Source organism: Lytechinus pictus, chromosome 3 (genome assembly GCF_037042905.1).
Source record: "Lytechinus pictus isolate F3 Inbred chromosome 3, Lp3.0, whole genome shotgun sequence".
Taxonomy (NCBI): domain Eukaryota; kingdom Metazoa; phylum Echinodermata; class Echinoidea; order Temnopleuroida; family Toxopneustidae; genus Lytechinus; species Lytechinus pictus.
Genome location: NC_087247.1, coordinates 35011548 through 35064432, shown reverse-complemented (window position 1 = coordinate 35064432; position 52885 = coordinate 35011548). Strand labels below are relative to the sequence as shown.

At 33.9% G+C, this 52885-nt stretch overlaps 1 protein-coding gene across 1 annotated transcript; it reads left to right on the top strand.

Annotated features, from left to right (window-relative positions):
* The first annotated feature begins 3191 nt into the window (after positions 1-3191).
* On the top strand, positions 3192-43825 carry LOC129255673 (uncharacterized). The gene is made up of 26 exons (XM_064095964.1): positions 3192-3351; positions 4721-4979; positions 5614-5768; positions 6173-6463; positions 7094-7291; positions 8686-8796; positions 9538-9828; positions 11248-11283; positions 14055-14211; positions 14501-14649; positions 15204-15230; positions 16687-16794; positions 17294-17485; positions 17853-18207; positions 19435-19607; positions 20729-20773; positions 23369-23437; positions 26909-26977; positions 27983-28471; positions 28911-29684; positions 30018-30383; positions 31725-32042; positions 34370-34462; positions 37449-37589; positions 38159-38301; positions 39217-43825. Exons 1-26 carry the CDS (start codon positions 3192-3194, stop codon positions 39322-39324), a joined length of 5277 nt encoding a protein of 1758 aa, XP_063952034.1. The 3' UTR covers positions 39325-43825.
* The last annotated feature ends 9060 nt before the right edge of the window (positions 43826-52885 follow it).

Below are 52885 nucleotides of genomic sequence, written 5' to 3'. Positions count from 1 at the left end.
CTCTTATTGCTGTATGTCAATTGAATGGTGAATGGTACTTACCATGTCAGGCAAGATCGATCCCAGCTACCTGTCACCTAGCTTACAGATCTATCGTCTTGCAGTTTGACAACGGCTACCTCACCTGCCAAGATATGTCAATAATCAACTCAAAACTAACCACATTACCTGTTCTCACAAAACAACATTCCCCCCACTCATTCTCCTGAGAGTTAATAGCTTTTCATACTGTAGGGGAGTGTTCTATCAATTTTCTTTAGCCAGATGATTTCAATTTTCTTTTCTCTCCCCCTTTAACATACCCCATTGTGCATCATTACTTAGAGTATCTGCAGTGTATGTCTAAACTGGAAGAAAATCATGATTGAGATCTCCATTATGTTCAATGAAATTTTACAGAATCACCTTCAAAATGCACCATTTTCAGCATTTTCTGTATGCGTTCTGCTGGACTGACCAACGATAAAGTAAACATGTTTCAAAAATTGTGTTTCTTGGGTAGAAGTGTGAACTGAATACAGCCAAGGTGTCCCTGAAGTTTAAGGTCCCATCTGTCACCTAGCACATAGTCATGCACATAGACAATCACACCAGGGTTTGGTAACAGGTAACAATAACATCACCCCAAGCATTTACAGGGTCAGGTTTCACTAATGTTTGCTGTCATACATGCCCTTGGGTTTCAGCCTCTGAAGAGACCATTGATGTTGATTACATTCGTGCAACACTTTGTTGAATGTTATGGTATTGTGAAACATGCCATGTCAGGGATTGTGTATGCACAATGGGTACCTAAGCTTGGCTAAGTAGGAGTTGGTTTCCTCTGGAAGAGAAACATGATATACCTCTGGTTGTGTCACAATCCTCTCTGAAAAGTGGGGATAGTTTTTATATCCACCATAAAACTCATCAAGAGGTTGATGCCTCCTCTAGACCTGTCTCCATCAGCCACAGTTTCAAATTATCCTGTTTATTTTTAAACCGGTACATTATCCCTGGGAGTTATCACGATCATAACTCAAGATTGTTTGTCACGGAGACACAAATAGCAGACTATATTGTTAGCTTGTCTTGGGATTACAATCCTGAGTCAACTTAGGACTTAGGACTTATAAGTTGCAAGTGAAAACATATCCAGTTTTTGGCTCGGGATGATGGTTCGTGGTATCATACCATCACACATTTAAACAAGGAGACTAAAGTGCGGATTCCCTTTCACACAACTTCTTTTTTCAATCTGAAACAAAAGTCTTGACTCCCCAGAGTCTCCCACAAGGGCTGAAATTGGTTTCTTGAATCTCAGGATTAAATCTTGATGATTGGGTTGGAATCTAGAGATTTGAGCAAACGGGGGCTGATGGTGATGGGCCCATAGTGAGATGAGGGGGGGGGGGAGAATAGAGGTAGGAGGATATTGAGGTTGGGAGTGAGGAGTTGAATGACCGTGAAGACATTGGTTCCAGCTCACATATTTCTAAAGAGATAATAGACAGCCACCTGCTCAGATGATGTATCTTACCTTCTAATTGGATAATCAAATTGAAAGACCTTTATCAGACACCCACATGAGCTATTTCTGTTTTTTATGATGCTTTGGTAGTGATAAAGAATTCATATAAATTACCATGGAAACATGTACGTGAAACTCCCATCCCCCAACAAAAAATATATATAAAAAACTAAGAGCACAATACTATCCAGCTACTACTGCATTCTTAATGCGTTTAAAATATGTTGATATCTAATTCAGATACTGCACTTTTCTGCAGCTACATTCATTATGGTCATACATGATTTTAACTATAGATTCATCCTATTTATTCATTCGTTGAAATAAATTGGTTTTTTTCATTTCATGGTTTTAAAATAAGTAGAAAATAATTTTCTGAGGAATTCAATCCAATATCAGAGAAAATCAATGATCTCAACATATAAAATGAACACTGAAATTGTCAAATGATTGCATACTGACACAAAAATTTGCTCAATTTGTAGATGTTTATGATAGTATGCATGATATAGATGCTCAGACATGACGTCCTAGTTCCAAGCTGTCTATTTTGTTGTATTTTATTTCATACATTCTTTTTGAGACAGGAAATTTGTTTAATTAAGAAAACAGATGAACTTTCAAAGCATGTGTTCATTCTCAATTGATTTTTGTTGTTGTTGATGAAGGATGAAGAAAAAATTGATATGGAGGTCCCATTTTCAAATGTTTGAAACCTAAATGTTTTCTAGTGAGTGTCTGAAAATAAGTTTTGTTTTTGTGTAGAGGATACTTATTACACGTAGTAATGGGAGAGATGCAAAATAGGAAGTGTTACATGATTTTGAGGAGGGGGACTCAGGAGAAATGGCACTTAGCTTTGTGAAAGTGAGAAAAGGATATCAAATATGCATTGATTCTCACTGAAGCCAAGATCAATATTTATATCTCATCACCAAAAGTGTAGGCAGTGGACAGTGTGATTGATAGTGCTAATCATGGGATTACAGCTTGAAAAGATAACATGGTTAGTAGACTGCCATATTTGTCTCTTTTGCCATCAGTTTGTCTACATTCTCAATTATCCTTTTTAGTCCTTTATCTATTTTCATATCTATATTTGCTGGAGTCTGAGATATATGTTGATAGTGCTAAAAACCAATCATGTTTCCTTTCATCATGGGATGTTATTAATTCATCATTTTCTGCATGGCTTGACATTCAGGATGGCAGTTATTTGATTAAAAGAAGGGATACCAGTACTTTCACAGGTTTTGATTTTATGATTTTTACTTCATTCATTTATTTCTTAAACTTTTTTTAATGAAATGAAAAATATATATCCACTCCTTATGGATAAATTCAAGTAGGAGTGAGACAAATTCATTTTCAATAAAAAAACAGATAATGTCTTTGGAAACCGTTGGCTCAAGCTAAATGGTAGGCTACCTTGTTGTTGCATTTACCTGGCTTGATGAATTCACTGAACAGCCTTCTCTTTATGGAAAATTACATAATTGAAAAGAAAGAAATACATTGAAACAACAACTAGGGTGACATTTTGATTGGGTTTATTTCACAGAGGCTGCTTAAATTTGATAGATTAGAATCAAGAAGGGGAAGATTGGAGACAAGAAAAGTGATATTAGCCGCTCAGAGTCAAAGGCGAAAATAAGCCTTGCTTCCACATATATACATAGCCATGAGCTCTGAAGCTTACTCGCACAAGATTAATTGCATTGTCAGGAAAGGGAAAGCAAGGGGAAAAAAAGCAGGGCAACAGCCTAGGCTGTGTACCAACAAGCTAAGACCTGCTCCAGGCAGCCAAACTTCATTTCAGCCATATCTTGAAATCTATAGACGTACATTTTTCTAGGGCTCTGCCGGCCTCCACATGACTCTCATACATAAGAGGAGCTGGATCAAATGTTATCGCTTTCGGGCAGTCTCCCTTTTATTCATTACCTGTTCCAAGTTGTTTCTTTTGTATATATTAATATTAGGCTGGCTGATCGTGTTAAGTAGATTCATGTTCTCCATGACAGTGATAGTGGTGATAACGATGACACACAATATAAGTTTGTAGAAATAAAAAATAAATGTGAGGAATCTCTCACCTTAGATAAAACATGCATGTATCTTGATAGTGATAGAATGGCAATGACCTAGAACAGTGTTTTCTCTGAAGAATTTTTTTCGGAAGTTCAGAAAAAAAGTGATTAAGGAAAGGAAAACATTGTAAGCAACAGCACATCTTATTCATTGTTTACATTTGTCCATCCACCTAAATAACGACGCTAAAAACAAAAATAAAATGTGAAATACAGCAAACTCAAAATTTTAGTATCATTGGTAGAATATTAAGTCAAGATCGAACAGACTTTTTTCATAATTGCTATGTATATGTAACTGTTGAATGTTGAATGTTGGATTTTCGGGAATATATGTTTTTAGGATATTTAGATCTGTTTCTTTTAAATCATATATTTATAGTTTTATATACTATAACAAGAACAATACAAAGATTATGATAAATTTATGACATGATATGATAATGATTAACCTGACCTCCTCCAATATCCCTTGCCATATATTATTGCATGGATGTTTATTTTTTATCCTGTTATTTGCATATGTGTATGCTTTTTTGTCATTGATAGCTTTATTATTTCATTATATTAATTTTCTTTGATTTTGAGTTTTTCTGTTTGTCATTTTGTGCTCTTAAAGTCTTAATTATTCATAAATGTTTGCATGTAATAAGTTGATGAATGACAGTTCTATGATAAACAAACACGTAGACTTGATGAGATGATCATCAATGCATTTGTTTGTTTACTGATCAGACTCATTTTTATTTTCAAACGTGTTATTTCCATATGAAATACTTACGTTGATGAAACCAAATTATTGGACACAATATCTATATATTGTGAATACTGTACATGTATATTATTGTAATATTTGTATTAGCACATTTATTTTGAGTTCTCTAGTTGTGCATGTACCAATTCCAGTCAACAATCTGCATGATTCTTGTGATCGTGATGTGTAAGTATGGAATGCTTGATGTTTGATATTTATAATTTGTTCGCAGTTTTGAATTGCATGGTTGCATGTTATTATATATTGCATTTGTCTTTGTGTTTGCATGCCATTCCCTGCCCCTTCCCCGTACGACCCATCCCCCTTTCTCCCCACCCATGCCTACCAACCCTTCCCACTGATCAGGAGTTCTCCCCCCTGAGCAGCCCCCGACCTCCCGTCCCACGCCTCCACCCGTTGATGTACCAGACCCCTTACCAACTGAGTTACCTGTTATTCCCGATGAAGAAACTCCGACTGGACCAGTGGCTACTGCACCTCTTGACCTGAGGGCCATCAATGTCCAGCCTCAGAGCATCACGTTGTCATGGAGACCACCGACGTTTATCCCAGGCTCTCTTCTACGATATCAGCTCTATGTTCAGAAGGATGAAGATGGCGCTAGGTAGGTGATCCACAATGTGTCTCATAATTGACTTAAAGTACCTTATAAAGTTTATATTAAAATATGCATGATTTTATCTTCCAATGATACATATGTATAGATGTTTACTTCTGTAGTAATGATGTGGTATACATGTAGTGCATAAAATGTTGGATTCCAGATCATAAGCTTTAAAGTGCAAGTCCCCTGATATTATTTTCAGAAGACATCAAATGGATACCATTAGGAAGGGGTTCCTTGAATGCTTTTGAATTATGAATTTTAGAGAGAATTTTTGTTCTCTCTATCTTTCCAAGAAAACGATACATCTACTCATATTACATGGCCATTATAGAAATATCAATCTAACATCTCTCTGTTATTTATTGCCATATCGTTTTACTTAAGGTGATTGTACTGTTCCTAGAGCTCTAAGCTCCTAGCATTCTGAGTGCTACTCAGTATTTTCACACCTCTCTCTAACCATTTCTACACTGTCCAACCAAAATATCCTTCTTCCCATACCCCACATTCCTGCCCTCAATTAAGTTCCCTGTAGAAGCAAGATTCTATAGACCTATTATTCTAATCGTAATGCACTTCAACTGCCTAATCAACAATTTACATCTATTTGTATCTATTTGTTTTCCTGTAGGAAGAGGCTAGTTGATGTTACCAAGGATACCTTGTCTAAAATGGTGACCGATCTCTTACCAAACCAAGCTTATCGTATCTGGGTAGCAGCAGAGAATAATAATGGACTTGGAGCATCTTCTGATGTCATTATAGTCACTACACCTGATGATACTAGTGAGTTCCTCATGTTTTAAAGATGAATACCAGCAGTGACAATGATTACAGAATTGTTTCTAACATAAATTGATCCAATTTCTTTAATTTAATGACCAACCAATTCTTTGAATGATTGTAAATTGTGTGCTGCTGAATTATTATGGCATAAATCAGAAATTGCTCAAATAAGCATAATTTTCAGTAAGTAGTGGATTAAAATGCCAGTTTGTGCTTATATGATGGGGATTGTTAAATGTTATCAGGTTTTGCCTATTCATTGGCATTTCACATATTGCAATAGATCATAATAATACTTTGCTAATTGTGACTACTCGAGTTTTGCTTTAGCGTTCAGGTTTGTTGGTGGTGATTGCAGGGGAAACTTTAAGATTTCTCGTTCAATTCCATGATTTATTCAATAGGAGTGACACCTGATGAGGTAACCGACTTGCGAGCCATCCCAATCTCCCCCACCTCTATGGAGTTGTCATGGCGACCACCCTTTGATACACACGGTGACCTGATGAATTACATCATTAGGGTAACTGATGAGATGATGGGGAGCACGATGGAGAGAGAGGTTGCGCCCTCAGACAATAGTTTAATCCTTGATAACCTTGATGTCTACACACTCTATGAGATGACCGTTATCCCATACAATGCCAATGGAGCTGGTGGAACCAGTACTATTAATGTTAGAACACCTGGTGCAAGTAAGTTAACATATTATTCATTTATGTAGCATTTTTTTTCAATCTTTATTGATCAGAGTATGAATTACAATATAAATCAAACAAATCAACAAGCTATTTACACGATTAAACAGAGCAGCACTTAAGTATGTATAAGTTTGTAGAGACAGATACATAAGACAAATTAAATATCAAATCTCCATTTTTTTAAATGTACATGTACTTTACCATTTTTCTTCGCAAAAAAAATTCAATATCCTTAATGCTTTTGATACAAGCTTTGAATTCCACAATATTGGGGGTTTGTTATTAAATTTACAAAAGTGAACATAGTATTTGAAAGCAAGGAAAATGAATGTTAAAAAATTATCACCTTGAATACCAAATATCTTTACAGAGGAGGAAATGATAATATTCGAATGTTGTTTTGGTTTATTATAGATAAAAGGTCGTCCCACACAATGTAAACAACTGGACAATCACAAAATATATGTACAATTGTTTCCTTTATGTAGCGTATTATGAATCGGCAATCATATTCTTCATCCAGTACCTGTCTCATACGCATCTGATGTCATTCATTAAAAAAAAAATCTTATTGAAGAATTGTCCTCAACTATTGCGTATCATTCTTGATTGCTTTTGTTTTAGATCCTACGGGGATGCCCAGTAACGTGAGTGTTAACCCTGCACCAACGGTGCCCAACGCCTTGGATATATCCTGGGTACCACCCCTGATCCATGAGCGCAATGGAGAGATCATTCAGTACAAGTTACGTTACCGTGAGAGAGGAGGAGAGGCAATACCAGTCACTGTCTTAGGATCAGCTACTTCCTACAGAATAGAAGGTCAGTTTGTATTTCATTTGAGATTCCTGCACATTGAATCGGCCTATGGAACAAATGTTGTGAAACCTGTATGTAAAGGCAACTTACGGGAGACAAAAAATGTGATCTTAATGAACAGGTGGTCTATAAGATGAGATTCCGATAAGACCTGTTCAAAGGGAAAAACTTTTTATCAGAAATCAATCATTTGGTCTACTTCGAAAGGTAGATCTTTAGTCCATGTGGTTGTTATAGCAAAAGAGCATTTCATCAACATTTATTGTCTGACAATTTGTCAGATCTGACAACTTTCCTTGATTTTAATTGACTGAGAAGCACAGTTGCTATGGTAACTGTCACCTAAACAAATCAAACCTGAACCTCAATCCTAATCATCCTACAATACTTAACTGAAAACCCTATCATTGCTCTATTTTCTTTCTTTCAAGAAATCAAGACAGGGGTGAATGTTGATATGATATGAAGAGCTTACACAGCTTAATCTTTTGAAAGCATAGTAAGGTATTACAGTAGACAATTTCATGAATTGTGTTAGAAAAGGGCAGAAACTTGGCACCACATGTGTGCCATTCAAATCAGATCCACCCTCTTCCCCCCCAATACTAGTATCTGCTTTATAATTTACCAAAGATGGTCCTAATGCCTTTCAAATAAGATAGGTAGATAAATATGAGTCATGTTTATATTTCAGCTGAGTAGCATATTTGTTAGGTTTACATAAACATGGTTACGAAGTTTTTCTCTCATTCAACATTGACTTCATAAAAAAATATTTATTATTTGTTATGTTTATATAATAATCTTTTGAAAATTTTCACCCTTTATGAGCCTTTCATGCAAGAGATTTCTCTGTGAAACAAGTTTACACCTGGCATTATTCTGAATATGGGCTGGTATTCTTATAGCATGTTTAACCTTGGTTAACTAAATAAATCTCACTCATCAAGTACAGATTTTATTTTTTTTTAGTGAAAATAGTCTACAAAATATTTTGGAGTGAACTGGGGAGAAAATGATGATATTGGTGTTAATATCATTTTGGTTAAGTAATTTGGTTTGTCATTTTCATAGAATTTTTGACTAAAATTTCTATTTCACTCTGGACAAAGTTAAACCCAGGGTTGCTTATGAATATGGTACCTATAGAGTGTGTAGAGTAGAAATGTCCTTTATTTATTTCCATGTGAGCTAGTATTAACTCACTTTATCCAGCGTTGTTCCTTTTCATGATTTGCTTTAGTTGGGTTGTATCATGGAAAACATTTACCATATTGCATATAATGTAACATTTGGAATACTTATTCACCATGTTGATGATATTCGTAATCTCCAATTCTTGATGTGTCAAATAGAAAATATAACCGTAGGTGGTTTACCTTTTCATTCAATTTTAGATCTTGAAAGAGAAACAGAATATGAAGTAAGAATCGCCATGGTAAATGCTAATGGTACTGGACCATTTACCGATTGGATTGTTGGTAGAACAGAAGTTCTTGCACCAAATGGTAAGAAAACATTTTATTGTTTTGAGAAGATTATGATTGGAAAGAATATAGGGATGAAACATTATTTTCTTTACTAACCAGCTTTGTGGTACTTGGTTTACCTCAGATTCAGAATATTTCCTTCCGTTCTCATAAATTAAAAAATCATTCTTCTTTGTGTCTTGATAATCTGAAATACATAGAGTGGCAGCTCATTTTTCTATGAAATATTCATCTATTGGGGTCTACTATTTTACTCCTTCTTTAGAACATTTTTACTTGAGAAGCACTCTTTCGTCGCAGTTCGTATTGCATTTTTATTCTGGTTATATGTATAGTATTAAAACTTCATTCTCTAAGCCCATATTTTTTTCTATAGAAAGGGAAAATCTGAGCTGTATCTGTAGCTACAAATGTTCCAGAAACAGAATACTTATAAATATAGCTTTTTGTAGGTGTAATAAATCACATTTCTATCTATGAAAATCTCTATATCTCATATTCTCATGAAGTCCTCTTTTAAGCTAATGCATAATTCTGTCTGGCTTTTCTTTTTATCTTCAACTTAAGGGTCTTTGAAACTAACTCAAATCTCTTTTTCTTTTGCATTTCTTCCTCTTTTTTCCCATCTTTTTATCCCTTTCCCAAATTCATCATTGAACCATGCTCCTACTTTTAATACTGACTTGACCTCTTCCCAATCCATGGCCGTCTTCCACAATAACCCTGGACTTACTCTCTGGATAATGCTTCCCCGGATAGAAAATATACCCCCGCCCCCTCCCTCTGAAATTGAGGTGCGAGCGTTTGCCCATCAAATTACCATGCACTGGAAGCATCCTGATTCCGCTGTCGTCCTGGTCGAGGGTTACATTCTAGGGTACGGGGAGAACATACCCGACATAACGGTTCTTGAGTTGGACAGTTCAACGCGCTATGTTGAGTTGGACAACCTTGAAGCAAACACAAATTATGTGATCAAGCTTAGAGCTTTTAACAAGGCCGGGGAAGGCGTGCCAGTCTTCAAAGACATCAGGACGAGCACCGATGGCAGTAAGTTGGCAGCGTTTGCTTTATGCATGGTCGTTGGTCTCTGTGATGAAGTCGTAACAGCATGGTCTCGTCATAGATTCTGCATCTACTTGTTGCATGCTTTCTCTGTGGATGGTGCATGGTGTTTTGTTCTGCATGATTTGGATTTATCAGTCTGAAGAATCTGGTAGAAAATACAGAATTTATTATACAAATAATTATAAATTTATTAGATTGAACTGAATTCAAGATAATATGTTTTGTGAATAGAATTTCATGTATATTGGTTAGGAACATGCACATTGACATTTTCTCAGGAGGAGTATGTTTAATTTTCTGCAAGTTTTATTTATGAGTAAAATGTTTTATGAAGTATGATTGTTTTTACTCTGATAGATTGTACAAGAGTTCCTTGATAATGAGATGAGTGAGGACAATGTGTTTTAAGGGACTCTTAGATCATTATAAGACTCTGTTTAACCTAATATGTATATTCAAGTTCATCACAAATTTTTAGACATTTTTAAAACAATGGTTACAATGCATAATGTGTTTAAGCATTTTTATTTTTCAATATGAGTAGGTTTTAAAAGAATCTCACTGAAGTTAAATATATTAACTGACATATATTCTGCATGTTAATATATTTGCATGACTCTTCAGAAGACCTAATTTATTTGATGAACTTGTGCATGGTTTTATTTTGTTATGCATTTTATTGATGTTGTAGCATCAGTTCTTGAGAAAACATCAGTATACATGATGTTACTCTTTGGAAATATATTACATCATTACCTAATGATTCCTGATTCTAAGAAGCTGTTTTTCATGATAATTCTCTACACTAATGAATTATGAACTGTTTTTTTATTGTTAGGGCAATGTATATTGTGACTTTAGATTTCTTATCTGACTTGTTGCATGCCTCTAGTGACACTGTCCATGTAGTTTTATTTTCTTGGTTAGATGTTAATTTTGTCATTGTCATGATTAGAAATAATTATTCATTAACATCGAACTAACCAATTATCAATATACTTTGTTATTACAAATCTCTGTCACTTTAAGTTATGAGGCCTTGTAAAAAGAGTATAATACCAGCAAGCTGTGATAATATTCTTTATCTGATCAAACTTCAGACATTATTTTAATTTAGTGACATGGCAAATATTGAAGATATTGTTTCTATCATTTTAATGAATTATTTTGAGAGCCCAAGCTTAAAGTGACAGAAATTATTCATCATATTTCATGTCTTATCTATCTGACTATCTTTCTTCTTTCTTTTAGAGGTTCGTCTGGGTCAATGCTCTCTCAAACATTTCATATCTACTCTCAGAATCTATCCCATTTATTTCAGCTCCTTCACTCTTTCAAGTTTCGTCTTTCATTTATCAACATCTATGCCTGACATTTGTATTATACATCATCATATTACAGGCAGTATTCCCCATATCGGAATTGGCCTACCCCCAAGTAAGAACAATTAAGTTCTTTTTTTAAAGAACATGGTGTTAATTATCAGTTCAATAGCCCTTTTATTTCATATCCTTCTCATCGTCATCATCACCGCCTTCATAGTCATCGGCTTCACCATTTCTCCCTGCTACATGTCATGTGAAAAAGGGGCTGTTATCATCAAATCATTTCTCCTCTTCCTTCTCCACTTTTGTTTATTTCTTTTTAAACCTCAATTTTCATCTGCTTTTTCTTGTTTTAAAGATTTATTTCAAATGGTTAAATTGCTTTCTTTATATTTATGCACGAATGATGCTAATTTCTGTTTTAATCTCGCCTTCTATGCATGGGACTGCTTGTGTTAGTAAAATGTGTACCATATGTATTGCATGCATTGTTCGCACAACTAACAATGAGCACATTAGGTAAGTTTGTTTTTCAATATGTGTTCTGGTTTCTAGTTCTATTTCTCTAATTTGCTGGTTAAAGTTTGCGGATTTTTGTAAAGAAGATAATTGCATTTAGTATCAGTAAGAAATACAGAGACAGAATATATTCTAGAAAATAATTTCTGTCCCATTGGGTCCACTCAGCTGTGTTGTTGCACACCATGCAGTGCTACCACCGACAGTTTTTGCAAGCACCATTAACTCATATTTTCATTTTGTCTATGACTTGTACATGTAGATTTTCCACTACAAGTGTAAACTGGGTACAACATGGCCATAAATTTGACCAATATGAGGGAGGGGAAGAAGCTTACCCTAGACATAAATGAAAAAAAATGCAGAAACATTCCCTTTTTTCAATATTTTTGGGTTGGTGTTTTTGACACCTTGTACATCCTGTCTTAAGCGATAAAATTGGCGCATGTATTTTAACATATTTTTCTGTATGCAAATATGTACATCAGTATAGTTGAGTGCCCTCCCCCCCCCCCCATGGATAATTCTTCCTCTTTCTATTGGTTTACATTTCCTTTGTTTGAAATAAATACAGTGGAAGAGATATAAGACAAAAAGAGAAAGAGGAAACAAAAGTGTAACGGAATGGAGTGCACATTGGATAAGAACAAAGGAGATTGGAAGTTAATATTTGAAAAATATTTCAAAAGAGGAATTTAATGTAAATGCTTGCAAAATCAGGGAATGATATGCTTCAGTGCAGTGAAATAACAATGTCGTGTATTTGTATTGTTCGTCAGCTCAAACAAGCAATACACTTTGCCAATAAAATGGTGCCTTTTTGTTCTTGCAGAACTCGCAATTGGCTTACACACTGATGTGATTTTGTTGTTTGTGCCACGCACTAAAATTTGCAATATGTGGCTTTTTTATGTGTACTGTAGTGATGGGAATATTTGTCATTAGAGGTTTTATTGACAATCATTACTCACTTTAGATAAAGATATCAGAAATCCCACATATAGTCTCTGTCCTTTTAAGAGTTAATTTATTGTCATATTAAGTGGGTGAAGGGTTGTCCCCCCCCCATTATTTGTTGTTGTAAAAGTGGTATTTTTTGTTGATTTTTTTTTATTCTATAACATATTAACTTTCATCAAATTTCTCATTATAAACTAAATATAATGTATTACATACATGTAATTGATCAGCTGATCATTCAGAAATTATTTTGATTTTTAGTTACTCCATTTGGTTTCTCTCAAATTTTAAAAACAGTACATCATATTCAAATTTTATGCACTTCAATAATTATGTTATCACATTAAATGACTTCTTGTTACCCTAAGCTGGATAAATTGTCCCATGAAAGGTATGGATAAGCTACATGTATAAATTGAATTCTTAACAACATTTTAAATGAGCAGCTGATATGAAAACTGTAACAAAGGAACAACACTTTTGACTTTATTCTATCCATTTGAGAAGATGTCGGAGGTGTGAGAACCAATTTGAAAGCTGTTATGCAATTCTTACTTGATTTTGATCATTATTTAATTCAGATAAAAAATAATATGTGTGATTGTTTTGCTTTATATTGCACTATGTGAAACCCTTGCAAGCACACAGTATGAGATGTGTAAGTCAAGTGAGTATTGTTGTTTACTGATGACAATGCACCTTACATGTGTTTTTTTTCTCAGTGTAATGGCTTTATCCTGGAACCAGTGATGCTACGTAACAAGATGGCTGATGTACATTTTGTACTTTTCTGTTGTACAGTGCACATAGTGTTATTCTTGAAATGATTCTTATTTCAAAGTTAATTCTTAAGAAGTGTTCAAAGCAAAGAGATTATGGTTTAATGGAAACAAATGAAATAGGAACATATTTTCTTGTAAATGATTTCCAATTAATATTAATGTCCAGTTTTAAAGATACCTTCAAGTTTTTCTATTCCATATTTATTAGAAATTCAATGCTTGTAATGTTTATGATTATTTTATTTTGATATGAATAACACTTAACTACTGTTTACTACTAACACAAATACACAAACATGTTGAATAATACTGACTCCGTGCATTTTTTGTTGGAGATGAAAAGGTATCATGTTTGTCACATTTCCACGAAAATCTCTCTTTTAACGCGTAACGTCTTCTCCAAATCCCAGGACCCACCCCCCCATGTGATTTTGAAGCAGAGATAATCCCATTGCATAATCTGATATTAATCACTTACCTGTGCTTTTTACAGTTTTTGAGATGCAAGGCTTTATTAAATACACCCCTTTTTCTTTAATGGAACAAGTTATATGTAATTTAGGATATAAAGTTGCATTAATACTGTCCATAAATCTAAAGCCTATTCATATTGTTGTTCCAGGCACAGGATTTCAGAAGACTATGACACCGCCCTCTGGGTTGATCGCTGAAACAGAGTCATCTCGAGCAATCTTGCTAAGCTGGCATGACCCTAACCCTGGTAACACGGACGAGGGAGTCGTCAGATATTATTCCTTGGTTTATAGCACCGACAATGGGTAAGAGTTATATAACCATGAACCTATCATGTCTTTTAATTGTTGATTTGATCAGCCCAAAATACCAAGCATGTGTGACTTTAAGCATATTTAACAAAAATATTTTTTTTTTGTTGGTGTAAGCAACAGTATGATATAAAGTAATGACTGAACATGATAAATTTTACAGCCTCAAGATTATAATTTTTGATACATTCAGGTAAAAGTGTCTGTTACTGTTCCAGTTCATCAAGTTGTATTAAAAAGAATTACATTATCTTTGAAATATATTTTACTCTTACGTTCACAGTCAAACTTACTATTTAAATTCCACGGAGCCCCAATTACGAGTATCCGGTTTAGAACCAGCTACAATGTACGATTTTCAAGTCATGGTTACTGAGGGTGAAAGAGCAAGTCAATTTTCTATCATTGCATCTGCTGAAACATTGAATGCAGGTAACATCCTACTTTATCCTATTATATATTTTGTATTTATTTTATTGATAATCTTTTTTAATCTTTCATGGCAAATATTACCACATTTTGAGGTTTTGCTTAGCAACTTTGATGCATAGCCCTGATAATCATGCAAAATTTGATTCCAAATAAAAAATGAAAAGAAGTGCGGAAAACTATTAATTTTCCTGGATTCGTGCATCTAAATTGTTCAGATAAGTAGTAAATATTTGTACTGCAGTACTCTATAAAAAAGGGGCTCTACATATAAACTTTGTTCTAGCATAGGGTTATTAGCATAAACTGCTAATAGCTAGGCCTAAACTAAGCATCGATTTGCACAGATACCCCATGAAAGCACAAAATGAGTCTACAAAATTTGTCATTTAATTATGTTTTTGTTGATTATTTTCTTGCAATTCACACCAATGTATATGTTAAGTAAAAGCACAACTGCAAAGGGCCATTGTTTTATGTTTGTACCGTGAGTTGTTTCTCCCAAGCTTGTAAAATGCTTTTTAAAAGGTCTGCTTTTTATATCTTTATATTTCTAGATATTATCAACCGCCACCCCCACCAAGGTACTTTGTCTGTTCAATCAAACTTTGTTAGGAATGTTGCATGATGATAACCGACCCCGTCCCATCCATGAAATAACCAGATATCTCCTGTACCATTTTACAGTGCAGTTTGTAGCAGTTGTTTCCAGTCTATAAAATGAAAAAAAATATTCACTCTGCTAACTGAGTGAAATGTTATTGTATGATTGTCTCCATTCAACCGAATACCCCTCCTAATATAGTTTGCTCATCTGTCTTCATCCAAAGAACGTGAAAGTGATCCTTTGTTTTTTGTTCTGGATGCAGTTTTATGAAAGACTTTGCCAAGGACCATATCACTGATTAATCATGAGATACTCTATGAGACAGCTTTATTCAATTTTTTGGTATAAACTGACCTTAAATCAAATTCATTTAATTAACCATTATTTGTAAACAATTGTATATATCATGTCATTATCCTGGTCTGTGAATAATTTCAGTGTATATTTCAGGAATGAAATGATTCAATAATGATGAAATACAAAGGGCGTGACATATGGCATCTCATAGTTATTTGGCAGGAAAGTCCTTGCAAAGATCTTTTTATGAAACTAGGCCTGTGTTTCTTCAGCTAAATAAAACATATTTGTGCTTTTATTTTATGTCATCTGTTAAAATACCATTCAGTTTCGCTTCATATGAATTGTACGTCATAAAGTGATAATAACGTGAATTTGATTTACGGTATTCCATATTTCTCTTTTTAATTTACATCCTTCTTTTATTCAGCTTTGATGCAACACTGAAAGATTTCTGGCATTAATTCCATGTCTTATATCATCTTGGTGTATAAATCTTCATGCCTGTGTTGTAGTACTCACTGTGAAACAACAATTGCTGTGTTTGATTACATAATAATAGTACATTACTGCATACATTACTTTCAGTGAACTCAGTAATGTGCATGATATACAAGAATAAGATTGTATTAATGATCTTATATCGCTTTATATAAGGAAGCTTTTTACATACTTAATTAGCTCTGCTCCTCACTCAGGGTTTTGAGGAAATGTATGTCTATTCTAAAATCCCTGGGAAAGGAGTATAATTTTTGCATGAAATAATCCAGCCTGAGAATTGTGAAAGAAGGGAGTATACATTATTCTTCTTCCTAATTTAGACTTTGAGAAAAAAAAAAAAACTTCAAAGCCCGATAAGTGGACCTAGTTTTAAGCAAAATATGCGTAAACCTTACATTACTGTTTTGAAATTTATCAGCTTTTGATTGATATATGTAATTTGTCAATTTCAATTTTGGATCTGTTCGGGGTCTTTAAGTGTTTTGTGTTATGTCATTGTTTTGTCTGTGTAAATTAATTTAGGGGTTCATCTACCAGGGTTCTTCATGCAGCTCATCAGAATCAGTTTTAAAATCCTTGTGGTGTTATCCAAATTCAATGAGTTGATTAGACTTTTCTTTATAATTGCATCTCAGTTCCAGATTCAGCACCTCGGTTGCTAACAGTGAGTGACTTTAACAACTCCTCTACCTCCTTGGTTGTTACCTGGCTGCCTCCTCTTCATCCTAATGGAGACATTACTCGTAAGTATAAACAAAGAACAATTATAAATATAACCAGAATAGGCTTCAAATGACTTATTCTTTATATATTTCTATGTTCAGGAAAGTTTCATTTTATCAAAATCAGCTTATGTTTGAAGTATGAAAACAAAATTTGACTGTTCTTGTAAATCTCTCTAAATGTTTCTAGACTTATTACTTATATTCAACTTGTATAGATGTAGGATATATACTTTATATGTACATGTATATGTAGAGTATCCATATAATAAATTGCTATGTGTATTTTTGCACATAACAATCTCTATGCTAGTAAGATTTATTTTATATAGATATGTTCTTCCACCCTGATGTAGATGATATGACTAAAACTTGAATTTTGAAGAAAAAGAAATCTGTAAAAAGCATTTCTACCAACTTTTTCTTAACCTAAATTGTTTCTATATTTGTACAATGTATATTTGTTTAAGATTACTTGCTGAACTGCAAACTTATTCATTTTATCACCATATCTCTGCAGGCTATATTCTGGTCTATAGACCTTCAGGCACAACAAATCCTTCAGAGATTGTAAGGAAAGAGGTTGGAGGCGAGACACTCATCACATTCGTCCATGATCTGAATTCAAATTCTGAGTATGATTTCTCCATTCAGGCAGTAAACTCTGCTGGTATAGGACCTATATCTGATGTTGTCACACATAGAACTAAAGGTGAGTATCACTTTCTCTTTGTAATGTTTCAATTCATTTCAAGGATTCAATTAGCTTTGAGAATTTTCTATTTTTTATGCAGATTGATGATGATTCATTTTTCCTTTAATTCTTGCTGATTACCTGTGAGATCAGCCAATCATACCAGAAGACATTGACATGACAAATTATGAAGAAAATTTTGTTGTTACCTATGAGGCGTAGCAGGAAACTTAAAATTCGATTACAAGAAAGTTAATCTGCGATTGACTGCAAATCAACTACAAATTTGCATTTAAACCTGATTTTGAATTGAAAGTTTCTTGCAACCTGTGGTGTTTTGAAAATTTTGTGTAAAACTGTTCTTGTTTTTTTTTCTGCCCCTCAGCCGCAGGTGCAGCTGCCTACCAAGTTGACGATGTTGAGTTCCCCTGGTGGTTATGGTTGGCTATTGCTCTGGCTTGCCTCTTCCTCATAGCCCTGGCCATAGCCCTGCTCTTTTGTATCGCCTGTGGTTGTTGTCGATGCTGTCTGAAATGCTGTCCAGGCTGCGGCTCCGTCTGTGATGACATCTATGCTTGCTTGGAGCCTTGTGGAGCCTGTCTGGCTGGGTGCGCATCCGCATGTTGTCCATGCTGTTGTGAAGATGAAGATGACTGCGCCAAGTGTTGGACAAAGTGCTGCTGTGGTGTGCCTTGCTTTGTATGCTGTGGAAAAACTTATAAGGAGAGGAGAGCGAAAGCGTAAGTTTTGTAGTAATCTCCATATAACGTAAGCTGTCAGGAAATATCATCAAGAATTAAAGACATTTTAGTTGTAATTAAAGGTACCATTGAGTAATACACACAGACGATTCCATAAAATAATCAACCTTATTGTATGTCAGCCCCCCCCCCCTTCTCCCTAATTCATGAACTGTTCAAGTTATGATCATTTGATAGTGATACAAATTTTCTCATGTACTTGAAAACAGAGACTTATAATTGAAGGAAGGTCCCGCATATAGGTAGTTCGGGCATTCATATTTCATGAAATTCCTCATATTCAAAATATTTTTTAGGCTCCTGACAAAAAGCCATGCAGAGCCTATTATGAATGCAGCCTACAATGCAAACCCTGCTCAGCAGCTTTTACTTTCAAATTCTCACATTTCTTCATAGACAAAATAATGGGAGTAGACAAAACGAATTTAAAAGTTTTTATTCACCGGCCAATGCTGCTAAGATGGCTGACCCAACTTTGTTTAGCACATGATGAAATTCGTATGAATTGGCACTTCATACTGTTCTCAAATACTTGGATGTAAAAGTAACAACATGAAATCATTAATGTGAAATTAATGTCACTACCTTTACAATGATTCCATTGTGTCAAAATCCTTTGCCATGCCAAATGATGTTATTACCTTCAAAAGGTCATACAGTTCAAATTGTAATGTGTTTTCATCATGTTCTTGCATTAAGCTGACAGGTCATAAAACTGTAGCCAAGTATTTTCATGAATGTTTTTTCAGTACTTTGATTTTTATTTTCAGTTTATTTTTTCCATCAACAAATTGAAAGTCATACACAATACCACAGCCGTACAATTAAAAACATTAAATAGTTTAAATGCTAATGTATTTTCATCATGCTGTTCTTTCGGGGAGCTGACAGGCTACAATGGTGTAACCAAATGATTCATAAATTGCTATCCTTGTAATATTTCAGGTTTACCTGGGGGGCGTTTCATGAAAAGACTTGTTGGACGTTTTATCCGACAAGTCCCATTTTATCCGACAGCTACCATAGGAACAGTGCCTCTCTGCCAATCAAAATCATGAAAAGATGTCAGATCTGACAACTTGTTGGATGAAAATATTGATGATTCATTTCCAGGTACAATTTTAAATCAATACACATACAAGTTGGACTTATAAAATTTGTATACTTCAAGTGCTAATGTATTTCCCATCATGTTGTTTCTTGCAGGGAACTGACTGGTTACAAAGTTGTAGCCAACGGTAAAGGTATTAACGCAACCAATACCACACAGGTGGAGGGGAACCCCCCTGATCTATGGGCAGATGAACTCATGATGAAGCAGATAGGAAAGAATATGGTAGCCACACCTTCAGAAATGGAATCACTTAATAAATCAGAAAGTAGGTCATTATCTACTGTTTTCTTATAAATCAACCATTGCTTGCTTTTGTCTTAATATGCAAGTGACTTTAGAATATTAACATGAACAATGAGGATCAATAACAATGATATTGAAACAGGACTATTATCCCGGAGGACATTATGACTCCCATCTGTAAGAACACCATGCGGCAACACTTCTCCCAACATGAAAGGGAGATTCCACAACAACTTTTTCTCAGACAACTTGCAAGTTATTGGGGGAGTTGTCCTGGGGAGGGGGGGGGGGCATGCCATGTATACTTGATATAAGATTGTGCTTTTGCAAATGGATCAACTTTTCATAAGAAATCCCTACACATGGGTCTATGTTTTATGAGGAATCCCAAAACATGGGTACCCATTTTGCCTTTAAAGATGGGTAAGATGTTGAGGATGTGCCTCACATGCCCTTGAATAAAAATCAAACATACCCCCCCCCCCCCCGTTGTCCTCCCAGGGAAGTTGTCCCAGAACCCAATGTTATAGATTTTATATACTAAAAAATAATAATGCTAGTGCTACTTTACTACATGAAAAATAAGCTATCTTTGGTAGATCTGCTTCTTTCTTGGCAAAAGATTTGCAGGATTATTTTGTTAACATCATAACAGATATATATTTATAAACTCATTAATTGACTTTATATAGCTTGATGGCTAAATAATACCTGCTAGATTAGACATAAGGTCATCCCAAGTAATTTGCATTCAAAAGTATTGCAATTTTTTATGAATTAGCAGTTCATTGTTTGTTTCTTACAACTGCCAGAATTAATCAAGTTGCTTAATTGAATGTGATACAAGTTTGCAACTTCTGTTTGCAATCGACTTGACGTTTGAGAGTTTATGTAGTATTCGGTTGTGTCTCTTATACTGATCTTGATGGAGCATAGATTCTCACCTCATTAAATCTTTATATTGGATAGCATATAAAGGAATTTAGAACCTCTTTGACTGGTGCTTCAATCACAAGTTTTTTCAATTAAAGTTCACTTACTTTGCTACGTGCTGTTAACACCCTAACATGCTTTGCTCTCATTTCTTATCCTATCTCTCCCTCTGTCTCTTTCTCTCTCTCTATTTTCAAACCCTATCTACAGTTGAAAGTGAAACACACTTTGCAAATCATGCACAGCATCAACAAGGTAAGAACAAGATCAACATCCAGGCCCCACCCCTCTTTTCTGTCAAACAAACTTATGAAAGACTGACAGTTAGAACATCCTTGTGGTGTTTTCATAATTGATTATTGTAGATAATGGATGAAAGATATTGATGTAATAAGCAGGTACATGCAGGTGAGAGGTCTTCAGCCTTGTATTTTGGGGTTAGCCTGTCAAGGGCATATTCTAGGTGAGACCATTCAGAACCTGACCAACAGCAACGTTTCTTAACTTAAGGCATTTTAATCATTCCATCAGGTATTTTCCCTCCAAGGTGAGGGTTATGACAACTTGTCCTGGTGCCTGACATCATTTATAGCTCATACAAGGGAGCAGAATATAGTTTTTGTGAGAGTATGCTTTACATTCTCATCATTTCTGCTTAGATTTCTCACATGTTCATATCATTCTACACAAGAATTCATGATAAAGCTGTTCTCTCTACTTTCCAGCATTTGTCTTTCTAAAATGGGAATAGTATTGTTACTGTAACTACCAATTAGTGTTTAAATTCTTTAGCATTATTTTCATTCATTAATTATATTTTCATGAAATGAATTGCATTATGCCATCCAGGTTCATAGACCTTTTAAAATTATTGTAAGAATATATGTTGTAAGTGATTCAAATTATATGACAATCATAGTACAGTTTCCGTGACCTAGAATCAACATTGTCCCCAAATTTCAACCACCACTACTGTCATAGCTACTCAGATTATTGTAATCATGATCACCCTCATGATCACCCTCATCATCATCATCATCAATGCATCACCATCATCAATGCATAACCATCTTCATCATCATGTCTTTAATCATCTCAATTGTCATATAATCATCAATAGCATAATCATCTTTCCCATCACTTTCATCATGCGATACCTTGGAATTGAGGTCCTTAGTACTGTTGATGCAAGTAATACAGCTTATTGTGGCTTACCATTTTATCATAAAAAACCCATTTGAATTAGAAGCATCTTTGCCAATTCTGCATCATCATCGTCATTACTTGTGTCATCTACTATTTAACCAACCATTGGCCTATAACCCCTCATTACATACCCTCTGGTGCTTGGTATTCCATTTTCAGAAGGCAAGGCTAATTTCCGTCTCACTACCTTGGCTGACAAAGTCAAGAGTGCGGCAGATACGATTGTTGCTGATCATGAAGAAACGGTGAAGGGCCGAGTTAGCATGCCAAACTCGCCTCACCCCAGCCGTAAACTACCAGTCTATGAAGCAGGTATACATCACCATGGATTATTTATAGAACAAATCAAATGCCTTCCTGACAGTGAAACTGGCTGCAATAGAATAGCAGATATAATGGTGGAGGTTGTGTTCTTTGCAGTATAGACCCATCTCTGAAAATGCGTAGATGATTTTTTCTTTCTTTTTCTCTTGCCAGCTAAGTAGACATTATCTGTTACAAAGGCAACCAATCGGCAGCTTGGAACCAACAAGCCAGATCATGAATGTAGAATGCAGCATCATCATTTTTTTTTTCTTATCTTAATATTGCTCCCTTTCTCTCTCTAGGAAGTCATTAGGCTCAGGTAGCACTGCTGAAGTAGCAAGTCTTCTTTATAATTTCTGCGCTAGAAGTCATCCATTCCAGCAACAGCTCGCAGTAATCTTCTTTTTTTCAAATTTAATTTTTCTTCAATACTTTCAAATCTAAAGCAGACAGACATGGTTAATGGAATATCGATTATTGATTCATATTGTGTTGTAGCAAATCTAAAGTAATTTGAGATTTGCACTAAACATTATATTTCATTGTGTTTTAGCAAATCTAAATCAAGGGTCACCTTGATTTTCTTTGTTAGCTTTTAAGATCAATAATACAATGAATCACTTACTGCTTCCTCGATGTTGTGATGTCAGTTGCAGGAATGCTTGTAGCATATTTTCAAAGCATACATATAGTCTACAAAGTCCTTTAATTCTAAACTGTCCCACTGTTAAGCATTTAGTCCCTGTCACCATTTACAATCAGAAATACTGGGCCAGAAGACATTAAAATTGTTTAGAATGACCTGATTAGGACTTCTTATGTTTCTAGCAAGTTGTCATTTGTGTTTGTTGAAATCCACATTCAAAACATTTAATTTTCAATTAGCTTATTTGATTGTATGTAGTTATTTAACATGTGCTTAATTTGTCCAACCAAAAATTCTTCAGTGTTTAGGTGGTATTTTTTTCATGATAGAATCTTTAATACTAGATACAAATAGTCTTTTTATGATATATGATGCAGAAAAAATAGTAATTCTAAAAAGCTTACTATATTAACATTAACTTCTGAAGCTTTTACTGATTTTTAGGGGAGTCCTTTTTATGCTTCATTGAGCTGTTACATTGATGTGTGCTATTATTTATTTATTATCACCTAGAGGGTTCTACTATAATTATAGTCTCACTTTCCACCATTTGTATATTTGCTGATCTAGAAAACATCATTTTTTGCATTTTAGTTGCTTGTATAATATGAAATGAATCATGATGATTGTCTGAAGCATTTTATTGGATTTAACTTGATGGTGGCTTTTATGTTATTATTTGGATTGCTTAGAACATACTTCTGTCTACACCACTCGTCATGTGTCTTTTGCTGATCTAGCTCCCATTAATGAAATCAGAGGTATACAATGCAGTCTATTTTATTGGAATAATTAATAATCAAACACCACACCATGTAATCATTTCCAATTCATATTTCATAATTTAAAGAAAGAACATTTATCTATCATACTATCACCCCATGTGTATCCATACTATGGTTATATATTGATATAATTAATGAAAGTAATAAAACAATAGTAATAATAATCTATTCATGTTGACCATCAAAATTATCCAACAATAAGGATGCATTCTACCACGCGATATGAGTTCTTAATATGTAGTAGTATTATATGCTTGCAATTTAGTTGAATAGACATTGTTTGAGTTTTGATAGAGCAGTAAGATTTAGTTTAAACCAGGACATGTTATAAAAACTTGCTGCAAGTATATGCATACCATTCCTAAAAAGTTTACTGATTAAGTTTGATCGGTTCCTGTTAATACATTTCATCATGATCAGACTACTTCATACCCATTTCAATGGGAAATGCAGCTTTTTTTACAAATACATACAAATTAAGAATAACACAATGTTTGTTCCCTTTGTCACTCAACACATGAACATGGAAGATTTGTTGAAGCCGATTGAAAAACCAGCTTCCCCTATCTACTCATCTCCAATGTGTCCTTATGCTGCTGTACCACGCAAGAAAAAGAAGAAACCAGGTACAATGTGGTACCCCTTTAGTACCCATTTGTTACCCCTAACCCTATTCTCATGTCATCGCAAGGGAAAAAACCTGTCATCTATGTGTTACTTTGACCACACAATGATGATAAAATTAGGTATTAAGTGGTATGATGGTGGTCCCCAAGTCTGCGCACCTAACGATTTGAGTTAAGATTTAACATGAATTTCTTTTTATTTCACAAAATCTTTCAGTTGATAATGTTCTTACATCATTATGAGTTGGTGTGCCAAATATCTTATAAAACTTTGGAAGAAATATATGATTTTCTTGGAAAAAACCTCGGGCAGTCATTTTCAGATTGAACAAAAAAATGGTGCCCCATGTCTGCGCACCCATTCACTTTGCACGCATTTCGGGATTTTGATGAGAAAGGCTGCATTTTGAGGCCGTCACAAGAAATGCCCAAATTTCATTATTTTTCCACCATTGTGAGTCGGATTTTGTAATTTTTATCTGTCTATGCATTAGATGTGTAAAGTTTGTGTTTGTTGCGTATCTTCTTTTACTAGAATCGCGCAGATACGCGTATGCGCAGACTTAGGGGAACTTGCCATACCTATTTTTGTACCCAATCCCCCCCCCCCTGAATCCAGCCTTCCCTTACAAATACACACACACAAAATAAGAAAAGTTTTATGTGGTACCGACCCACTCAAGAAAAAAATCAGGTAGGGTACTTTGTGTTACCCATTTAGAACCAATAGTTCCCTTACAATCAAGCACTTGTCTTTTCTCACTGACACCGTCATATCTGGAGCATGTGTCATAAAGAACTTTGTTATTATAGTAACTTTCATTTTGATAAGAGTCAGCAATTTATAAAAATCAAAGTTTTCACAGTGGGTAGCATATGGGAAAGTTACTATGAAAAATCTATAGGTTAAGTCATAATTCTGAATCCAAAAATCTAATACTTCAATACAACATGCATATTTTCATTTGTTTTACTAAAGAAACAATATGTTTCCCATTTTAAATGGGTAAATGAAGATCCTTCATATAGTAATAGCTACCTGTACTTGACTGCCTTCCTTATATTCCCCATCATAATGACCAGCTATTGTTCATTTTAATATTAATACATATTGATCCCTTAATATCACCTGATAATATGTTTATAATTCTCTATTGTATTGTAATTCTAGAGGAGCTATTCATAACACATCAGTTATTAAAATTTAATTTCTAGTAGCTTCATGTATAGGCTTTGACCAAGCACCTCATTAATTCCTTGTTTTCATCATTAATTAGGGTATTTCTGCTTGAAGCAATGTGATAAATAATGTGTTGATAAGGATGTTCTTGCACCAACACAAAGAATTGTTAATTCTATATTCTAGAAATTCCAAATAATCTGTATTGATAACAAAACCTGATATTTTTCTGCAAAAAAGGTGTATGCCATTGAGCCATATTCATGTATGCAAGAATATATTGTTTTTCTTAAGAGCAACATACATTCTCCCCTATTTTGTAATTCTGAGATAATTGTACCCTTGATCTTCCCCTCTACTTTGAATTCCAAACTCATGAAGACTCTCTCCCGCTGAGTGGTGAGATATCTCCTGTAGCCCTTGGGGCTTCGGCTACTAGCCCCAGTGCAGATATACATTATAAACAAGGTACTCTTTAATAGAACTTCCCCTGTCTCTCTAGTCATTCAAAGTAAAATTGACAATCTTTGTAAAGATGTAATCCAGCAAACAGTGGAGTGATGAAAAACAGTAATTAGTTGTCAATCCTATTGTATTGCTCATGTTTAACAAATATTTAACCATAGTTATTCCATATTGTAATTTTATCCATTAATAATCCATGTTTTAATGAGCATATATCTGTAGATGATATCTGGAATTAATCATAGTATTTACGTAATCATATATTTTTGGTTACTTATTTCAAAAGATAAAAATGTGTAGAGGTTGTAATATATAGTGCAAAAAATATATGTGCTAAAAGCTTTTGAAAAATTGCATTTTTAAGCGATGAATGATGGCTATGTATTGAGCACTTTGCTGAGATCATAGTTTATGGAAATATCATCATATGTGATAGATAATATTTTTTTATCCTAACCAAAGTACTTGAATATAAGTATTATTGTGATAGATATCACATGTGAACTATGTGGTATTATCATAGAAACATATTTTGTGACTGAACTAGCTTGGTGAAATTATCATCTATTGTTTTGGGGTATTCGCAGTTTTGTAGTATCATTAAGAGTTAAGTAGAATGCATTTAGTCTGACTAGCAAAAATAGCATTTGGTGTACTGAGTCATACAATGATATACCCTAATATATACATTATTAATCATTAACCCTTCAGTAGTACACTGTGTTATGTATTTCTGTATTCTACTTTGCCAAGATATTGTATCAAGATTCATATCTTAAAGATTCTAAAAAGGTATACTTAACTTACTTAAACTTTTACAATTGATTTTTCAACTGTACATGTATATGCGTTACTCTCACTGTATGTATACCTTCTTTTACCCTGTATACCTCTTCCCCTCTGATTTAATCAAAAATGAACAATATAATGTCCATGCTGTACTGACTGAGTTTTCATATTACCAATGTGGACATGACTATTGATTTTACAAATTTGCTTATATTTTACTTATATGTGCAGCTAAATGTCCCCTTTTATTCACTTGCATGTTTATTTGCATTTTCGTTAATCATTTTCATTTTATGATTTTAGTCTGTGAAACTTGTGAATATTGTGCCATTAGCATGTTGCATGCCTGTTTATTAGTATATATGCTTTGTGTTTGTGTATCTGTAGTATCAGAGAGTTATGTACCTGCCCAACGGAGTCAAGTTGAAGAATCGGTTCAGAGAAGTGTACGAGCAGGTAATAATTTAAATAAGGAGAATGTGATTACTTAAGTACCTTGATAAAAGTCTTAGCCACAGCCTTTCTTCTTCTTGTCCCTTCAAATCCTACAGACCATCATACACTAAACAATCAGAAAGGTAGTTTTCCCGCTTTAGGCAAATATGTGGATGCGACTTTGATTAAGTTATCTTTGTAAATAGGGAAATTAATTTGATTCAGCATGCTACATAAGACCATTATATTTGGATTGAGAGGGCACAAACCACATATGTTCTTTATTATAAAAAATGCAAGTTACATTCATGAAATTTAAATAGATGTTAGTGAAAATACATGATTAACCTGTTTCAAATCTCTAGTTGAATGCTGACCACTCATTGCCTCATAGTAATATTGATTGAAAATGCATTTTATCTATAAGTCAAAGATATATATGTCCTTACTGAAATTTATACTTGCTGCGAGCTGGTTACTAGCAAGCAACTAGTTGTTGGCTCACTTGATAAGTGATTGCAGTTAGCAAACAGTACATACTCATTGAAAGATTGCCTAACAATTTTTACAAACTTATTAATCTTTCACCTAGATAGTCACTTTCTTTGAGGGTCAGTACATTCAGTAATTTAATCGTTTATCTAAAAATATATAGTACAAGATAGTTCAATGAATTTTCAAATTATGTTACACTATTGCTATTTCAGTGCACAGTCCTCAAATCTTAAACAGGACATTGTAACAAACATACTTCAGTCTTTATTTTGTGGGATTGATGAATAATCAATACACTTTTAACGTGAACACTCCTCATTCATAATGCGAATGATGGACAATCTACTAAGTGCAACATGATTAGGTCATGTGTGTACAACAATGTTGATTTCTTTCGTCTGATCATTATTTTTGTCTTCAGCTTGCATGTTTAATTCTTATTGCATGATTTATATGTTTATCAGTTGCATGGTTGTCATTTGCATGTTTTATGTTTTGTACCCCACCCTTTCCCTCCCTCTACAATCCTAGCTAACTATGCAAATGTCAAGAAGGGCGAGAAACCAAATGTCAACATCAACACGACCAATGTTCGCATTGAGGAGGTCAAGAATGAATACCCTGGAAATGATGGTTACTCTACCCTGGGCAGTATGCATTCTGAGATTCCAGAGACGAGACCTCGTGAGAACTCGGACTCTCAACAATCTGCTGTTGGTTATCAAGATGGTCAGATTGTGACCTTCCCTGATGGTCAAATAGTGGCCAACAGCGGACTGAGACCTAATCCATTGACCATCACCTTTGAGGAGACGACTACTACGCACTCGGTGGAGAAGATGGTGCCACAGTCAGATGGTAGCAATGTCAAGACTGTGTCAAGTCACCAGACCTTTGCCAAGTCCTACTCCACCTCAGATGCATCAAGAGATCGTAACCTACAGACCATACTACAGGATGGCTTAGACAAAGGACCACTAGCCATTGACATACCTCAGAACTCTGAACAGCCTCTCAAAGGTATGGTTTCAAACTTTCCTAGGAGTCTGATTGAGTTAAACCACCATCTAAACCCTTTCTTATTTTGAAGATTACTTTTTTTAATCTCTCTCAGTTTTTTCATAGTGTGACATGCATGGTTAGCTATTTGACTTCATTTTACAGAGCCATAACAATAGACAAACTAATGTGACCTTGAAGGAAATCTTGTCTATTTTTGTTTGTTAATGTTATCCATATTTAAAAAAGAAATTGTCAGAAACTACGGACAAACCAAGTCCAAGAATTTTATTTTTGAAATTGACGGAGATTATGAAAAGTGGACTTCTTGTTTTCTCATCCTTTCTATTTTGTTTTAAAATTTAATATCCTAAAATCTGAGAAACTTTAAACTTTTAGAGGTTCAAATGTTAACAGCTTGTCTTGTTCTTACTTCCTGTCATGTGTTTCCTTCCTGCAGCCATCACTGCTCCAACTGTCAGCAGCCTGAATGAACAGTCAAGCTACCGTAACAAGTACAGTAGTTCTCATGACAGCAGCAACGCCTCTACAGGGTTCAGTCCTGAACTTGGCAGGGATTACAACTACAGGACTAGTGATAGTTCCCAGAAAGAATACAACTACAACACTCTGGACAGTGGCATTGACACCGGAAGGGGTCATGACTACCGGACTGGAGGTTTCAGGATGGACCCAAGAGGAGGAATGGTTGAAAACAGCAGCTATGAAGAGACCCAACATTACATTGTCCCTGAGCACTCTCCTGCAAGTCCACCTCTAGGTCACAGTGCCATATCACCTACCTTCCATGATAACCCAAGGATTGCCAGCCCCGTTAACCTGGGTCCTAGCCCTCCTCCTCTATCGCCCACCATGTCCAGGGGCCTAACTCGGGATACTCATCTATCATCCAGTGCTATGACACTACCAACCTCGACCAGCCGTGGCCTTGGCATGGACAACAGCAACTACAAGAGCAGCTCAAGCCATCAGTTCAGAAGCACTTCCAATATTAGTGATATGAATCATGGTGGAGATTCTCGTGGTTCATCGACGATGGGTGGGGTGGGGAGTTATCATAACAAGTGGCATATGGGTGAGGGTCGGAGTACTGGCACCAGTGCCTTCAGCCCCAATCTATCTGAGAGTATGGATGTTGACAGAGAGACGAGCTTTGCTAACAGTGTGTATTCAGGTAGCAAGGGAACCAGTGACTATGCCACTGACTCTAGAGGTATATTGCAGTTATTGTATTTGTTGATAGCTTTTAGAAAATGAGTTGAGATAAACAAGAATTTCTTATAATTCATCATTAAATAAACATATCCAAGCAAAATTTAATAATAAATTTTGCCTTTGCATAAGAGGAAACTCTCTTGATGATAAGATTTATGAGAGATTTGTGAAGTTAAGATCTTCTAGTATCATATTGGTCTATTGCATGCATCTTCCCATATCCTGCAGCTTCCCCAACCATTCTTTTATAGAATATGTATGTTTGTCTTGTGTTTTAGATTGCTAGATGCATGTTTTTATGTGATTATTCTGCCTCTCCTTCCTCTCCTAGTGCATGCATCCCTGTCCTCCAATCACCAAGACGACCCCTCATCTGCTCCCATTTCAAATGGCACCAGCCACTCCTACAAGTCCAATTCCTACCGCTATGGCTCCAGTGGCACCTCCAGTAAAGGGGGCTTGTCCACTGGGCTTGGCGGGGCTTCTTCTGGAGGAGGTAGCATGTCGTATGGTGGTGATGTTGATGGGTCTGTTGATGGGTCTGGCAATGGGCTATCGACTGGTAGAGGGTATTCCTCGAGCCACTCCATGTCTAGGAGTCACTACTCTTCCAATAACAATAACTCCACGGGTGATGTCTTCTCTGACACGGATGCAGAGGTCGCTAGTACTATGAGTCGTGCTAGAAGCCAAGAAGGTATACCAAACTCTAATTCCAACTAACCCAGTTATGACTTCGGGATCATAGCTACTTGAAAAGCGGCTTATATAAAGTACAATGTTCCTGTAGTAGGATATACAGGAATAGATAACTGGAAAGCTTCTATGATAAAATTATTCATATTAATCTTGCTAAACTGCAAAAGGAATGTCACATATCTCAGCTCAATGTTTACCTGAAGTCCAAAGAACATTATATTTTGTGGTTTAATGACATTTGAGTGATTACCAAGGTCAGAACCCCAATAAGTTTTCTGTGAAGGTTCTCTGTAATAAGCCAAAATAGTCACTTAGAATTAAAAGAACAATTTGAAAATCAGCTTTTTTGAAAGAGGGAATCTACCTCTATCTACTATTAAAGTTTGAAGTCAGGAAAGTCATCTAAAATTAAGGAAACAAGAAATTATCTGAGAACATTTTGTTACCGAGGATAATTCCACACTTATTGCAGTATGCTCATTCATGTTTGAGTGAATTATAACCCCTGTTCTATCTTTGTACTTTGAAGCTCTTCTAAAAATGTTTATGTTGAAACAAGCCATTATATGTAATTGTAAAGTTTAGAGTATGCTCTTTTAAATTCTATAAACTTACTAAGACTTATAATATATTAACAGATTTATTTGGGGTTTTAAGCTAGGTGAACACATACATGAGTGCTATGTGGCATAACGTCATTACATTTTATTGTTTAAAATAATTAGAAGCAAATATATTGTGCAATTCAGGATATTTTGATGTTTTTTTAAAGGAATTGAAATCTCTCTCGCTTTAGCTTGTGGAATAGCTTTGCTTTAGTTCTAAAGTTCTCTATATTATGTTGCAGTAATTTTCTTTTCTTTAAAACTCTGTGCTACATTGGATTTTAAAAAGCTGTAATTTTGTAATCCACAAACTTTTGAATAGAAGTTCCCTAGTATAAGAAAGCTTTTCACAGAATATGCCGGCCTATATAAGATAATTAACATTTCTTATTTGCCACTATTTCTTTGCCTCATTCTCTTTTTACTGCTACATTACTGTAATTGTCTGTATATTTGTAATTGATTAACATATTTCATATGTGGAATCGACAATGAATACTTCAAAACAAAATTAAAGGTTTGAGCTAACAAGGGTGAAGCTCTTTAGTGTACTCTGAGATGCTTGTATATACACCAATATCAGATATATCAATCTTAATATATATTCAACTCTTCAAGCCCTATACCCTTTCCATCAAATTCGCGAAAATGAATACCTTGCTAACAGTTTTTTAATTTTCTATTGCAACTTTCTTTTAATGATTATATTTGCATTCTTCCTTCCATCCAATAAGTTTTACACCATCGTCCTCACATGCCCCAATCCTCTTACCTTCATCCTCCTTCCCATCACCTACTACCACCGCCACCGCGAGAGGGCGTCCTCCGTCGTGCACACTCTGCAAATCTCTTCCGCGAAACCAATGACCCAGCACTGGATCGAGCGTATTTAGGAGAGCTAGATGACACGGTGTCTGAGATAGGAATGTCAGAGTATGCGAGACGACAAGCCAGGGTCATGGCTCGCGTCGATCACACTTACAAACAACGTCTAGTTTCAAAGGCTATGTCACTTGATCACGTAGCCATTCAACAAATCGCTAATAGAAGAGGTAGAGAATAAAGACTTCATCATATTATCATAAGATAGTTCCTAATGATGCTTAAATGATTCAATATTCATTAAAAACAATTATTCAAATCACCATTTATGCATAATAAGGTATAATTGAATGACAAGGAAGTTAGCGAAACTTATCATCCAATATACTCTGCAGATATATGTCAATGGTAACCTTTATGTATTATATACATCCTACATGTATGTTTCATTATGATAACTTAACACTGCTCTTTAAGGTAAATCTAGTAAAAGTTTTAACTTTGGTAAACATCATGTACTGTATAACAGCCATGCTTATAAAGTTAAGGTCTTTTATGATCTATCAGGTTTATGATATTTTTGTTTGCTGAAATATAAAATCTAGGCCCCTAAATTGATAATGCACTCATAAAGTACAATTTTTCTTTGTTTTGCAGTGTTTGATTTCAAATAATTAGTTCAGCTCAAAAGCACTCTATGTTTGTATCTGTGATGAGCACGGTGTGAAACATCAGTTAGATAATTTTGACATTGAGTTACATTGTTGCAACACTTCTATTCACAAAAACCCTTTTATCTCCAAATCCTTACTTTAAACTTTTTATAATCGGGATGGAATCGTAATAATTCTCTGTCATGAATAAACTGGCGAAAGAAATCAATAGGATGTCTACCTTATTATCCAATAAATAGTGTAGATGGTACAAATGGAAGAGCTAACTTAGATTGTAAGATTCTTCATTATGTTTATAGCTATGAAAATAGGTGTACACACTCAATGTGCCTTTTCTTTTGCTCTTTATATCAGGGTAAAGAATGTGAACCTAACAAGTCATTGGTGTAAGCTACATATCCCTGTCTTTCCTCCAGTTCAATCTTCTTTTCATCCCTTATTTCTAATCATTTTCCCCTGATGTTTATTATTTCTTCTTAAAAAATGTGTCATTAAATGATTTGACTTCATGGTTCTGTTCAGAAATATATAAAAGTTTGGGTACCCCTCAAATGGTTTTCTTTGGATTTTAACCCACTGACATACCTTAGAAACACTGCAACTGTGCAAGTGCCGAAATCATGCCCCTTGACACATTGGGCCAACCCCAAAAGCTAGCACCAGGGGCAAGCACTGATATGTGTCTCTTCTGGCTTCTTATGCCCCCAGAGTCTTCTTTTTGCTGTTTTTCATATAAAACTTCCATGTTTCTGTTTATTTAATTTTGATTGTGTGTGTGTCCCCTAAAAGTGGCACCTGGGGCCTGCAACACTAGGTATGCCACTGTTATATAAATAAATAGTTATCTAAGATCGTTTATCGTAACAGTCACAAAATAAGAATGCTATACTTTAATATCTTTGAGGTTTTTTCTTAACATGTGTTCAAAGTTATTCTGATTTTAAGCATCTTTCCTAACATAAGTTTTCCAATAAATCAATTTTATTTTCATAAAAGTATTTTCTACATCTTGAGAAATAGTAATGTACAGTCAAATTGTGTGTCTCATGTTTAATGAAATTATTTAGAATACTAACAATTTGATCTTTCTCACTTTCTATTTCTCTCATATTTTGTATTTCATCAACATGCTTAATTGAATCCATTCATCTCCTATCTTGATTGTTTTCTCTACAGGGATTCTTCAGTATTATAAAATGTCAATTATGGCAATCCTTTTCTTCAATTTCTATCATCATATGATGTAAAATGTATTGAATTAACACTTTCTCTCCTTCTTTACACTCATATTTTTTTCATTCACAGTGGGTTTACTAATACTGCTCCAGTATACATTTATTGATAACAAATTTTTCCATTTTAAAATTTGACATTTTGCCTTTCAAGTACATGTATCTTTTACTAAAACAGTGATTTACTTCATTGTATCTAATAACATGGAATGTGTTTTGTCATGAATTTGATAATTTTTAAGGAACAACCATGATGCAAACATTATTTTTTTATTATTATTATCTATACTAGACATGAGATGTAATGTTCGTTGATTAAATTCAATGAAAAGAAAAACTGATAGCAATTTATAGAGGACGTTATAGCCATGATGTGCAGTTGACATAAATTGCTGTCACAGTTTTGCATGAAACTTGGCTGAGGAGTCCATGTAAAGCGTGCTGTGTAACTCACATTTTAAGCAAATTTTATATACAACATAAATGAGAGCAAACCGAATATGTTGAAAGACACTTTATGAAAATTACAGCACACCATAGTCTCAGCACTTCACTGAAAATATTGACAATTTGGTGCATGTACTTATACTTTTTTTTCAATGTGTTGACCTGATGTGTTTCTGTCTTTTCCCCCTCTTTCTGGGATATCAGATAATTTGGTTAACACGCAGACCTATGACTTCATGTCTAATGCTTCAACACGCTCTGCTATGTCTGACAGACCTCCATATGTTTATAGCTCAGGTATTGTCAAGGGAAAATTTCACTAACATACTCTTTTGCAAGGAGCATGCACTGCATTGCATTTGAAAATAGAGGTAGATTCTGCTTTTGCACTTTTTTTTAATCTGAAAAGAAAGTTTTGCTATTAGTAGTTTGCTAAATGTGCTATGAATATTTGGTTTAATTGTCCCCTGCATTTATGATAGTATCAAACAGCGTTTGGAGTATCAGAATGGTATTTTCTTTTCTTCATTTTTCTATGCTCAGGGTACCAGAATGAGTATTGTTATCACACATTAGAGCAGTGCACAGAAATAATCACAATTATGTCTTGTCCAGCTGGACAAAATTTGAATTGCAAGACATGACCTTGCTATGATATCATTACAGTGTACAACTCATTTTTGTCTCACCTGCATAGCAGAGTGAGACTATAGGCGCCGCTTTTCCGACGGCGGCGGCGGCGGCGGCGTCAACACCAAATCTTAACCTGAGGTTAAGTTTTTGAAATGACAGCATAACTTAAAAAGTATATGGACCTAGTTCATGAAACTTGGCCATAAGGTTAATCAAGTATTACTGAACATCCTACCTGAGTTTCATGTCACATGACCAAGGTCAAAGGTCATTTAGGGTCAATGAACTTAGACCATGTTGGGGGAATCAACATCAAAATCTTAACCTAAGGTTAAGTTTTTGAAATGTCATCATAACTTAGAAAATATATGGACCTAGTTCATGAAACTTATACATAAGGTTAATCAAGTATCACTGAACATCCTGCATGAGTTTCACATCACATGACCAAGGTCAAAGGTCATTTAGGGTCAATGAACTTTGGCCGAATTGGGGGTATCTGTTGAATTACCATCATAACTTTGAAAGTTTATGGATCTGATTCATGAAACTTGGACATAATAATAATCAAGTATTACTGAACATCCTGTGCAAGTTTCAGGTCACATGATCAAGGTCAAAGGTCATTTAGGGTCAATGAACTTTGGCCAAATTGGGGTATTTGTTGAATTACAGCCATAAATTTGAAAGTGTGTTGGTCTAGTTCATAAAACTTGGACATAATAGTAATCAAGTATCACTGAACATCCTGTGCGAGTTTCAGGTCACATGATCAAGGTCAAAGGTCATGTAAGGTCAAAGAACTTTGGCCACGTTGGGGGTATTTGTTGAATTGCCATCATATCTCTAAAGTGTATGGGTCTAGTTCATAAAACGTGGAAATAAGAGTAACCAAGTATCACTGAACATCTTGTGCGAGTTATAGTAGTTTTAAAAATCAGCACTGCTGCTATATTGAATCGCGTGATGCAGGTGAGACGGCCAGAGGCATTCCACTTGTTTTAGATTAATCTATGTCTGGCACAACGGATGATATAAATTGAGTTTTTAAAAACTGTTTTAAGTAACATACTCAATATAATCCTGACACCTACAAGTGTCATCTTCACAAAATTATGAAAGGAAATTAACAATTAACAATTGATGAGTTTTCAGCTATTGAACTGATATTTTAATTGCTCATTGTTTTTACTGATGAGGCAATTAATTATCAGAGTGCATGGCTCAGTTCAAGAGCCTCTGCAATCTCATCTGTGAACTCAACTACCATTTATACTGATACCAAGCACTTATCATCTAGGTTTATGCAAAATCTTTAAATGTATATAATAAGAATTATTACATTTGCTTTATGTACCAAAAACATTTCTTATTTTGATGCTTATGCAAGCTTTATTTTTTTAAAGATTTATTTATTATTTTCTTTGAACATACATAACATTAAAAAAATCTCCTTTAGTTTATATTCCTACTACAAATATATTTCTCTTTTCTACTTTGAACAAATCTCTTGAGAGTTGTGTTTCTTTTATTATTATTATTCTTTCTATTATAATCATTATTATTATTTTATCTTCCTCATCATCATTTCTATTGGAAAGCTTTTAACATATTTTCATTATTTGATTCATTTATTAATATTTGCATTGTATTTGTCCTGCATCGCACAATCCACAAAGTCTACTGAAATAACTACATATGTTATTGTTCAGTCATGTACTTATACTGATATATGTTCCAATGGTGTAAATGTAATAACCAATCTTTGTAGTTGCAGCTTTATAAATTGGCTTATAGCTCATTACAGATTTACTAACAAATCTTAGATTTGTGCAGTGTTTTTTGCCATCATGCTATTTTGTTGTGAGTTGATTTTTTAAAAGCTAATAGTTGCACCCCATATGCTATTTGATTTATGTGAATAATTTTTTTATTTCTTCAGATATTTTAATGTTCACATGGCTAGTTCTGGTAATTTTGGTCACTGTTTAGATCAGTAGTATACGTCTGTCAATATTGTGGTTCTAAGGTCATCTTAGATTGTCTTACAAAAGTGGTTTCCTGAAAATACAATTAATTCTAGCTCCAGCGGGCTATGTTGTGTAAGCTGATTGAATGAATTTCAGGGACAAATCTAAATTAAATATTGCTTCCTATTAACTTCAGAGGCAATTTTTCATTCAATTCCTTTAAATTTCTCATTTTGTTTGCCCGTACAGTAATAGTATTGTGAGCTATTACAAGTGATCTGTCTCCATTTGCATGTCCTCATAAAATAAAGTTAAATTTATAGTTGTAGATTCATTTTAATAAGAAACAGGGCTGTCATACTGAATCCATTGAATCATGCCCTGACCAAAATTCTGTCAAAATATTTGTTCCATGCTCGTGTAATAGAAGAATTCTAATCACGGTTTGCTTTGGAATCTTGATTTTTAATGAAAAAAGGCTGTTAATGCATCCGAAGATTGCTGAAAATAAAGGTTTGATATATAAAAGAAAGTCAATAGAACACATTTCCCTGTATTTTATACATTTCAGTTCTGTCATCCAATATCCATTCATATCATGAATAATGTGGTTGTGTGTTAAATAAGCTATGCAATATAGACAATATCTTTTTACACTAATGTCTTGTTTGAATGTCTAGCAGGTTACCATAGCGATACCAATGCAAGCTCTCAAGATGAGTCCGGTAGTCAAAACAGTGGTACTGCACCCCGCACCAACCCCCTCTCTAGCTTCACTGTACCTGCTCCTCCTCCTCACTATCAACATCCACAGGCCAAAGGTAAGAATGATGATGATGATGATGATGATAGTAATAACAACACTTGATCATGACGATGATTATAATGATCATAAGTAAAACAAGATGTAAAACAATTTTGATGATGTGGTTGATACTATTGATGATGATTAGAATGATGATGACAAGAATAATGATAGTAATGGGGGACATTTTGATATTTATGCTGATAATATCGGTGACAATTAAGACGATGATGGTGATGATAATATTGGATATAGTAAATGAAAATGTTGTTTAGTTACGATTGAAATTATAGAGATAACATAATGATGTCACTAGCAGTGGTCATGCGCTTGATGATCAGCAGTAGAATGGTATGATGATGGTAATGATGATGATAATGCTAATCACGGTGGTAATGATAATGCTCATGGTCATTGTAGATATCATTTTAAACTTTGAAGACGCCACGTAGCTGATTTATATCTAGTCAAGAGACTTGCAGTATTAATGATGTCAGTCAGTTACTGCAGATGATAAAACCAATTACAGATTTAGTTCAAAATGTAAATGATGAATACTTTTTTGTATTGTCTCTGATGCTGTAGTGAGGATAACTGCCCCAACATACAGTCCATTGAAGAGGGGTCAGCCCGGTCCTGGAAGAGGTCGTGCTCAACCCATGGCTGTTATTACCCCTAAAGCACCTGATGTTACTTATAGAGGAGTAGGTGATGGAAACAGCCCAGGGGTAAGGATTCATTGCTTTGTTCTTTCCTATATTTTTACAGTCCCTCTGTACATTTCTGTATGTTTAAATCCCCTTCTTAGTATCACAGTCTATTTATTTGTTCACTCAATCCTTTCCACCTCTATTGATTGATCACATGGATGATTTGTACAATTTATTGCACATTATGATGAATGTAGCCGGTCATAATAAAAAAACATCAGCCCTATGATGAGTTGCTAAGCTTAGTCTTACAAAACCCTGACTGAAATAAGTCATTCATTTATCTTTTCCTTTCCCAACTTTATTTTTATATATTTTCATGATTTTTTTCAGTTCTCTTTTCATCAGGTATTTTCTGTTTATTTAAATCTATCATTTCATTTCTATTTTTTATCAACAGTTGATTTTTAACTCTCCCCTGGTAATGCTTGATAAAATGTATTACTGAACCAATATGTTTTTCAGAATCCCATCTTCCAGACTAAAAGAAACACCATGGAAAACCAATAATCTCAAACTGGAATTCATAGATTAAAATGTTAAAATCTGTTATTCCTAAGTGAAATGTATGATATTATAGAAATAAAATTAATAATAGGGAAAGTGATTATTGTTATTATTATTTTTCAATGCAATTTAAAAGATATATGTACTCAGGGCCCCACTACATTGAAGTAATATATATTACAGTTTCCTTGCCATCTAGTGGTAAGTTTCAAGAAATCCCTGACTTTGAGTGGCTGTTGAGCATGGTTACCATGGTAGCTACCATTGGATGGTGATGATACCATAACAGTGACTTATGAAACGGGGGCTTTGGTGCAGTTTAGAGAGTGGGAGTGAATGATGGTGAATTGAAGAAGAGGTTTCTGCCTTCAAGCATTGTACTCATACCTTTCCCCCACTTGATTTTCTTTTATGCTCCAACAACAGTCAACTGTTCGCACATTCAGTGCTGAAGATCTCAACGCTGAGATGATGCACCTTGAAGGCTTGATGAAAGATTTGAATGAAATCACACAATCCGAACTACAAAACTGATTCCATCTACCATCTATATTATTCTAAGTGCCAGTTAATATGCTGTTGTGATGAGAGAGGAATCAACCGTTTTTAGAGGAAAAAAGTGGACATAAAAGAGCTATTTTGTACATAATATGAAACAGTAGAAGATGCAAGCATATGTAAATTTAAATGCAGTTTGTCCAATAGGAGAATTTCTACATGTGGAATAGGTCATGAATGAAATTGCAATTGCTTTGTAGAGTATATTTCAAAGTGATTTTGTTGTTTTATGTTGTGCTTATATTTTGAATGAGTTGTAATGGTGGGCCAAAAAATGTAGGGTTTAACATTCAACTTTTTTCTCTTCAAGGAAAGAGAAGAAACTAACTTCCTGAAGAAAATGTTCTTCTATCTACTATATTGAGGAGTAGTACATGTATGTGTTTTGAGATTGGGAGGTTTATTATTTTGTGATTTTACAGTGAAACTCAGATTCAAAAGCAATTCAATGTCCATTGTAAAAAAAACAACTCATGTACTAAACATGTGTCTCTATATGTTTACAGATTAAGTACCAGTTTCTAACAAGCTAGTGATACAAAATGTAAAATATTACACACTGCTATTTATCATTGTTCATATGTGATCCTGTAAGTTTACCACTGTGTCAATGTCAACTCAAGATTACATATCATAAAATCTCCAGTTATACAAAATATGCAAATAAAAAAATAGTATGAACAATAACATGTATGTAGTTGGTGATTATTGTTGTTTTAGTTTTGTGTTGTAGAAATTGCTCTATCTATTTGTAGAGTAAGATAACATGAACATGTGCCTATATAAGACAAATTTAAAGGGAGTTCATCTTTGTGAAACCGCTGACAAGACTCCATGGAAAGCAGTCTAATTCTTGATCATATATGACAAAGATCTATTGTATAATTAATTTACAATTGACTGTACATTGTGGTCAATGCAAATAATCTTGAAAATTTATATTACGATCAGTTGCTGAGATTTGTGTTATGGGGATCTGAACATGGGAACTAATCAGGTGAGCATTACCAAGACAACAGCTCATAATTATGCTCATATCAAAACCAGTAAACACCTTGTCTTGTTGGCAGGTTTCACAATAATGCACTACCTTAAAGTATAGCTCTCCAAACTGTAAATCAATGTAGTAGGAAGTAAACGAGGCAATCATTTGTCATGTAAATGTGTAAAGGTAGCATATTTTGTCATGGAGATATTAATGTTAACAGGGTGCTTGTTTTTAAATTTAACTGTGGTATTGTTTCCCCATGTTCACAAGTTAGGCTGAGCACATAAGAACTCATCGTTTGAACCCATGTGGTGCTTGAAATATATTCTTATTTTCTACAGTTCTTTCAAAGACGTACCAATGATTATCTGCCAAAATATATGGCTGATTCTAGATGAAAGTTTGGTTTTAGTTTGTTCATCCAGTGTAAGACTCATAAAAGAATTAGATTTGGATGATATTGCAGATTGTTTTTATTTGAGGGTTTTTTTAATTTTGCTTTTTAAAGAAAGTAATATCCTCTGATGTATAAAATAGGTCTAGTTTTTTTTTAATACAATTGGTAATTATAGTTTGTGTTTTAAATATATAGAACAAAACTGAAAACTAAGAATCTTAGAAATGGTATGACTTTTTTATTTTTCTGTTTCCACAAAAACTCTATATGAGTCCATTGTAATCCTTCCATTTTGAAATATACATGTACAGTATATATGCAAGCGTCATGTAGAAGAGAAGTCAACATAATGTCCAATAGAAATATACTTGATTGCTTTGCCAGTTTGTAACTTGTAACTTTTGTTTCAATCAAATCCAATGCTATTGTTAAAGATTGGATTCTTACTAATAATCATTGTTTATCTTGAATAGATTCTTTAAACAATATTCTTTGATAAACACATGTGCAAAATTTGCTTGACAATATTTCATAGTGCAAACCCAGTTGTGTGGAATGCCCAATGTGATATTGTTGAATATAATGGTTATTCAGATATCACACAACCAATTTAGTATGATACCTGTATTTAACCATGAAAATTTATTAATGATTTTACTATAAAACCCCATATTATCTAAAGTGTCATTCAATCCTCATCAAAATTGCCCAAAGTATATAATGTATTATAAATATGATTGTTATCAATCAAAATGAAAATTAGAATGCTATGGGTCAAACCAGACTTTCAATCATATGTTGATTATCATACTTGTTCTGGACATAAATCTCAAGTTCTTATAATGAAATTGATCTTTGGCAAATTTTCTAAGTATTTAATTTTATCTCTGAAGGATCTAGTTAATTCATATTTCCCTATTATATAATAGTTCAAATTTTAACTTTCTTTTCATTTTAAAAGTGTAATATTTATTTTATCAAAGATTACTAATAACGTAGTAATGTATTCTTAGATTGAAATAAAAATGTTTCATTGAGACGATTCTGTACAAAATGATTTATTATCAGTACTCATTTGAGTTATAAAGTACTCACAATATATTTAATCTTTTTGCATATTTATTGACGCTGATATTTGTTGTTAGAAGTTTGTTTGTAATATGGATTTTGTTGAGTATGGAGCTTTTGTTTTTTATTGTAGCTCAGAGAATGCTTAGGTAGCAATTAAAAAACTCTTGTGCCACTACCCCAGCCAATTAACGGTTAACAAGTATACCATTACCCATTGTTAAAACAATGGATGATATTCTGCCTAGATTATATCATAAGAACCACAAAGATGGAATGTGGTTGTGTTCATGCATGGACAAGAATGAGTGGATTCACCTTGTTCTCTGTGTTATATTTCTCAAATTTACCGTCCTTTAACAAAAATTCATCAATATGTGTAGTAAACTGATGGTGCTTTTTGTAGGTTAACTAGGTTATTATTATTTTGCAACACAATTTAGGTATTTCCAAACTTAACTGATTTAAAGTGTCTAATGTAGTACTTATAAGAATTAAATTGCATTAGAAATAATTCAAGAGATTTGTACTTAATGTCACTTTGTTTTTCATAGATAAATTAAGTAAAATTTTGAATTGCAGCCCAAATGTCTGAATGAAAAAAAGACCTTATCGTAACTTGAATCATTTCATTGACTTCATTTTGTAACGTCACTAACAAGTAAAGGTATGTGTACAGTGTACATGTATATAACAAATATTGCTTATTGTTTTTTTTACCATTTTGTATTATTTGACTATTGACTATTATAGAAAGCTAGTTTAGAAATATTTTTATTTGTGAATGCTGCATTGCCCAAGTTCTGCAATAAAGATATTGCATCATTTACAGATTAAGGTGAGTTTATGTTCTTGAATAATATTTTTAGGTGGAATCAATGTATTTATTACAATTTAGGTTTGAGTGTCATCATGAAAGAAATATGAAGGAAAGTTTTATCTTACTTAAACTCAGATATCTCTTCTGTGATGAACATTTTTAGTTCACTGGAGAAATGTGTGATCCATTTCATAGCACATTTGTAGTCATATAAGTTATCAATGAAACCATTTACCAGAATGGTTGGATCTTTTGTTTTACCTTATTACATGGTTAAGAGTGGACTGAGTAATGTGTTGTCCAACATAAGTATTGATGGGAGCTAATATGATGTGACATATGAATGTGTACATATACGTCTTCTATTTTTATACTGTAAAATGAGCTTGAGCACTCGGTGTGAGGAAGAAATAGTTATTGTAAATTTAAAGGTGATTATTCGAAAGTAACTCAAGAAACATGCCCTTTTATTGAATGTTCAATAACCATAGAAAATATGTAAAGTTAATAGACTGTGCTTCAAATGTATTTTGCTATAAGGAAATTCAATTTCATGTGATTCTTGTCATCGATGTCCTTCCTTGTTGTTGTATTTTTGTGGATTTCTTGTTTTTTTTATCAAGACCATCTCTCTGACATCATTTCCTTTTCTATAGAAACTAGACATAGACCTGAATCAAATAATATTATTATGTCATTTATTTAACACAACCAGAATGTATTGTTTAACAATATTGGTTTGGTGATTCATTGTCACCTAATGCAATACAGATGTCATTATCAGATAAAATCATCCTGCAAAAATTTACATTCTATAACTTGAAATATGTAGAATGTTTTCTTGTTTTTTAAGTTGCAGAGTAAATCGCTGGAAGGATAAAGCCTCCTATGTCAATTGTTAGGTTTTGCTAATAATGATGTTTTTGTTTTCATGACTAGATAATCTATTTCATGTTATCCTATGAAAATTCCATAATTCTGCAACTCTCAAAATTTGAAATTACTGCACCATGTCAAGAAGAGGATCATCGAGTTAGATACAGAAGGGTTTTTCACTCTTCTCGACATCAAAAGGATGGGTTAACTTTGTTGATAGTAGAAAATATTGTATTCAATGGAATGTGAGGTATACCATTTCTTTTCCCACTGTATAATCAACAATATTTGTAAGTTTTAGACATAGGAAGAAGTCGCTAACTATCTGAAACAAGAAAAACAAAATAATTGAGGTTTGCCTTACACTGAGAGCATCCACCTGACAGAGCAAGTACACAAGCCAGCCAAGTCTGGCTGTGACACAGAAATCGTGTGTCTGTCAGACATGTCTTGAGGGAAGAGAGACTTCATAGTATTCAAAATTAAGAATTGCCGATTCTGCTGCTAATTCAATAATAATTCTTAATTATTTACGCCAAATGGTAATGGCTAGAGCTTTATAAGCCAAGTGGGCAGTTATTTATCAAGGTGTCTATGATTTTGCGAAAAAGGGTACAGCACTATATTCCAGCTGGCATGATTTACACTATTATTCCTGCATGCTGGATGCTCACAGAACAGTGTATGGCAAACCTTGTCGCATTTTTAGTTACAGTAAGTATTGTTGATTACACTAGGAATAAATCACGTAGACCTTACATTTTCTCATAAAAGATTGTTTTTTCTTCAAAGTTAACTCATCCTCTACTTGAATTCAACCACTTGCTCACTGATTTTATCCACCCACACATCCTCCATCCATATTAATAAAAAAAAATCTTCAGCCACAATTTCTAAGACATATTACTTTTTTTTATTTAGACCAAGCCAAGACACTAGTTTACAAACCAAAGAAAAATATTTTTGTCTTATATGTACAAGATAAGTAAAAAGAACAATTCTAAATACCTTTTAAGTTCCACAAATACAAGCTTAATACCCCTCCGAAAAAATTGCACATTCTTAGTTCTTCATTTTGTGTCTTTCATTTTTGCATTGTTTTATTCAGTGATGTTAAGTCTTCCCCATTCAAAGTTTGCACCCCCTTAATTGATCAAGAAAGTATAAAGACATGGTAATGCATTGAATGGAAATATTATGTCTAAACATGACTTTTTGTCTGATTTGATGCTTCAATAAGGTATTTATACACATTTAACGGATTTTATTACAGGATAAACAAAATAGGTACAACCTGCAAATTATCAATATTGATTAAACATGTCAAAGATATATTCAGCATCAAACTCTTGTCAAATGTCAAATACAGCTATTCTGTGACTTTGTTTACCAAACCTCCGAGAATAAGTAGTATCTCGTAAATTAACTAATTTAGAAAACAGGAATACCATTCTGTAATCAAATGTTAAGAAAAAAGAATTAAAACATAGAAAGCACTAATAAAGATGATGCATTTTAGAAAGAAAATTATAAAATTGCATAAAGTTTTAAAACATCAGCTTGCTTTTGTCAGCGATATGTAATGTGATTATTTATGTGAACTTCTAATGAATTCTGTCACTGTATTATTCTTATCATATATAGAAAATCCTAAATTGACCAAGGTACATGTACGTGCTACTGCACGCGCAAAATAAGAAGCTATATTTATGTCGTATGCATTTGTTGACTGTTTTCAATTTACTCTTTTTTATATTAGGTATTCTCTTTTGTCGCAATTACATGCTTTTAATAAAATCGGAGTCATATTTTGGCTGAGAAATATTCCATTCCCTCACATTGTATTTATTTCTATCAAAATGTGTATTAAAAAACAGTATACGTGTGTGTGGGAACAAAACAGCAATGGGAACAATTCATAATTGTCATATTGAAGCAATATAGAAATTGTGACTCGCCTAATCACACTTCTAGCAACCTTATGGAATATAAGGGGTAACATAAATCTTACATCCCCCTTGTAAATACTTTAAAAAAAGTAAGGTCTTTAGGTGGCAAAACCAATAGTTCATTCCAAGCAACACCATCTGAATAAGCGATAAAACCCCCGAGGCTTTTTATTCTCTTTACCTTTATCATTAAACACAGTCAAGATGCGAGGGAGATTAAAATCACGCTTCGACAACGTCCTTGCATAATTGAACATTTATTAAGTAGTTGAATCACTCCATTCTCGATCTTTATGTTTATTTTATTGGTCATCGTAATTTGCCAACCTGCTTTTCCCATCGATGAATCCATCATATCGGATTTGCCTTTGAGATGAGCAGAAGAATGCTCTTTATCCATAGGATTTCCACTTAAGATGAGAAAGATAATGCAAAATGCGTCTATAGAACAATATTTCATTCACCATGCCATTTGTTGTAATAAAATTGATGCCTATTTTCCAGGTTGATAAAATCATAAATCATATGTTCACACTGTTCAAGTCGATAGGCCACAGCTTCTTTCTTGCACTAACTCAAGACCGATTCTAATTCAGGATGCCACAACCGCAGCTTTAAAGCATTCATTCCATAATATTTTGTATAGAAATAAAGTAAATTATGCTTCCAAACATTATTTTGTCTAGCAATATAGACCAATATGCCAAATACTTAAGTAGTTTTACCAGAATATACATTTCCAATTTCTTCATTATAACAAATCCAGACTATCGATCGAAACGCATCGACCTCTTTGTAGTATAATTGTTAAGATCATTGGATGGCAGTTGGCCAAGATTGCTATTAAAATAATGTAAGTGTTTAAACGAACTTTCTATGCTGTGAGCCAAGGCATTCTGCATTAAGTCAATTAAAAAAAAATAATGTGCATTTCATCAAAATCGAATCTTCCTCCGAAGGGAGAGGGAAGTTTACCATTTCCAAGCTGACGTGCCTTTGGGCAGAATCGAGTATAAATACCTCATATCAGTCCTGCACAAACATTCCATATACAACCTAAAGTACACTATGCAACTTTTTAAACCAACCTCTTACGTTGATTATCAACATACCAATGTCTGGTTAAAATATATCCAATTCGTATTAAAAACATTTTTTATCAATTATTTGTACGTTGATATTTTTATCAATTTTTTATCAAACACGTTCGAATCCTGCCATCTGCTGATGTAAGAAATAATCCTTTACTTAAGTTTACGTATAAACACTTCTTTTTCACATATTATTAGCTTTCGTTTGGATTTGTTTTCTTTTTTTTATTTACTTGCCCAGATCAACATGTAACGCTGTCAAGATATTACTAAATTTGAACATTATTTAAAATAATTTTTAACTTGACTGTATATTATACAGACATGTATTAGCAGAAATATTATATATTCCTTTTGATTAAATTAACCCTTATCTCGAATCAACTTTAAAAATCGTATGAACTTTAATGTACAATATGACTGAAAAAAAATCTGTAGAACCTAATAAATATCTGTAGATGAAAACCATATAGCCTTTTTCTCAGACATTAGCTTTATGTGCAAACAAGCTTATAAAATGTTAAATGGTAAAATCCTAAAATTGAGAGTAACTATAAGTTCCGAATAATATTTAGTAAATCTAAAAAGTTACGGGTTAGACTAAGATGTAGTAACGAATGTTCCTATTAATCATCTGCTCTTCTAAAACAACGTGAACAATGTGAAAACATGGCAGAATAATTATTCCCGATTTCAAAACATGTTTATATATTTCTCTACAACTAAATCATCTACGGCCTTTCTTGACTGTTTTTTCGTTGTCTCAATTGAATATAAGCTAGGGTATATGACCCAGACCTTTCTTTTTTATATTCCTCCCTCATTCATGAATAATCATATAGGAGGTCGAGGTATCCTACACTTTCCACGTATATAGCACCGCCTATGACTAATAATATGGCTCGCTCTGATGTAAATAATAAAAAATAACAATGAAAAGATTATCTAATTATTACATAATCATGCTTAGATGACAATATGATTTATGAAGATGTTTGCTAGCAATCGTATAAATATCCTTGAAATAAATTACTGGTTCTTTTGTTTCTCCGCCATATGACATCACACATATTTATCAGATCTCTGTAGAGTCGAGAAATCCACTTCGATACGGTTTTCGCAGTGTCATTTTTAACGTAAAATCAACCGATATTGAAATTTAATTTATCAAAAAAGAAATGGAATAATCAAATCAATGAACACAAAAGTATACAATAATGTCCAGACATTATATGAAAATTTAATGCATAAAATGGAATTCTAATTATCAAATATTTAAAATGAAATTGATTGAAAAAAGCAGCAATGTGATTCTTTATAATTATCTTCGTCTATATTTTATTCAAATCAGGCCCTTGAAAATACAACAATTCACCTCACTCAATTATGAAAATTGTAAAGAAGGCTGTAGAGTAAAATATCTGATTTATCGTTTAAGCATGATTTACGAGGGGAATCTTTATAGTGAAATCCTAAGTCCCATGCCTCCATATTAACAGATATATTAGACAAAGAACTTGCCAAAAACAATGGGGAAAATGGGGCTGTGTAAAAAGAATAAATTTGAAATGATATGTACTATATATATTACATTATGTACTGTACAATTTATTATAAGGTAAATTTACAAATGCACTTATCAAGAATCAAAACTCATTCCAAGTAAAGAATTAGTATGATGAAGTCACATCAAAACCGGTTGTGAGCGAGAGAAACATTTTTCTTTTCTGTACAACCGAGAGGAAACTGTAATCTCGACTATTGTTTACAACAGGTAGAGATCTAGATTAGAGTGATCCACGTAGAAATTCAAAATATAAACAATTTCATGGGGTTATTTACAAAACAATATCGAATTATTGAGGTGAGAGCCATGTGTGATTACGTGATGCTGTGACACCACGCGACATGCGCTTCTAGCGGAGATCAAGCCCATTCCTTTCTGCGAAATCTTCGATTATCTGTAGAGGTATGAAGGAGGGGGGAATGGAAATTGAAAGGAGAGGAAAAATCGCGATCGGGAGTGGAGAAGGATGTAGAAAGAGGACGAGTAGTGGGGAGATAAAACAGAGAGACGTAGAGAAAGCAAGTTACAAATACTGATATACTACACAGTGTATAAATTTATTATTTGCACATCAAGAATAATAATTCAATATTCAATATAAGATATAATAGAAATCATAAAGATTATCTGTCCGAAATAGTTTATTTGAAAATGAGAATATACTATAGGCGTATTCAACTTTGGTTTTTAAAAGCACGGAGTAAATAAAGGAGGACAACATTTAAGAAGGGGGTGTACATTGCCCCTTGACCCCCTTTGGCGTTGCCTAAACGAAAACCACAACTTTCAATCTGAGGAAACTTGGCAACGATTGCCAATTGGAGATTGCAGTTATTTCAGTAGCATGGATTCGTGCTATCCTAAACAAAATACGTGTACAAACAAATTGCAAGAAAATGCTACAGAAAGACAAACAGTCTTAAACAAAACTTTCATCAAAAAGAGCTATGGACCGAGAATAGATCCTTGCGGTTCTCCACGATTATTTTTCTTTTCTTTTCTTTAGATATCATCATCTGTACAGTTTTTTTTTTCGATTGACCAATGAACCATTCTATATCTTTATCATGCATAATCATATAACAATATAATTCAATGGTTCAGAAGCTGTTCTTAAGTCGGGAAAAGGGACAGGCAATGCTTTTATTTGTATGTTACGTGTCTGTATGCTATGTATTTCCTTAACTGTAAGTGATAGACTTCGAAGTATTTGAATTGGTATTTTCTAAATTATTGATAATGCCGAAGAATATTAACGAAAAATCTTGCTGCATAAAATACCAATTATGGGCGAGTAATTTTTTTCCGAATAAGTAGTAAATCTTTCATATAAGGCCCTCGGTGTATTATGCAATCAATGACGTCACTTAGCAAACTGATTTAGAAACCTTAACGTTACGTCAATTCAAATAGTTACCCTTTCAAAATATTTTTGCAGTAGCATCTAACAGTAAAACAACTAGGCGTATATCAAGACTTTCACACTGTACACACCAACAAATAAAGGTTCAAGTGTGCACCCTGCAACACAAGCAGCTCCTTATTGGTTTGATTTTGTGAAAATTGGTAGGGAAATGAACTTTAATCTACTTCTTAGAACTCGAAAATGCTCATAATTATATGCACCCTAAAAGTTGCAACTCTACACTTTTTAGAAAGCGAAATGCGAAATGTTTTGCATTAAAAAAGTGCAAAATGTGCACCTATTTTAGAAGATACATCTCTGCACCTTTACTAATATATCTAATTGTCCCTTTCAAGGAGCATATAGCACTATTGAGGTGGTGTTTTTGTGTCAATTTAGAAGGATGGTAATTGAGCCCCATTTTCTTAAAGCCCCTTTGTACTTAGGACATTGCCTATGTAAAATAGACTTTATTAAAAGAGAGAATTGTATTATACCATATGGATTGAATTTATTTGGCGGTCTGCCATCGCCAAGTTACCCCTCCCCATTTCCCCTCTCTCATTGTTTTATAGAAATCTAATCCCCCTCCCTAAAATTTTTGTTTTTCATAAATAAGCAAGATAAACAAAAGTTTTAAAAAAATATATGAAAGAAAGATATATAAACTCAACATTTCCTCAACCTTTTCTTTAGAAAACTCGAGTGTTAGAATAAGGGTGTTTTACAAGAGCCCCTTCTCTGTAATTTCGCCATCGTATTTTATTTAAAGACGATTCCTCAAGAAAATAGGACATCCTGACAAACTACACTAGTCTGTTATTTCTTTTTTGTCTTGTTTTGATGATTGTTTTCTTGTTGATATAACCACGATCGTGGCAGGGGTCATGGCCATTGGTTAGAATGTATCTTTACTCGTCTCTATCCTGTCAGTAGATGGTGATTTTAAGCAAACACTGGAGACACGTTTAAGGATAGAGTCGAGAGGAGTGCGGTGTGGCGTGCCATCAACTTCAACCATCACATCTAACCACTCCCTTAAAATAATCGTCTTCCTTGAATTCAGAGAGAAGTCTGTATCAAGGTTGAATGGCGTGTGTTCATTGGTTATTACAAGAAAATAATGCACTTTCCCGTTGTAATTTATACTATAATAATAATCATTATAAATGACATAGTTGCAGAATTCGATGAATGGAATAGTTTATTGGCCTAAATCTCAGCACTATTATAAGAACAGACTATCATAATTGTTACTGGTGTGTTCATTTGCAGTCGTCTGAATTTTAGTCTGTTGTGTTCGTTTCTTCTGAATCTTGACAATAGTCATTTTTATTTAAATTGAATTATTATAATTGCATTTTTACGAAACAATTTGCTCTGAATGAAATGCTGTAAGGATATTAGGAAAAAAAAATGAATTTTTGGGGCATCACTTCGTCTGATTTAATGACTACAAAGTGTAAATGCCAATCGGTACGAATGCTCCACAGTGCGTCCCAGAAGAAAGAAAGTTATTGTCAAATACATATAACCCAATCATAAAAATAACTTTTGATCTTGAATTTTATTTACAGATAAATCTATCTTTTTTTAATATAATATTATGAATTAAAGTTCTTTCCTACCATACCTTCCTATTTTTTGTTCGGGGAGCATAAAATGCTCAAAACTCAATACAGGATGTTTCTTGGCACTTGAGCTGGTTTGTCGTTCCAGAATGAGCTGCATTGGCTTTTGCGAGGTACGAGGTACCATTTAACCACAAGCGTCCCAGGGGGGGGGGGGGGGGTGGCCAGGAACACCACTGCATTATTTTGATACTTTGGCATGGTGTATAGATATACCTTTTACATAATGACTCACTTTTGATCAGACAATAAATAAGATAAAACAATAAAAGAGCAATATATCGAAAATACAATTTCTTGCTTTCACCCAGTCAATAAGATCGCATTGAAAAAAAAATCTTGGAACCTGCAGGATTCGAACCTCTCATCTAATTGCCGGTCATTGACTCTGGGACCAGGTAATCACTGTTCGATGGTATATTCACGATGAAATAAGAACAAATACATCATTACCTCAGATTTTTTAAATATATATATACATTTCTTTGTCATTCCAAAAGTGCAATATATATCACCACATCAAGTTTAAGAAAAGCTTTCTTAAAACTTTCAAAACTCTCAACCATAAAGGCAGACACTTTAAAAACACTGAGTAAAATTTTCCTAAATATTGGGTAGAAAGGGAACATGCATGTTTGCTGGGTATTTTCTTTATCCCATATTGGGCAAAGTGCATGTTTAAAGGGTAAATTTCTACGTAGCATTGCGTAAAATTTATAAAATATTTGGTATCTTTATACCCAATCAACATAGGTATTCCCATTTTACCCAATATTGGGTAAACCTTTTTTTTTAGATTGTAAAATCACATATTAACGGAAAAGGAGAGATTTATGAACTAACCACGACTAGGAGGTGAATGGGATAACTGAAGGGAATGAAAATACAACTTTTAAGCCATAAAATTTATTTGATTGCTTGTATCTCTTTGTTTATACTTCACACAATTTACGAGTACTCCTAAGAGAGTTTATCGGTTGTGGCTTGATAATAATATTCAATAGCCATCTATGTTTTCTGCAATCCATTTGTCTTGACATTATAACATGAAATTGTACTTCTAAAAGGTTAATGTGCTTTAATGGTATAGTGCATAAAAGAGACAAAGAGAAATAAAGCAACGTTTGTACAATGAAATGAGTCGAGTAAACAATTGGAACTTAATTTCGTTTGGTCCAGACAGTAGCAAGTATATAGGGATTTACATCAAGCGCAGAATCTTCTCAAACCATTTCCAAACAAGTGTTTAAAACCTATTCCGTATTCTTATATAATGATAAACACATGTTCTCATTCATTTCAATTTCTACCATGATTCATGCGTCATTTTAATTTGTTATATCAAAATGAATAACTCTAAAATCCCTCGTAATTTTGAGCAATAATTCATAGTTTCCTGTTGTCATGTATCACCGCAGTATACCACAATATTCCTAACATATCGTACTCAATTACTGATTGATGGCAGGGGTGGGGTCATAAACTGGGGAAGAATGAGAAAGTATAGATATTGGATGGAATAGGGGAAAGAAAGATCAGAATAAAAGGGATATAGGGTCCGTGATGGAGAGAGAAGGATAAAGAGTGTGTGCGTTTGTGGGTGTTGGGTGTGTGTATGTGTTGATTAGTGCTTGTGTGTAGTTGTGTGTGTGTGGGTCGGTGTGTGAAAGGGTTTAAGAGTGTGTGTGATGGTATACGTTAGGGTGTGTGTAAAATTGTGACATAGAGAGTACGTACTTGTACAT

Coding starts and splice junctions, on each gene's coding strand:
- LOC129255673 (XM_064095964.1), top strand. CDS start 3,192: ATGAGCTCTGAAGCTTACTCGCACAAGATTAATTGCATTGTCAGGAAA. Junction 6,464..7,093: donor TGTTAGAACACCTGGTGCAA/GTAAGTTAACAT, acceptor CTTTTGTTTTAG/ATCCTACGGGGATGCCCAGT. Junction 38,302..39,216: donor GTGATGGAAACAGCCCAGGG/GTAAGGATTCAT, acceptor CTCCAACAACAG/TCAACTGTTCGCACATTCAG.